We start from the raw sequence: 72,089 nt of genomic DNA on the forward strand, positions 1-72,089 counted from the left end.
TACAGTCCATCAGTCACACAGGTGCACTGCCCATATGGGCATAGGAAGTGGAGCTGGGGCAGTTAAAGTATTGACAGGGTAACAAAGTGGGACAGTGGGAGGACAATCAGGGTGGTCTCATTTCCTGGCGGGGTCTTGCCATCGTGCTCTGTCCTATTCCTGGATCTCAGGGCCCACTTGCGTGGTGGTTGTCCGTCTGCAGGGGTGGGGTGCTGGTGTGGTGGTCCTGTGGCGGGGCGACCTGTCCACTAGCGACGGCGGAGGTGGTGGGCAGTTCATCATCCATGCTAGTGTCAGGGGCCCCTTGGAGTGCCACAGTGTCCATCATGGTTTTTTGTATGTCCTTCAGCACCCCTACGATGGTGCCCAGGGTGGAGCTGATGGTTCTGAGCACCTCCCTGAACCCCAAATACTGCTCCTCCTGCAGGCGCAGGGTCTCCTGAAACTTGGCCAGGACGTCACCATCGTCTCCTGGGAGTGGTGGTATGCTCCCATGATGGAGGAGAGGGCCTCCGTGGAGAGTGGGTTCCCTTGGCCTGTCCGCCCCCTGTCGCACAGCAGCCCTCCCAGTTCCCCTGTGTTCCTGTGCCTCCATCCCCTGGACCATGTGCCCACCACCACTGCCCCCAGGTCCCTGTTGTTGTTGGGGTGGTGGGTTATCCTGGGTTCCCTGTAGTGGTGGACACACCGCTGAGTGACGTGCCCTGGGTACGGAGGTATGGGCCCGCTGGGTGGGTGCTGTATTGGTGTTACCAGAGGGTGGAAGGTCAGGGTTGGGCTGTGCCTGTGCACGGGGAACTGACTGTCCCGAGGCCCACTATGGTCCGGGCTGGTCATCAGGATCCAGTAGTGCAGAGCTGCTGTCGTCACTGTGGGCCTCTTCTGTGGGTGGAGTGGAGTTGCCTGGACCCTCCGGTGTGGTGACGTTCCGTAGTGGTCCTGCAGGGGTATAAGAGCATGATTATTGCATGTGTGTGTCTCATGGTGTGCAATGGGTGGGTGAGCGTGTACCCCAGTGCTAGCATTCCTGTGTGGGGGCTTGTGTGATGATGGTTAGGGGGTGTTATGAGTATGTGCAGTGGGCATGCTTTAGTGAGGGGTGTCCATGCTTTGTTGTGTCATGCAGGGCTTGGTGTTGGGATGAGTGGTTTGTGTTATTAGTACATTAGTGAGGATTTGGGGTGATAGGGGAGGGGCTGAGGGTGGGGGGGTGTGATAGCATGCAGGTAGGGTGGGGGATATGATAGTTAAGATTTGACTTACCAGTGTCCATTCCTCCACCGACTCCTCCGAGGCCCTCTGGATGCATGATGGTTAAGACCTGCTCCTCCCATGTTGTTAGTTGTGGGGGAGGAGGTGGGGGTCCGCCGCCAGTACGCTGTACTGCGATGTTGTACCTGGAGACCACAGAATGCACTTTCCCCCGTAGGCCGTTCCACCTCTTCCTGATGTCCTCCCGATTTCTTGGATGCTGTCCCACAGCATTGACCCTGTCCACTATTCTTTGCCATAGCTCCATCTTCCTGGTTATAGATGTGTGCTGCACCTGTGAGCCAAATAGCTGTGGCTCTATCCGTAGGATTTCCTCCACCATGACCCTGAGCTCCTCCTCGGAAAACCGGGGGTGTCTTTGGCGTGACATGAGGTGGTGTGGGTGATGTGTGGGGTGGTGTAAGTGTTGATGTGTGGGGTGATGTGTAGGAGTGTGTGGTGTTTTGTGCATGTAATGTTGTATGGGTGATGGTGTTGTGTGACTCTGTGTGGTGAGGTTCTCAGTTGCTGTGCTCTCTGTCTATCTGGCCTTCGTTTGGGAATTATGGTCGTAGGGGTTTGTGGGTGATGTGGGTGTGTGTTTTATATTGTGTTTGGTGTGTGGGAGTGGTATTTGTATGTGTATCAGGTGTGTGTATTTTGAATTGTCCAATGTGGCGGTGTTTTGGAGATGTGTGTGTATTTTGAGCGCGGCGGTGTGTACCGCCAATGGAATACCACGGTTGAAAGGCCGCCGTGTGGATTCGTGGGTCGTGATAGCATGGAAGTGTTTCTGTTGGCATGACGGTGGAGGATTTGTTTTCGCCAGTTTATCACTGACCTTTGGTGTGACGGTATTGTGTGGGTGTCTGAATTTCGGCGGTTTCCGAAATGTGGGTCATAATAGCTGTGGCGGAATTCCGCGGCTGCGGCGGTGTTTTGGCGGTCTTCTGCACGGGGGTAAGCGCCTTTTACCGCCAATGTTGTAATGAGGGCCTTAATTTGAACACCATTAAAGATTCTTGTGTTCCTTTGTGAGGATGGCACTTCAATTTGGCGACGAGTTGCTGTAGGTGAGGACCTCACCTCATGTATCGGCTGTCATGTGATGAAGGAGTATTTATTGGACCTCAGTATCGCTGTACGGCAGTGGTCATTTCAAGGTACTGTGGGGCATATTTATACTCCGTTTGCGCCGAATTTGCGTCATTTTTTTCGACGCAAATTCAACGCAAAACTAACTCCATATTTATACTTTGGCGTTAGACGCGTCTAGCGCCAAAGTTCATGGAGTTAGCGTCATTTTTTTGCGTGAACACCTTCCTTGAGTTAATGATATGCAAGGTAGGCGTTCCCGTCTTAAAAAATGACTGTGATGCATATGCGTCGTATTTATACTCCCGGGCAAAAATGACGCCCGGGAGTGGGCGGGACTAAAAAACCCGCATTTGTGCCGGATTTTAGCGCCTGGGTCAGGGCAGGCGTTAAGGGACCTGTGGGCTCAGAATGAGCCCAGAGGTGCCCTCCCAAGCCCCCAGGGACACCCCCTGCCACTCTTGCCCACCCCAGGAACACACCCAAGGATGGAGGGACCCACCCCAGGGAAGAAAAGGTAAGTTGTGGTAAGTATTTTTTTTTAAAAAAAAATTGGCATAGGGGGGCCTGATTTGTGCCCCCCTACATGCCACTATGCCCAATGACCATGCCCAGGGGACAGAAGTCCCCTGGGCATGGCCATTGGGCAAAGGGGCATGACTCCTGTCTTTGCTAAGACAGGAGTCATGTTAATGGCGTCTGGGCGCCCCAAAAAAAATGGCGCAAATCGGGTTAAGACGATTTTTTTGCCTCAGCCTGACTTGCCCAATTTTTGGACGCCCAAACGCCATTTTTCCCTACGCCGGCGCTGCCTGGTGTACGTGTTTTTTTTTCACGCACACCAGGCAGCGCCGGTCGGCTAACGCCGGCTAACGCCATTCAATAAATACGGCGCCCGCATGGCACTTCAGAATGGCGTTAGCCGGCGCTAATTTTTTTGGCGCAAAATTGCGTTAGCGCAGTTTTGCGTCAAAAAGTATAAATATGGGCCTGTGAGTGTTTGGCTCACCGTGTACTGCTTTCCATTTGGATATTGATCTAAACACAACAGTTCAACGGTAGGAGCAACTCGAGTGGTTTCTCGGGCGCTCTCCGTTTGAAAAGTGATGTTCAGCGCGTGTCCACGTTACATAACATGATGATGTGGGAGCCATCTTGTTTCGGTCTTGGTTGCGTCTCCGAGCGAGGAAACACTCTACAATGTAAAGAATTGAGTAGTGAGATCGGTGATTGGCATGCCTGCATCCATGCTGATTTTGACAGGCAGCAAATTAACTGCATAACAGTATGGTAACTGCATATTTATGGAACAATTTGATTGATAATTTTGGATATATGTACCGAGTGGAGCGGCATCTAGGTCCGGCCATCTTTTGTTGTGAGTGCTGATTTACGGTGATTAGCACACCTTTCACTTATATTCTTGTTTTGAGGGCTGATGTATGGTGATTGGCACACTTTTAACCTATTAATTTCACAAATATCTGTTGTATCAATATTAGTTGCATTTTTTGTTCTGTTAAAAAATCTGGTAGCTATAATGGCTGCACACAATGCAATTAGCCCACCTCTGATTTTTTTTTAACTTACCAGGGGTTCCTGTCATAAGTTGAAAAGATTGGATAGAGATGTTCGAGAACTACCTTCTTGCTCCGGATGGTCAGGAGTTCTCGCCCAGTAGAAAGAAAGCTCTTTTATTGAACAATCTAGGTAGTGAAGGTCAGAGGATTTTTAAATATCTGCCTGTGTTTTAGGACCTAATGGTCAACCTTTGGATAATGCTTATATAGAAGCCCTTAAAAGACTAGAAATTAGGGGGCATATTTATACTCCGTTTGCGCCGAATTAGCGTCGTTTTTTTCGACGCAAATTCGGCGCAAAACTAACGCCATATTTATACTTTGGCGTTAGACGGGTCTAGCGCCAAAGTATGGGCAAATAGCGTCATTTTTTAGCGTGAACGCCTTCCTTGCGTTAATGAGATGCAAGGAAGGCGTTCCCGTCTAAAAAAATGACGGCGACGCAAATGCGTCGTATTTATACTCCCGGGCAAAAATCACGCCCGGGAGTGGTCGGGTCAAAAAAACCCGCATTTGCGCTACTTTTTAACGCCTGGGTCAGGGTAGGCGTTAAGGGGCCTGTGGGCTCAAAATGAGCCCACAGGTGCCCTCCCATGCCCCCAGGGACCCCCCCTGCCACCCTTGCCCACCCCAGGAGGACACCCAAGGATGGAGGGACCCATCCCAGGGACATTCAGGTAAGTTCAGGTAAGTATAATTTTTTTTTTTGTTTATTTTTTTTTTGGTGGCATAGGGGGGCCTTATTTGTGCCCCCCTACATGCCACTATGCCCAATGACCATGCCCAGGGGACATAAGTCCCCTGGGCATGGCCATTGGGCAAGGGGGCATGACTCCTGTCTTTACTAAGACAGGAGTCATTTAAATGGCGTCTGGGCGTCGAACAAAATGGCGCAAATCGGGTTGAGGCGATTTTTTTGCCTCAACCTGACTTGCCCCATTTTAAGACGCCCTAACGCCATTTTCCCCCTACGCCGGCGCTGCCTGGTCTACGTGGTTTTTTTCCACGCACACCAGGCAGCGCCGGTCTGCTAGCGCCGGCTAACGCCATTCCATAAATACGGCGCCCGCATGGCGCTTCAGAATGGCATTAGACGGCGCAAAATTTTTTGACGCTAAACTGCGTTAGCGCAGTTTAGCGTCAAAAAGTATAAATATGGGCCTAGATTTGCTAAGGAGCCAAGGGGCATATTTATACTCCGTTTGCGCCGAATTAGCGTCGTTTTTTTCGACGCAAATTCGGCGCAAAACTAACGCCATATTTATACTTTGGCGTTAGACGCGTCTAGCGCCAAAGTATGGGCAAATAGCGTCATTTTTTTGCGTGAACGCCTTCCTTGCGTTAATGAGATGCAAGGAAGGCGTTCCCGTCTAAAAAAATGACAGCGACGCAAATGCGTCGTATTTATACTCCCGGGCAAAAATCACGCCCGGGAGTGGTCGGGTCAAAAAACCCCGCATTTGCGCCACTTTTTAACGCCTGGGTCAGGGTAGGCGTTAAGGGGCCTGTGGGCTCAAAATAAATGAGCCCACAGGTGCCCTCCCATGCCCCCAGGGACCCCCCCTGCCACCCTTGCCCACCCCAGGAGGACACCCAAGGATGGAGGGACCCATCCCAGGGACATTCAGGTAAGTTCAGGTAAGTATAATTTTTTATATTTTTTATATTTTTTTTGGTGGCATAGGGGGGCCTTATTTGTGCCCCCCTACATGCCACTATGCCCAATGACCATGCCCAGGGGACATAAGTCTCCTGGGCATGGCCATTGGGCAAGGGGGCATGACTCCTGTCTTTACTAAGACAGGAGTCATTTAAATGGCGTCTGGGCGTCGAAAAAAATGGCGCAAATCGGGTTGAGGCGATTTTTTTGCCTCAACCTGACTTGCCCCATTTTAAGACGCCCTAACGCCATTTTCCCCCTACGCCGGCGCTGCCTGGTCTACGTGGTTTTTTTCCACGCACACCAGGCAGTGCCGGTCTGCTAGCGCCGGCTAACGCCATTCCATAAATACGGCGCCCGCATGGCGCTTCAGAATGGCGTTAGACGGCGCTAAATTTTTTGACGCTAAACTGCGTTAGCGCATTTTAGTGTCAAAAAGTATAAATATGGGCCCAAATTTAGCTATGGATAGGTACAAAGGCCCATATTTATACTTTTTGACGCTAAACTGCGCTAACGCAGTTTAGCGTCAAAAAATTTAGCGCCGTCTAACGCCATTCTGAAGCGCCATGCGGGCGCCGTATTTATGTAATGGCGTTAGCCGGCGCTAGCAGACCGGCGCTGCCTGGTGTGCGTGGAAAAAAACCACGTAGACCAGGCAGCGCCGGCGTAGGGGGAAAATGGCGTTAGGGCGTCTTAAAATGGGGCAAGTCCGGTTGAGGCAAAAAAATCGCCTCAACCCGATTTGCGCCATTTTTTTCGACGCCCAGACGCCATTTAAATGACTCCTGTCTTAGTAAAGACAGGGGTCATGCCCCCTTGCCCAATGGCCATGCCCAGGGGACTTATGTCCCCTGGGCATGGTCATTGGGCATAGTGGCATGTAGGGGGGCACAAATAAGGCCCCCCTATGCCACCAAAAAAAATATAAAAAAAATAAAAAATTATACTTACCTGAACTTACCTGAATGTCCCTGGGATGGGTCCCTCCATCCTTGGGTGTCCTCCTGGGGTGGGCAAGGGTGGCAGTGGGGGTCCCTGGGGGCATGGGAGGGCACCTGTGGGCTCATTTTGAGCCCACAGGCCCCTTAACGCCTACCCTGACCCAGGCGTTAAAAAGTGGCGCAAATGCGGGGTTTTTTGACCCGACCACTCCCGGGCGTGATTTTTGCCCGGGAGTATAAATACGACGCATTTGCGTCGCCGTCATTTTTTTAGACGGGAACGCCTTCCTTGCATCTCATTAACGCAAGGAAGGCGTTCACGCTAAAAAATGACGCTATTTGCCCATACTTTGGCGCTAGACGCGTCTAACGCCAAAGTATAAATATGGCGTTAGTTTTGCGCCGAATTTGCGTCGAAAAAAACGACGCTAATTCGGCGCAAACGGAGTATAAATATGCCCCAAATTGTATACCCATCCTGTTAGACTTTTCATCCGTGGCATGGTCTCCCTTAACTTTTTGCCTCTGTTTCCCAGGATGTTGATGTGTACTGGACTCTGTTTTTGCTGTTTTCGTTACTGTGGGCACTTTACCACTGCTAACCAGTGCTAAAGTGCAAGTGTTCCTATGCAAAATGGGTATGTAATTGGTTTATCCATGATTGACATATTTGATTTACAAGTAGGTCCCTAGTAAAGGGCACTAGAGGTGTCCAGGGCCTCTACACTAAGGGGCATATTTATACTCCGTTCGCGCCGGAATTGCATCGTTTTTTTTAATGAAATTCCGACGCAAAACTAACTCCATATTTATACTTTGGCGTTAGACGCATCTAGCGCCAAAGTCCATGGAGTTTGCGTAATTTTTTTGCGTGGACACCTACTTTGCGTTAATGATCTGCAAGGTAGGCGTTCCTGTCTAAAAAATTGACTCCGTATTTACACTCCCGGGCAAAATTCACGCCCGGGAGTGGGCGGGCAAAACAAAATGACGTACGGCCGCTTTTGCGCCGTTTTTTAGCGCCTGGAAAAGGCAGGCGTTAAGGGACCTGTGGGCTCTGAAGGAGCCCAGAGGTGCCCTCCCATGCCCCCAGGGACACCCCCTGTCACCCTTGCCCACCCCAGGAGGACACCCAAGGCTGGAGGGACCCATCCCAGGGACATTAAGGTAAGTTCAGGTGAGTCATTTTGTTTAAAAAAAAATTATGGCATAGTGGGGCCTGATTTGTGCCCCCCTACATGCCACTATGCCCAATGACCATGCCCAGGGGACAGAAGTCCCCTGGGCATGGCCATTGGGCAAGGGGGCATGACTCCTGTCTTTGCTAAGACAGGAGTCATTTCTATGGGGGTTGGGAGTCGGAAAAAATGGCGCAAATCGGGTTGAGGCGAAAATTTTGCCTCAGCCTGACTTGCCCCATTTTTTGGCGCCCAAGCTCCATATCCCCCTACGCCGGCGCTGCCTGGTGTACGTCGTTTTTTTCCACGCACACCAGGCAGCGCCGGCGGCTAACGGCGGCTAACGTCATTGATTAAATACGGCGCCCGCATGGCGCTTCAGAATGGCGTTAGCCGGCGCTAATTTTCTTGACGCAAAACTGCGTTAGCGCAGTTTTGCGTCAAAAAGTATAAATATGGCCCTAAATGCTACTAGTTGGCCTACAGCACTGGTTGTGCCACCCACCTAAGTAGCTCTGTAATCATGTCTCAGACCTGCCACTGCAGTGTCTGTGTGTGCAGTTTTAAACCCACTTGCCAGGCCTAAACCTTCCCTTTTCTTACATGTAAGACACCCCTAAGGTAGGCCCTAGGTAGCCCTAAGGGCAGGGTGCAGTGTATGGTTAAGGTAGCACATATAGGGGGTCATTACAACATTGGCGGCAAAAGACGCTTACCGCCGTGCAGAAGACCGCCAACACACCGCCGCGGAATTCCGCCACGGTCATTATGACCCACAGCTCGGAATCCGCCAAAATCCAGACACCCACACAAGTCCGCCACACCAAAGGTCAGTGATAAACTGGCGATAACAAAACCTCCACGTCACGCCAACAGGAATACGCCCACACTATCACGACCCACGAATCCACACAGCAGTCTTTCAACCGCGGTATTCCATTGGCGGTACACACCGCTGCGCTCAAAATACACAGACATTTACAAAACACATTCACATTGGACAATTTGAAATACACACACCTGATACACATACACACACAACTCCCACACATCCAATACAATATAAAACACACACCCACATCACCCACAAACCCTTACGTCAACAATTGCGACAGAAGGCCAGAGAGCGACACCACCAGAAAGAACAATAGCATCCACAGGCACCCTACACCATCACTCACACAACATTCAATCACCTCACACAACACACCTCTAAATATCACCTCACACATCACAACACACACCACCCCACACATCACCCACACCACCCCATGGCCCGCAAAGACACCCCAGGTTCTCTGAGGAGGAGCTCAGGGTCATGGTGGAGGAAATCATCCAGGTAGAGCCACAGCTATTCGGATCACAGGTGCAACACACCTCCATAGCTAGGAAGATGGAGCTATGGCGAAGAATCGTGGACTGGGTCAACGCAGTGGGACAGCACCCAAGAACACGGGATGACATCAGGAAGAAGTGGAACGACCTACGGGGGAAGGTGCGTTCAGTGGTCTCAAGACACCACCTTGCAGTTCAGAGGACTGGCGGCAGACCACCACCTCCTCCCCCAGAACTCACTACATGGGAGGAGCAGGCCTTGGCTATACTGCATCCTGAGGGCCTTGCAGAAGTAGCTGGAGGCATGGACTCTGGTAAGGCAAATCTTTCACTACTTCATCCCCACCCACCTGCAGCCTATCACATACCCCCACCCTCGCCCTCACCCCCATCACTCCAACTCCTCACGTATGTCCCAATATCACAAACCACACATCCCAAACCCAAGCCCTGCATGTAACACCAAAGCATGGACACCCATCACCAAAGCATGTCCAATGCACATACCCATACACCCCCATAAACCATTATCACACAAGGTCCTACACAGGAATGCAAGCACTGGGGTACAGGGTCACCCACCAATTGCACACCATGGCACAAGCAGATGCAATAATCATGCCTTTACACCCCTGCAGGACCCCTACCCAACGTCACCGGACAGGAGGGTCGAGACATGTCCACTCCACCCACAGAAGAGGCCCACAGTGATGACAGCAGCTCTGTCCAACTGGATATAGATGACCAGCCCGGCCCATCTGGGACCTCGGGACAGTCGGTTCCTCTCACACTGGCACAGGCCACTACAGAGCTTTCCCCCTCTGGAAACACCAGCACAGCACCCACCCAGCGGGCCCATCCATCTGTCCCCAGGACACATCAGTCAGCAGTGTGTCTGCCACTAAAGGGAACCCAGGCTAACCCACCACCCCAACAACACCAGGGACCTGGGGGCAAAGGCAGTGGGCACACGGTTCAGGGGACAGAGGCCCAGGAACTCAGGGGAACTGGGAGGGCTGCTGTGCGACAGGGGGATGACAGGCCCAGGGAACCCACTCTCCACGAGGCCCTCTCCAACATCATGGGAGCCTAAAACCATTCCCAGGAGACGATGGCAATGGTACTGGCCAAGTTTCAGGAGACCCAGCGGCTGCAGGAGGAACAGTATCTGGGCTTCAGGGAGGAGCTAAAATCCATCAATTCCACCCTGGGCACCATTGTAGGGGTGCTGAAGGAACTCGTCAACACCAGGAGGGACACTGTGGCACAACAAGGGGCCCCTGACACTAGCCTGGACGATGAACTGCCCACCACCTCCGCCGGCCCTAGTGGACAGGAGGCACCGCCACAGGACCACGACACCAGCACCCCACCCCCTGCAGAGGGAGAACCACCCCGCAAGTGATCCCTGAGATCCAGGAAAAAGACAGAGAACAATGCCAAGACCCCTGCCAAGAAATGAGACCACCCTGAATGTCATCCTTCTGTCCCACTTTGTCACCCTGTCCATCCTTAAACAGCCCCAGCTCCACTTCCTATGCCCCTATGGACAATGCACCTGTGAGACTAATAGACTGGACTCTGCCATGGACATTCCTCCACCATCACCCCTGACCAGTTTACAACCCCCTCCACTATTTAGCACTTAAATAAACACCCTTAAATCACAAAACAATCTGGAGTCAGTCTGTGCTTTCACAATTGTGTATTTGCAAAAACTGAGGGAAATAGCAATGTCCATTGTATTGTCAACATACCTATGTCACACAGCTCTAGTCCATGCAGAAACAAAGCAGATGTCACACAGTGGGAACCACATCTGTGAAATCGTACGAGAAAGTGACAACTCAGTGACCATACACTGGGTGCAAATGACAGACAGATAAGAGGTAGTAGAATTAAATCAGATGTAGCAGGCAGTGTTGTCTTCTTACCTGTTGTCTATGTCCTCTTCTTCTGCTTCCTCGTCTTCACTGTCCACAGGCTCCACAGCTGCCACAACACCTCCATCTGGACCATCCTCCTACAGAAAAGGCACTTGTAGTCGCATACAGCAGGCCACGATGATCTGGCATACCTTCTTTGGTGAGTAGAATAGGGAACCACCTGTCATATGGAGGCACCAGAACCTGGCCTTCAGGAGGCCGAAGGTCCTTTCTATAATCCTCCTAGTTCGCCCATGGGCCTCATTGTAGCATTCCTCTGCCCTTGTCCTGGGATTCCTCACAGGGGTCAGTAGCCATGACAGGTTGGGGTAACCAGAGTCACCTGCAAAAGAGGAGGGACAACTGTTTAACACACACTAACTCATAGGGACATCCCCAGACCCAGACACCTATTCACACTGTATAGGGTCCATGTCCTCACCTAATAGCCACACACGGTGCCTCTGGAGTTGCCCCATCACACAAGGGATGCTGCTATTCCTCAGAATGTAAGCGTCATGCACTGAGCCAGGAAATTTGGGCCCGTATTTATACTTTTTGACGCTAAACTGCATTAACGCAGTTTAGCGTAAATAAATTTTGCGCCGGCTAACGCCATTCTGAAGCGCCATGCGGGCGCCGTATTTATTGAATGGCGTTAGCCGGCGCAAGCAGACCGGCGCTGCCTGGTGTGCGTGGAAAAAAACCACGTACACCAGGCAGCGCCGGCGTAGGGAAAAATGGCGTTAGGGCGTCTTAAAAATGGCGCAAGTCAGGATGATGCAAAAAAATCGTCTTAACCCGATTTGCGCCATTTTAAACGACGCCCAGACGCCATTTACATGACTCCTGTCTTAGTAAAGACAGGAGTCATGCCCCCTTGCCCAATGGCCATGCCCAGGGGACTTATGTCCCCTGGGCATGGTCATTGGGCATTGAGGCATGTAGGGGGGCACAAATCAGGCCCCCCTATGCCACAAAAAAAAAAAAGAAAAAAAAATATTTATACTTACCTGAACTTACCTGAATGTCCCTGGGGTGGGTCCCTCCATCCTTGGGTGTCCTCCTGGGGTGGGCAAGGGTGACAGGGGGGGTCCCTGGGGGCATGGGAGGGCACCTCTGGGCTCATTTTGAGCCCACAGGTCCCTTAACGCCTGCCCTGACCCAGGCGTTAAAAAGTGGCGCAAATGCGGGGTTTTCTGCCCCGCCAACTCCCAGGCGTGATTTTTGCCCGGGAGTATAAATACGACGCATTTGCGTCGCAGTCATTTTTTGGGACGGGAACGCCTACCTTGCATCTCATTAACGCAAGGAAGGCGTCCACGCTAAAAAATGACGCTCTTTACTCATACTTTGGCGCTAGACGCGTCTAGCGCCAAAGTATAAATATGGCGTTAGTTTTGCGCCGAATTTGCGTCGAAAAAAACGACGCTAATTCGGCGCAAACAGAGTATAAATATGCCCCTTGGCATTCACATGGGAGATGCACTGGTCGGCCAAACACACCATCTGCACATTCATCGAATGGTAACTCTTCTGGTTTCTGTACACCTGTTCACTCCTTCGTGGGGGGACCAAGGCCACATGTGTCCCATCAATGGCACCTATGATGTTGGGGATATGTCCCAGGTCATAGATTGTAGGCAAATCACTGTAGGTAAATCCTCCACCTGAGGGAAAACGATGTAGCTCCGAATGTGTTTCAGCAGGGCAGACAACACTCTGGACAACACGTTGGAAAACATAGGCTGGGACATCCCTGATGCTATGGCCACTGTTGTTTGAAAAGACCCACTTGCTAGGAAATGGAGTACTGACAGCATCCATCCAAGGTGCACTAGAGGGGGGATTCCTGTGGAATGGCGGATAGCTGACATCAGGTATGGCTCCCACTGGGCGCACAGTTCCAGGATTGTGGTACGATCAAGACTGTAGGTGATGATCACATGTCGCTCCTCCATTGTCGACAGGTCCACCAGCGGTCTGTACACCGGAGGATGCCGCCATCTCCTCACCGGCCCCAGCGGACGTTCCCTATGGAGGAGAACAGTGAGCAGAGAGTCAACCAACTCTGAGGTACGTAAACACAACTTACTCTGAAAAGTTTTGCAAATCGACATATGGCTGTATTAGTGTTTAAGCAAGGCCTAGATATGTGTGGCGCAGTCCAAAATAATGCCATGTTGGCCCCTGAAATGGCGGCTGCCTGACCTGTAAAGTGGGACAAGGGGATATGAGGTAACTGCGCTGGCATTGTACACCATCGCCGTAGGCGGTCGAAGACAGCGGCACAATCTTGCATTGGTTAACATTGGACCTTATGGGTCCCAGGAGCCAATGACGATGTACGCCGGCGGTGATGGTAGGCACCGCCGCGGACGTCGCCGCCATTTTCTCTCTGTTCAACCACTTGATACCTGATCTTCGACAGGAGAGGACCTACACTGCAAGTGCTGCTGTGACCTCAGTCTGGAAGAGACAATGGCTTGTGTGTCTGGGTAAAGGGCCTCTACCTTCAGCACGGAGGAGTTGGAGAAACCAGTGGATGGGGTCCTCCCCCAGGACACACTACTCTACGGTCCTCCAGACAAACAGGTGAGTGCACTGTGAGCATGCTGTATGGGCAATGGCTGTTTGGAGTGGTGTGGGTGAAAGATGGGGGGGGAGAATGAGACATGCATGAAACAACGGTGAGTGCATGTGCGTCATGGCAAGGGTAGGGATGCGGGCCAATGACTGTGATAGTGCGCACGGTTATTTCTTCTCCTTTTCCCCTGTACTATTCCTGTAGGTCAGCGCCCACCAGAAGAAAGATGTTTGGCGTGCCATTGCAAAGGAAGTCCGGACCCTGGGGGTCCACCACAGACGGAGCACCCACTGCCGGAAAAGATGGGGGGACATTCGCCGCTGGAGCAAGACAGCGGAGGCCCAGCTGGGGATGGCCTCCCAACGTGGGAGGGGTGCCCGTCGCACCATGACCCCCTGATGTTCCGGATCCTGGTGGTGGTATACCCGGAGTTGGATGGGCGCTTGAGGGCATCACAGCAGCCACAAGGGGGTGAGTACACTCTCATTCAGCTGATTCAGCGCGCATTGTAGGTGTCTGGGTGGGGGAGGTGGGCTGTGGGTTCCCCTAGGTCAGGGCGAATTTAGTAGGCAAGGCCCCTTCTGAAGGCAGGCCCTGTGGCACCCCACCCCACCTGTGTACAGAGCCAACTACACCTAGTCAGGCTCTTGTGACATCCATGTGTGCAGCAATCGGCATAGCCTTGTAACCCATGTCCCTGTGATTAATTTGGGAACTCCAAGTGCACGGCGTAGTGCAGGGGGCTTCTGTGTCTGTAATGTCCACCAACAGTAGGGGTATTGCATGCACTCAACATGTCTTTCTTCTGTCTCCCCCCCTTTTTGTGGTCTCCCTGTTCTTGTGTGCATTAGCATCATCAGGCGGAGGAGCAGTGGCACCAGAGCAGGAGGGAGCTGCATCCCACCTGGCCCTGAAGGGCGACACAACGGAGTCTGAATTCACCAGTGGGACGGAGGGCTAGGGAAGCTCCACGGCGGGGACAGGAGCTGAGACGATCGATACAGACTCCTCCTCTAATGGGAGCTCCCTTGCGGTGGCTGGCCCATCTGTGACCCCAGCATCTACAGGTACAGCCGCCACCCCCCCTACCAGCACTGCCCTCCCAGCAGCCCCTCAGCGTTTTCCCCGTGGCTGCTCAACCAGGAGGGTGGGCATCTCCTTTGCCCCAGGCACCTCAGGCCCTGCCCTGTCACCCCTGCTGCCCTCAGTGAGGAGGCCATTGACCTCCTCAGGTCCCTCACTGTTGGGCAGTCTACCATTTTGAATGCCATGCAGGGTGTAGAGAGGCAGTTGCAACAAGCCTATGCATACCTGGAGGGCATTAATTCTCGTCACGCAGCCCAACAGCAAGCTTTTCTGCTGAACAATGTCAAACATTCACCACCAGTAGAGAGATCTGGGGCTAAATCCATCGTTTTCCTGCTGCCCATACCATTCCAGTTTGGACCCAGCCATATGCAAATCAGTTTTGACCCTGTTCCCCATGAGAACAGTCCAGCCCGAACTGCCAGACCAGGTCCTCCCTGGACTGGAAACAAGCATCCTGGGACCGGTTTCGGGGTTTCACCCCTAATCAGCCAGGCTAGCTTGAATCCAGTGGCATGGGAAGCACAGGACCCACGTCTGGGCATACCCTTCCCACTTAGGGCAACACATGCAAAAAGAATAAATGATGGACGGAATGCTGAACAATGTCAAACATTCACCCCCGTACAGAGATCTGGGCCTAAATCAATCCTTTTTTTGCTGCCCGTACCATTCCAGTTTGGACCCAGCCATATGCAAATCAGTCTTGACCCTGTTCCCCATGGGAACAGTCCAGCCCGAACTGCCAGGCCAGGTCCTCCCTGGACTGGAAACAAGCATCCTGGGACCGGTTTCGGGGTTTCACCCCTCATCAGCCAGGCTAGCTTGAATCCAGTGCCATGGGAAGCACGGGACCCACGTCTGGGCATACCCTTACCACTTAGGGCAACCAATGCAAAAAGAACAAGTGATGGACAGAATGCTGAACAATGTCAAACATTCACCCCCAGTACAGAGATCTGGGCCTAAATCCATTGTTTTTTTTCCTGCCCATACCATTCCAGTTTGGACCCAGCCATATGCAAATCAGTCTTGACCCTGTTCCCCATGGGAACAGTCCAGCCCGAACTGCCAGGCCAGGTCCTCCCTGGACTGGAAACAAGCATCCTGGGACCGGTTTCGGGGCTTCACCCCTCATCAGCCAGGCTAGCTTGAATCCAGTGGCATGGGAAGCACGGGACCCACGTCTGGGCATACCCTTCCCACTTAGGGCGACAAATGCAAAAAGAACAAGTGATGGACAGAATGCTGAACAATGTCAAACATTCACTCACCAGTACAGAGATCTGGGCCTAAATCCATCGTTTCTTTGCAGCCCATACCATCCCAGTTTAGACCCAGCCATATGCAAATCATTCTTGACCCTATTCCAAATGGGAACAGTCCTGCCCAAAATTCCACGCCAGGTCCTCCCTGGACTGGAAACAAGCATCCTGGGACCGGTTTCGGGGTTTCACCCCTCATCAGCCACGCTAGCTTGAATCCAGTGGCATGGGAAGCACGGGACCCACATCTGGGCATACCCTTCCCACTTAGGGCGACCAATGCAAAAAGAACAAGTAATTGACGGAATGCTGAACAATGTCAAACATTCACCTCCAGTGCAGAGATCTGGGCCTAAATCCATCGTTTTTTTGCTGCCCATACCATTCCAGTTTGAACCCAGCCATATGCAGATCAGTCTTGACCCTGTTCCCCATGGGAACAGTCCAGCCCGAACTGCCAGGCCAGGTCCTCCATGGCCTGGAAACAAGCATCCTGGGACCGGTTTCGGGGTTTCACCCCTCATCAGCCAGGCTAGCTTGAATCCAGTGGCATGGGAAGCACGGGACCCACATCTGGGCATACCCTTCCCACTTAGGGCGATAAATGCAAAAAGAACAAGTGATGGACGGAAGGCTGAACAATGTCAAACATTAACCCCCAGTACAGAGATCTGGGCCTAAATCCATCGTTTTTTTGCTGCCCATACCATTCCAGTTTGGACCCAGTCATATGCACATCAGTCTTGACCCTGTTCCCCATGGGAACAGTCCAGCCCGAACTGCCAGGCCAGGTCCTCTCTGGACTGGAAACAAGCATCCTGGGACCGGTTTCGGGGTTTCACCCCCTCATCAGCCAAGCTAGCTTGAATCCAGTGAAATGGGAAGCACGGGACCCACGTCTGAGCATACCCTTCCAACTTAGGGGATGAATGCAAAAAGAACAAGTGATGGACGGAATGCTGAACAATGTAAAAAAATAACGCCCAGTACAGAGATCTGGGCCTAAATCCATCGTTTTTATGCTGCCCATACCATTCCAGTTTGGACTCAGCCATATGCACATCAGTCTTGACCCTGTTCCCCATGGGAACAGTCCAGCCCGAACTGCCAGGCCACGTCTTCCCTGGACTGGAAACAAGCATCCTGGGACCGGCTAGCTTGAATCCAGTGGCATGGGAAGCACGGGACCCACGTCTGGGCATACCCTTCCCACTTAGGGCGACAAATTCAAAAAGAACAAGTGATGGACGGAATGCTGAACAATGTGAAACATTCACCCCCAGTACAGAGATCTGAGCCTAACTCCATTGATTTGTTGCTACCCATACCATTCCATTTTAGACCCAGCCATATGCAAATCAGTCTTGCCCCTGTTCCCCATGGGAACAGTCCAGCCTGAACTGGCAGGCCAGGTCCTCCATGGACTGGAAACAAACATCCGGGGATCGGTTTCGGGGTTTCACCCCTCATCAGTCAGGCTAGCTTGAATCCAGTGGCATGGGAAGCACGGGACCCACGTCTGGGCAATACACTTCCCACTTAGGGCGAGAAATGCAAAAAGAACAAGTGATGGACAGAATCCTGAACAATGTCAAACATTCACCCCCAGTACAGAGATCTGGGCCTAAATCCATTGTTTTTTTGCTGCCCATACCATTCCAGTTTGGACCCAGCCATATGCAAATCAGTCTTGACTCTGTTCCCCATAGGAACAGTCCAACCTGAACTGGCAGGCAAGGTCCTCCCTGGACTGGAAACAAACATCCTGGGACCGGTTTAGGGGTTACACACCTCATCAGACAGTCTAGCTTGAATCCAGTGGCATGGGAAGCACGGGACCCATGTCTGGGCAATACCCTTCCCACTTAGGGCGATAAATGCAAAAAGAACAAGTGATGGACGGAATGCTGAACAATGTCAAACATTCACCCCCAGTACAGAAATCCATTGTTTTTTTGCTGCCCATACCATTCCTATTTGGACCCAGCCATATGCAAATCAGTCTTGACCCTGTTCCCCAGGGGAACAGTCCAGCCCGAACTGCCAGGCCAGGTCCTCCCTGGACTGGAAACAAGCATCCTGGGACCAGTTTCGGGGTTTCACCCCTCATCAGCCAGGATAGCTTGAATCCAGTGGCATGGGAAGCACGGGACCCACGTCTGGGCATACCCTTCCCACTTAGGGCAACAAATGCAAAAAAAATAAGTGATGGACGAAATGCTGAACAATGTCAAACATTCACCCCCAGTACAGAAATCTGGGCCTAAATCCATCGTTTTTTTTGCTGCCCGTACCATTCCAGTTTGGACCCAGCCAAATGCAAATCATTCTTGACACTGTTCCCCATGGGAACAGTCCAGCCCGAACTGCCAGGCCAGGTCCTCCCTGGACTGGAAACAAGCATCCTGGGACCGGTTTCGGGGTTTCACCCCTCATCAGCCAGGCTATCTTGAATCCAGTGGCATGGGAAGCACGGGACTCACGTCTGGGCATACCCTTCCCACTTAGGGCGGCAAATGCAAAAAGAACAAGTGATGGACGGAATGCTGAACAATGTCAAACATTCACCCCAAGTACAGAGATCTGGACCTAACTCCACCGTTTTTTTTGCTGCCCATACCATTCCAGTTTAGACCCAGCCATATGCAAATCATTCTTGACCCTGTTTCCCATGGGAACAGTACAGCCAGATATGCCAGGCCAGGTCCTCCCTGGACTGAAAACAAGCATCCTGGGACCAGTTTCGGGGTTTCACCCCTAATCAGCCAGGCTAACTTGAATCCAGTGGCATGGGAAGCACGGGACCCACGTCTGGGCATACCCTTTCCACTTAGGGCAACAAATGCAAAAAGAATAAATGATGGACGGAATGCTGAACAATGTCAAACATTCACCCCCAGTACAGAGATCTGGGCCTAAATCCATCGTTTTTTTTTTGCTGCCCGTACCATTCCAGTTTGGACCCAGCCATATGCAAATCAGTCTTGACCCTGTTCCCGATGGGAACAGTCCAGCCCAAACTGCCAGGCCAGGTCCTCCCTGTACTGGAAACAAGCATCCTGGGACCGGTTTTGGGGTTTCACCCCTCATCAGCCAGGCTAGCTTGAATCCATTGGCATGGGAAGCACGGGACCCACATCTGGGCATACCCTTCCCACTTAGGGCGACCAATGCAAAAAGAACAAGTGATTGACGGAATGCTGAACAATGTCAAACGTTCACCCCCAGTGCAGAGATCTGGGCCTAAATCCATAGGCCAGTATTTATACTTTTTGACGCTAAACTGCGCTAACGCAGTTTAGCGTCAAAAAGTTTTGCGCCGGCTAACGCCATTCTGAAGCGCCATGCGGGCGCCGTATTTATTGAATGGCGTTAGCCGGCGCTAGCAGACCGGCGCTGCCTGGTGTGCGTGGAAAGAAACCACGTACACCAGGCAGCGCCGGCATAGGGAAAAATGGCGTTAGGGCGTCTTAAAATGGGGCAAGTCAGTTTGCGGCAAATAAATCGCCTCCACCCGATTTGCGCCATTTTTAACGACGCCCAGACGCCATTTACATGACTCCTGTCTTAGTAAAGACAGGAGTCATGCCCCCTTGCCCAATGGCCATGCCCAGGGGACTTATGTCCCCTGGGCATGGTCATTGGGCATTGTGGCATGTAGGGGGGCACAAATCAGGCCCCCCTATGCCAAAAAAATATATAAAAAAAAAAAAAAATTATACTTACCTGAACTTACCTGAATGTCCCTGGGATGGGTCCCTCCATCCTTGGGTGTCCTCCTGGGGTGGGCAAGGGTGGCAGGGGGGGTCCCTGGGGGCATGGGAGGGCAGCTGTGGGCTCATTTTGAGCCCACAGGTCCCTTAACGCCTGCCCTGACCCAGGCGTTAAAAAGAGGCGCAAATGCGGGGGTTTTTGCCCCGCCCAATACCGGCCGTGATTTTTGCCCGGGAGTATAAATACGACGCATTTGCGTCGCAGTCATTTTTTTAGACGGGAACGCCTACCTTGCATCTCATTAACGCAAGGAAGGCGTTCACGCCAAAAAATGACGCTCATTCCTCATACTTTGGAGCTAGACGCGTCTAACGCCAAAGTATAAATATGGCGTTAGTTTTGCGCCGAATTTGCGTCGTAAAAAACGACGCAAATTTGGCGCAAACGGAGTATAAATATGCCCCATAGTTTTTTTGCTGCCCATACCATTCCAGTTTGAACACAGCCATATGCAGATCAGTCTTGACCCTGTTCCCCATGGGAACAGTCCAGCCCGAACTGCCAGGCCAGGTCCTCCATGGCCTGGAAACAAGCATCCTGGGACCGGTTTCGGGGTTTCACCCCTCATCAGCCAGGCTAGCTTGAATCCAGTGGCATGTGAAGCACGGGACCCACATCTGGGCATACCCTTCCCACTTAGGGCGATAAATGCAAAAAGAACAAGTGATGGACGGAAAGCTGAACAATGTCAAACATTAACCCCCAGTACAGAGATCTGGGCCTAAATCCATCGTTTTTTTGCTGCCCATACCATTCCAGTTTGGACCCAGCCATATGCACATCAGTCTTGACCCTGTTCCCCATGGGAACAGTCCAGCCCAAACTGCCAGGCCAGGTCCTCTCTGGACCGGAAACAAGCATCCTGAGACCGGTTTCGGGGTTTCACCCCCTCATCCGCCAAGCTAGCTTGAATCCAGTGGAATGGGAAGCACGGGACCCACGTCTGGGCATACCCTTCCCACTTAGGGGATAAATGCAAAAAGAACAAGTGATGGACGGAATGCTGAACAATGTAAAAAAATAACACCCAGTACAGAGATCTGGGCCTAAATCCATCATTTTTTTGCTGCCCATACCATTCCAGTTTGGACCCAGCCATATGCAAATCAGTCTTGACCCTGTTCCCCATGGGAACAGTCCAGCCTGAACTGCCAGGCCAGGTCTTCCGTGGACTGGAAACAAGCATCCTGGGACCGGTTTCGGAGTTTCACCCCTCATCAGCCAGGCTAGCTTGAATCCAATGGCATGGGAAGCATGGGACCCACGTCTGGGTATACCCTTCCCACTTAGAGCGACAAATGCAGAAAGAACAAGTGATGGACGGAATGCTGAACAATGTCAAACATTCACCCCCAGTACAGAGATCTGGGCCTTAAGCCATCGATTTGTTGCTGCCCATACCATTCCAGTTTAGACCCAGCCATATCCAAATCAGTCTTGCCCCTGTTCCCCATGGGAACAGTCCAGCCTGAACTGGCAGGCCAGGTCCTCCCTGGACTGGAAACAAGCATCCGGGGACCAGGTTCGGGGTTTCACCCCCTCATCAGTCAGGCTAGCTTGAATCCAGTGGCATGGGAAGCACGGGACCCACGTCTGGGCAATACCCTTCCCACTTAGGGTGACAAATGCAAAAAGAACAAGTGATGGACAGAATCCTGAACAATGTCAAACATTCACCCCCAGTACAGAGATCTGGGCCTAAATCCATCGTTTTTTTGCTGCCCATACCATTCCAGTTTGGACGCAGCCATATGCAAATCAGTCTTGACCCTGTTCCCCATGGGAACAGTCCAACCTAAACTGGCAGGCAAGGTTCTCCCTGGACTGGAAACAAACATCCTGAGACCAGTTTCGGGGTTACACCCCTCATCAGACAGTCTAGCTTGAATCCAGGGGCATGGGAAGGACAGGACCCACGTCTGGGCATACCTTTCCCACTTAGGGCAACAAATGTAAAAAGAACAAGTGAGGTACAGAATGTTGAACAATGTCAAACATTCACCCCCAGTACAGAGATCTGGGCATAAATCCATCGTTTTTTTGCTGCCCATACCATCCCAGTTTAGACCCTGCCATATGCAAATCATTCTTGACCCTATTCCCCATGGGAACACTCCAGCCCAAACTTCCAGGCCAGCTCCTCCCTGGACTGGAAACAAGCATCCTGGGACTGGTTTCGGGATTTCACCCCTCATCAGCCACGCTAGCTTGAATCCAGTGGCATGGGAAGCACAGTACCCACATCTGGGCATGCCCTTCCCACTTAGGGCGACCAATGCAAAAAGAACAAGTGATTGACGGAATGCTGAACAATGTCAAACGTTCACCCCCCGTGCAGAGATCTGGGCCTAAATCCATAGTTTTTTTACTGCCCATACCATTCCAGTTTGAACCCAGCCATATGCAGATCAGTCTTGACCCTGTTCCCCATGGGAACAGTCCAGCCCGAACTTCCAGGCCAGGTCCTCCATGGCCTGGAAACAAGCATCCCTGGACCGGTTTCGGGGTTTCACCCCTCATCAGCCAGGCTAGCTTGAATCCAGTGGCATGGGAAGCATGGGACCCACATCTGGGCATACCCTTCCCACTTAGGGCAATAAATGCAAAAAGAACAAGTGATGGACAGAAGGCTGAACAATGTCAAACATTAACCCCCAGTACAGAGATCTGGGCCTAAATCCATCGCCCGAACTGCCAGGCCAGGTCCTCTGTGGACTGGAAACAAGCATCCTGAGACCGGTTTCGGGGTTTCACCCCCTCATCAGCCAAGCTAGCTTGAATCCAGTGGAATGGGAAGCACGGGACCCACGTCTGGGCATACCCTTCCCACTTAGGGCGACAAATGCAAAAAGAACAAGTGATGGACGGAATGCTGAACAATGTGAAACATTCACCCCCAGTACAGAGATCTGTGCCTAAATCCATTGATTTGTTGCTGCCCATACCATTCCATTTTAGACCCAGCCATATGCAAATCAGTCTTGCCCCTGTTCCCCATGGGAACAGTCCAGCCTGAACTAGCAGGCCAGGTTCTCCATGGACTGGAAACAAACATCCGGGGACCGGTTTCGAGGTTTCACCCCTCATCAGTCAGGCTAGCTTGAATCCAGTGGCATGGGAAGCACGGGACCCACGTCTGGGCAATACACTTCCCACTTAGGGCGAGAAATGCAAAAAGAACAAGTGATGGACAGAATCCTGAACAATGTCAAACATTCACCCCCAGTACAGAGATCTGGGCCTAAATCCATCGTTTTTTTGCTGCCCATACCATTCCAGTTTGGACCCAGCCATATGCAAATCAGTCTTGACCCTGTTCCCCATAAGAACAGTCCAACCTGAACTGGCAGGCAAGGTCCTCCCTGGATTGGAAACAAACATCCTGAGACCGGTTTCGGGGTTACACCCCTCATCAGACAGTCTAGCTTGAATCCAGTGGCATGGGAAGCACGGGACCCATGTCTGGGCAATACCCTTCCAACTTAGGGCGATAAATGCAAAAAGAACAAGTGATGGACGGAATGCTGAACAATGTCAAACATTCACCCCCAGTACAGAAATCCATTGTTTTTTTGCTGCCCATACCATTCCTATTTGGACCCAGCCATATGCAAATCAGTCTTGACCCTGTTCCCCAGGGCAACAGTCCAGCCCGAACTGCCAGGCCAGGTCCTCCCTGGACTGGAAACAAGCATCCTGGGACCAGTTTCGGGGTTTCACCCCTCATCAGCCAGGATAGCTTGAATCCAGTGGCATGGGAAGCACGGGACCCACGTCTGGGCATACCCTTCCCACTTAAGGCAACAAATGCAAAAAAAATAAGTGATGGACGAAATGCTGAACAATGTCAAACATTCACCCCCAGTACAGAAATCTGGGCCTAAATCCATCGTTTTTTTTGCTGCCCGTACCATTCCAGTTTGGACCCAGCCAAATGCAAATCATTCTTGACCCTGTTCCCCATGGGAACAGTCCAGCCCGAACTGCCAGGCCAGGTCCTCCCTGGACTGGAAACAAGCATCCTGGGACCGGTTTCGGGGTTTCACCCCTCATCAGCCAGGCTAGCTTGAATCCAGTGGCATGGGAAGCACGGGACTCACGTCTGGGCATACCCTTCCCACTTTGGGCGACAAATGCAAAAAGAACAAGTGATGGACGGAATGCTGAACAATGTCAAACATTCACCCCAAGTACAGAGATCTGGACCTAAATCCATCGTTTTTTTTGCTGCCCATACCATTCCAGGTTAGACCCAGCAATATGCAAATCATTCTTGACCCTGTTCCCCATGGGAACAGTACAGCCAGATATGCCAGGCCAGGTCCTCCCTGGACTGGAAACAAGCATCCTGGGACCAGTTTTGGGGTTTCACCCCTAATCAGCCAGGCTAACTTGAATCCAGTGGCATGGGAAGCACGGGACCCACGTCTGGGCATACCCTTTCCACTCAGGGCAACAAATGCAAAAAGAATAAATAATGGCCGGAATGCTGAACAATGTCATACATTCACCCCCAGTACAGAGATCTGGGCCTAAATCCATCGTTTTTTTTGCTGCCCGTACCATTCCAGTTTGGACCCAGCCATATGCAAATCAGTCTTGACCCTGTTCCCGATGGGAACAGTCCAGCCCGAACTGCCAGGCCAGGTCCTCCCTGGACTGGAAACAAGCATCCTGGGACCGGTTTTGGGGTTTCACCCCTCATCAGCCAGGCTAGCTTGAATCCATTGGCATGGGAAGCACGGGACCCACGTCTCGTCTGGGCATACCCTTCCCACTTAAGGCGATAAATGCAAAAAAAACAAGTGATGGCCGGAATGCTGAACAATGTCAAACATTCACCCCCAGTACAGAGATCTGGGCCTAAATCCATTGTTTTTTTGCTGCCCATACCATTCCAGTTTGGACCCAGCCATATGCAAATCAGTCTTGACCCTGTTCCCCATGGGAACAGTCCAGCCCAAAGTGCCAGACCAGGTTCTCCCTAGACTGGAAACAAGCATCTTGGGACCGGTTTCAGGGTTTCAATCCTCATCAGCCAGGCTAGCTTGAATCCAGTGGCATGGGAAGCACAGGACCCACGTCTGGGCATACCCTTCCCACTTAGGGCGACAAATGCAAAAAGAACAAGTGACGGACAGAATGCTGAACAATGTCAAACATTCACCCCCAGTACAGAGATCTGGGCCTAAATCCATCGTTTTTTTGCTGCCCATACCATCCCAGTTTAGACCCAGCCATATGCAAATCATTCTTGACCCTATTACCCATGGGAACACTCCAGCCCAAACTTCCAGGCCAGGTTCTCCCTGGACTGGAAACAAGCATCCTGGGACCGCTTTCAGGGTTTCAACCCTCATCAGCCACGCTAGCTTGAATCCAGTGGCATGGGAAGCACGGGACCCACATCTGGGCATACCCTTCCCACTTAGGGCGACCAATGCAAAAAGAACAAGTGATTGACGGAATGCTGAACAATGTCAAAAGTTCACACCAAGTGCAGAGATCTGGGCCTAAATCCATAGGCCAGTATTTATACTTTTTGACGCTAAACTGCGCTAACGCAGTTTAGCGTCAAAAAGTTTAGCGCCGGCTAACGCCATTCTGCAGCGCCATGCGGGCGCCGTATTTATTGAATGGCGTTAGCCGGCGCTAGCAGACCGGCGCTGCCTGGTGTGCGTGGAAAAAAACCACGTACACCAGGCAGCGCCGGCGTAGGGAAAAATGGCGTTAGGGCGTCTTAAAATGGGGCAAGTCAGGTTGCGGCAAATAAATCGCCTCCACCCGATTTGCGCCATTTTTAACTACGCCCAGACGCCATTTACATGACTCCTGTCTTAGTAAGGACAGGAGTCATGCCCCCTTGCCCAATGGCCATGCCCAGGGGACTAATGTCCCCTGGGCATGGCCATTGGGCATTGTGGCATGTAGGGCGGCATAAATCAGGCCCCCCTATGCCAAAAAAATATATAAAAAAAAATAAAAATTATACTTACCTGAACTTACCTGAATGTCCCTGGGATGGGTCCCTCCATCCTTGGGTGTCCTCCTTGGGTGGGCAAGGGTGGCAGGGGGGGTCCCTGGGGGCATGGGAGGGCAGCAGTGGGCTCATTTTGAGCCCACAGGTCCCTTAACGCCTGCCCTCACCCAGGCGTTAAAAAGAGGCGCAAATGCGGGGGTTTTTGCCCCGCCCAATCCCGGGCGTGATTTTTGCCCGGGAGAATAAATACGACGCATTTGCGTCGCAGTCATTTTTTTTGACGGGAACGCCTACCTTGCATCTCATTAACGCAAGGAAGGCGTTCATGCAAAAAAATGACGCTCATTCCTCATACTTTGGCGCTAGACGCGTCTAACGCCAAAGTATAAATATGGCATTAGTTTTGCGCCGAATTTGCGTCGTAAAAAACAACGCAAATTTGGTGCAAACGGAGTATAAATATGCCCCATAGTTTTTTTGCTGCCCATACCATTCCAGTTTGAACCCAGCCATATGCAGATCAGTCTTGACCCTGTTCCCCATGGGAACAGTCCAGCCCGAACTGCCAGGCCAGGTCCTCCATGGCCTGGAAACAAGCATCCTGGGACCGGTTTCGGGGTTTCACCCCTCATCAGCCAGGCTAGCTTGAATCCAGTGGCATGTGAAGCACGGGACCCACATCTGGGCATACCCTTCCCACTTAGGGCGATAAATGCAAAAAGAACAAGTGATGGACGGAAAGCTGAAAAATGTCAAACATTAACCCCCAGTACAGAGATCTGGGCCTAAATCCATCGTTTTTTTGCTGCCCATACCATTCCAGTTTGGACCCAGCCATATGCACATCAGTCTTGACCCTGTTCCCCATGGGAACAGTCCAGCCCGAACTGCCAGGCCAGGTCCTCTCTGGACTGGAAACAAGCATCCTGAGACCGGTTTCGGGGTTTCACCCCCTCATCCGCCAAGCTAGCTTGAATCCAGTGGAATGGGAAGCACGGGACCCACGACTGGGCATACCCTTCCCACTCAGGGGATAAATGCAAAAAGAACAAGTGATGGACGGAATGCTGAACAATGTAAAAAAATAACACCCAGTACAGAGATCTGGGCCTAAATCCATCATTTTTTTGCTGCCCATACCATTCCAGTTTGGACCCAGCCATATGCAAATCAGTCTTGACCCTGTTCCCCATGGGAACAGTCCAGCCTGAACTGCCAGGCCAGGTCTTCCATGGACTGGAAACAAGCATCCTGGGACCGGTTTCGGAGTTTCACCCCTCATCAGCCAGGCTAGCTTGAATCCAATGGCATGGGAAGCATGGGACCCACGTCTGGGCATACCCTTCCCACTTAGAGCGACAAATGCAGAAAGAACAAGTGATGGACGGAATGCTGAACAATGTCAAACATTCACCCCCAGTACAGAGATCTGGGCCTTAAGCCATTGATTTGTTGCTGCCCATACCATTCCAGTTTAGACCCAGCCATATGCAAATCAGTCTTGCCCCTGTTCCCCATGGGAACAGTCCAGCCTGAACTGGCAGGCCAGGTCCTCCCTGGACTGGAAACAAACATCCGGGGACCAGGTTCGGTGTTTCACCCCCTCATCAGTCAGGCTAGCTTGAATCCAGTGGCATGGGAAGCACGGGACCCACGTCTGGGCAATACCCTTCCCACTTAGAGCGACAAATGCAAAAAGAACAAGTGATGGACGGAATGCTGAACAATGTCAAACATTCACCCCCAGTACAGAGATCTGGGCCTAAATCCATCGTTTTTTTGCTGTCCATACCATTCCAGTTTGGACCCAGCCATATGCAAATCAGTCTTGACCCTGTTCCCCATGGGAACAGTCCAACCTAAATTGGCAGGCAAGGTTCTCCCTGGACTGGAAACAAACATCCTGAGACCGGTTTCGGGGTTACACCCCTCATCAGACAGTCTAGCTTGAATCCAGTCGCATGGGAAGCACAGGACCCACGTCTGGGCATACCCTTCCCACTTAGGGCGACAAATGTAAAAAGAACAAGTGAGGGACAGAATGCTGAGCAATGTCAAACATTCACCCCCAGTACAGAGATCTGGGCCTAAATCCATCGTTTTTTTGCTGCCCATACCATCCCAGTTTAGACCCAGCCATATGCAAATCATTCTTGACCCTATTCCCCATGGGAACACTCCAGCCCAAACTTCCAGGCCAGCTCCTCCCTGGACTGGAAACAAGCATCCTGGGACTGGTTTCGGGGTTTCACCCCTCATCAGCCACGCTAGCTTGAATCCAGTGGCATGGGAAGCACGGTACCCACATCCAGGCATGCCCTTCCCACTTAGGGCGACCAATGCAAAAAGAACAAGTGATTGACGGAATGCTGAACAATGTCAAACGTTCACCCCCAGTGCAGAGATCTGGGCCTAAATCCATAGTTTTTTTGCTGCCCATACCATTCCAGTTTGAACCCAGCCATATGCAGATCAGTCTTGACCCTGTTCCCCATGGGAACAGTCCAGCCCGAACTGCCAGGCCAGGTCCTCCATGGCCTGGAAACAAGCATCCTGGGACCGGTTTCGGGGTTTCACCCCTCATCAGCCAGGCTAGCTTGAATCCAGTGGCATGGGAAGCACGGGACCCACATCTGGGCATACCCTTCACACTTAGGGCAATAAATGCAAAAAGAACAAGTGATGGACAGAAGGCTGAACAATGTCAAACATTAACCCCCAGTACAGAGATCTGGGCCTAAATCCATCGCCCGAACTGCCAGGCCAGGTCCTCTCTGGGCTGGAAACAAGCATCCTGAGACCGGTTTCGGGGATTCACCCCCTCATCAGCCAAGCTAGCTTGAATCCAGTGGAATGGGAAGCACAGGACCCACGTCTGGGCATACCCTTCCCACTTAGGGCGACAAATGCAAAAAGAACAAGTGATGGACGGAATGCTGAACAATGTGAAACATTCACCCCCAGTACAGAGATCTGTGCCTACATCCATTGATTTGTTGCTGCCCATACCATTCCATTTTAGACCCAGCCATATGCAAATCAGTCTTTCCCCTGTTCCCCATGGGAACAGTCCAGCCTGAACTGGCAGGCCAGGTCCTCCATGGACTGGAAACAAACATCCGGGGACCGGTTTCGGGGTTTCACCCCTCATCAGTCAGGCTAGCTTGAATCAAGTGGCATGGGAAGCACGGGACCCACGTCTCGTCTGGGCATACCCTTCCCACTTAAGGCGATAAATGCAAAAAGAACAAGTGATGGCCGGAATGCTGAACAATGTCAAACATTCACCCCCAGTACAGAGATCTGGGCCTAAATCCATTGTTTTTTTGCTGTCCATACCATTCCTGTTTGGACCCAGCCATATGCAAATCAGTCTTGACCCTGTTCCCCATGGGAACAGTCCAGCCCAAAGTGCCAGGCCAGGTTCTCTCTGGACTGGAAACAAGCATCTTGGGACCGGTTTTCCGGTTTCAACCCTCATCAGCCAGGCTAGCTTGAATCCAGTGGCATGGGAAGCACAGGACCCACGTCTGGGCATACCCTTCCCACTTAGGGCGACAAATGCAAAAAGAACAAGTGACGGACAGAATGCTGAACAATGTCAAACATTCACCCCCAGTACAGAGATCTGGGCCTAAATCTATTGTTTTTTTGCTGCCCATACCATCCCAGTTTAGACCCAGCCATATGCAAATCATTCTTGACCCTATTCCCCATGGGAACACTCCAGCCCAAACTTCCAGGCCAGGTCCTCCCTGGACTGGAAACAAGCATCCTGGGACCGCTTTCAGGGTTTCAACCCTCATCAGCCACGCTAGCTTGAATCCAGTGGCATGGGAAGCACGGGACCCACATCTGGGCATACCCTTCCCACTTAGGGCGACCAATGCAAAAAGAACAAGTGATTGACGGAATGCTGAACAATGTCAAACGTTCACCCCCAGTGCAGAGATCTGGGCCTAAATCCATAGTTTTTTTGCTGCCCATACCATTCCAGTTTGAACCCAGCCATATGCAGATCAGTCTTGACCCTGTTCCCCATGGGAACAGTCCAGCCCGAACTGCCAGGCCAGGTCCTCCATGGCCTGGAAACAAGCATCCTGGGACCGGTTTCGGGGTTTCACCCCTCATCAGCCAGGCTAGCTTGAATCCAGTGGCATGGGAAGCACGGGACCCACATCTGGGCATACCCTTCCCACTTAGGGCGATAAATGCAAAAAGAACAAGTGATGGACGGAAAGCTGAACAATGTCAAACATTAACCCCCAGTACAGAGATCTGGGCCTAAATCCATCGTTTTTTTGCTGCCCATACCATTCCAGTTTGGACCCAGCCATATGCACATCAGACTTGACCCTGTTCCCCATGGGAACAGTTCAGCCCGAACTGCCAGGCCAGGTCCTCTCTGGAATGGAAACAAGCATCCTGAGACCGGTTTCGGGGTTTCACCCCCTCATCCGCCAAGCTAGCTTGAATCCAGTGGAATGGGAAGCACGGGACCCACGTCTGAGCATACCCTTCCCACTTAGGGGATAAATGCAAAAAGAAAAAGTGATGGACGGAACGCTGAACAATGTAAAAAAATAACACCCAGTACAGAGATCTGGGCCTAAATCCATCGTTTTTTTTGCTGCCCATACCAATCCAGTTTGGACCCAGCCATATGCAAATCAGTCTTGACCCTGTTCCCCATGGGAACAGTCCAGCCTGAACTGCCAGGGCAGGTCTTCCGTGGACTGGAAACAAGCATCCTGGGACCGGTTTCGGAGTTTCACCCCTTATCAGCCAGGCTAGCTCGAATCCAGTGGCATGGGAAGCATGGGACCCACGTCTGGGCATACCCTTCCCACTTAGGGTGACAAATGCAAAAAGAACAAGTGATGGACAGAATCCTGAACAATGTCAAACATTCACCCCCAGTACTGAGATCTGGGCCTAAATCCATCATTTTTTTGCTGCCCATACCATTCCAGTTTGGACCCAGCCATATGCAAATCAGTCTTGACCCTGTTCCCCATGGTAACAGTCCAACCTGAACTGGCAGGCAAGGTTCTCCCTGGACTGGAAACAAACATCCTGGGACCGGTTTCGGGGTTACACCCCTCATCAGACAGTCTAGCTTGAATCCAGTGGCATGGGAAGCACAGGACCCACGTCTGGGAATACCCTTCCCACTTAGGGCGACAAATGCAAAAAGAACAAGTGAGGGACAGAATGCTGAACAATGTCAAACATTCACCCCCAGTACAGAGATCTGGGCCTAAATCCATCGTTTCTTTGCTGCCCATACCATCCCAGTTTAGACCCAGCCATATGCAAATCATTCTTGACCCTATTCCCCATGGGAACACTCCAGCCCAAACTTCCAGGCTAGGTCCTCCCTGGACTGGAAACAAGCATCCTGGGACCGGTTTCGGGGTTTCATCCCTCATCAGCCACACTAGCTTGAATCCAGTGGCATGGGAAGCACGGGACCCACATCTGGGCATACCCTTCACACTTAGGGCGACCAATGCAAAAAGAACAAGTGATTGACGGAATGCTGAACAATGTCAAACGTTCACCCCCAGTGCAGAGATCTGGGCCTAAATCCATAGTTTTTTTGCTGCCCATACCATTCCAGTTTGAACCCAGCCATATGCAGATCAGTCTTGACCCTGTTCCCCATGGGAACAGTCCAGCCCGAACTGCCAGGCCAGGTCCTCCATGGCCTGGAAACAAGCATCCTGGGACCGGTTTCGGGGTTTCACCCCTCATCAGCCAGGCTAGCTTGAATCCAGTGGCATGGGAAGCACGGGACCCACATCTGGGTATACCCTTCCCACTTAGGGCGATAAATGCAAAAAGAACAAGTGAAGGACGGAAGGCTGAACAATGTCAAACATTAACCCCCAGTACAGAGATCTGGGCCTAAATCCATCGCCCGAACTGCCAGGCCAGGTCCTTTCTGGACTGGAAACAAGCATCCTGAGACCAGTTTCGGGGTTTCACCCCCTCATCAGCCAAGCTAGCTTGAATCCAGTGGAATGGGAAGCACGGGACCCACGTCTGGGCATACCCTTCCCACTTAGGGGATAAATGCAAAAAGAACAAGTGATGGACGGAATGCTGAACAATGTAAAAAAATAACACCCAGTACAGAGATCTGGGCCTAAATCCATCGTTTTTTTGCTGCCCATACCATTCCAGTTTGGACCCAGCCATATGCAAATCAGTCTTGACCCTGTTCCCCATGGGAACAGTCCAGCCTGAACTGCCAGGCCAGGTCTTCCCTGGACTGGAAACAAGCATCCTGGGACAGGTTTCGGAGTTTCACCCCTCATCAGCCAGGCTAGCTTGAATCCAGTGGCATGGGAAGCACGGGACCCACATCTGGGCATACCCTTCCCACTTAGGGCGATAAATGCAAAAAGAACAAGTGATGGACGGAAGGCTGAACAATGTCAAACCTTAACCCCTAGTACAGAGATCTGGGCCTAAATCCATCGTTTTTTTGCTGCCCATACCATTCCAGTTTGGACCCAGCCATATGCACATCAGTCTTGACCCTGTTCCCCATGGGAACAGTCCAGCCCGAACTGCCAGGCCAGGTCCTCTCTGGACTGGAAACAAGCATCCTGGGACCAGTTTTGGGGTTTCACCCCTAATCAGCCAGGCTAACTTGAATCCAGTGGCATGGGAAGCACGGGACCCACGTCTGGGCATACCCTTTCCACTCAGGGCAACAAATGCAAAAAGAATAAATAATGTCCGGAATGCTGAACAATGTCATACATTCACCCCCAGTACAGAGATCTGGGCCTAAATCCATCGTTTTTTTTGCTGCCCGTACCATTCCAGTTTGGACCCAGCCATATGCAAATCAGTCTTGACCCTGTTCCCGATGGGAACAGTCCAGCCCGAACTGCCAGGCCAGGTCCTCCCTGTACTGGAAACAAGCATCCTGGGACCGGTTTTGGGGTTTCACCCCTCATCAGCCAGGCTAGCTTGAATCCATTGGCATGGGAAGCACGGGACCCACGTCTCGTCTGGGCATACCCTTCCCACTTAAGGCGATAAATGCAAAAAAAACAAGTGATGGCCGGAATGCTGAACAATGTCAAACATTCACCCCCAGTACAGAGATCTGGGCCTAAATCCATTGTTTTTTTGCTGCCCATACCATTCCAGTTTGGACCCAGCCATATGCAAATCAGTCTTGACCCTGTTCCCCATGGCAACAGTCCAGCCCAAAGTGCCAGACCAGGTTCTCCCTAGACTGGAAACAAGCATCTTGGGACCGGTTTCAGGGTTTCAATCCTCATCAGCCAGGCTAGCTTGAATCCAGTGGCATGGGAAGCACAGGACCCACGTCTGGGCATACCCTTCCCACTTAGGGCGACAAATGCAAAAAGAACAAGTGACGGACAGAATGCTGAACAATGTCAAACATTCACCCCCAGTACAGAGATCTGGGCCTAAATCCATCGTTTTTTTGCTGCCCATACCATCCCAGTTTAGACCCAGCCATATGCAAATCATTCTTGACCCTATTACCCATGGGAACACTCCAGCCCAAACTTCCAGGCCAGGTTCTCCCTGGACTGGAAACAAGCATCCTGGGACCGCTTTCAGGGTTTCAACCCTCATCAGCCACGCTAGCTTGAATCCAGTGGCATGGGAAGCACGGGACCCACATCTGGGCATACCCTTCCCACTTAGGGCGACCAATGCAAAAAGAACAAGTGATTGACGGAATGCTGAACAATGTCAAACGTTCACCCCCAGTGCAGAGATCTGGGCCTAAATCCATAGGCCAGTATTTATACTTTTTGACGCTAAACTGCGCTAACGCAGTTTAGCGTCAAAAAGTTTAGCGCCGGCTAACGCCATTCTGCAGCGCCATGCGGGCGCCGTATTTATTGAATGGCGTTAGCCGGCGCTAGCAGACCGGCGCTGCCTGGTGTGCGTGGAAAAAAACCACGTACACCAGGCAGCGCCGGCGTAGGGAAAAATGGCGTTAGGGCGTCTTAAAATGGGGCAAGTCAGGTTGCGGCAAATAAATCGCCTCCACCCGATTTGCGCCATTTTTAACGACGCCCAGACGCCATTTACATGACTCCTGTCTTAGTAAGGACAGGAGTCATGCCCCCTTGCCCAATGGCCATGCCCAGGGGACTTATGTCCCCTGGGCATGGCCATTGGGCATTGTGGCATGTAGGGCGGCATAAATCAGGCCCCGCTATGCCAAAAAAATATATAAAAAAAAATAAAAATTATACTTACCTGAACTTACCTGAATGTCCCTGGGATGGGTCCCTCCATCCTTGGGTGTCCTCCTTGGGTGGGCAAGGGTGGCAGGGGGGGTCCCTGGGGGCATGGGAGGGCAGCAGTGGGCTCATTTTGAGCCCACAGGTCCCTTAACGCCTTCCCTGACCCAGGCGTTAAAAAGAGGCGCAAATGCGGGGGTTTTTGCCCCGCCCACTCCTGGGCGTGATTTTTGCCCGGGAGAATAAATACGACGCATTTGCGTCGCAGTCATTTTTTTAGACGGGAACGCCTACCTTGCATCTCATTAACGCAAGGAAGGCGTTCATGCAAAAAAATGACGCTCATTCCTCATACTTTGGCGCTAGACGCGTCTAACGCCAAAGTATAAATATGGCATTAGTTTTGCGCCGAATTTGCGTCGTAAAAAACAACGCAAATTTGGTGCAAACGGAGTATAAATATGCCCCATAGTTTTTTTGCTGCCCATACCATTCCAGTTTGAACCCAGCCATATGCAGATCAGTCTTGACCCTGTTCCCCATGGGAACAGTCCAGCCCGAACTGCCAGGCCAGGTCCTCCATGGCCTGGAAACAAGCATCCTGGGACCGGTTTCGGGGTTTCACCCCTCATCAGCCAGGCTAGCTTGAATCCAGTGGCATGTGAAGCACGGGACCCACATCTGGGCATACCCTTCCCACTTAGGGCGATAAATGCAAAAAGAACAAGTGATGGACGGAAAGCTGAAAAATGTCAAACATTAACCCCCAGTACAGAGATCTGGGCCTAAATCCATCGTTTTTTTGCTGCCCATACCATTCCAGTTTGGACCCAGCCATATGCACATCAGTCTTGACCCTGTTCCCCATGGGAACAGTCCAGCCCGAACTGCCAGGCCAGGTCCTCTCTGGACTGGAAACAAGCATCCTGAGACCGGTTTCGGGGTTTCACCCCCTCATCGGGACCCACGACTGGGCATACCCTTCCCACTCAGGGGATGAATGCAAAAAGAACAAGTGATGGACGGAATGCTGAACAATGTAAAAAAATAACACCCAGTACAGAGATCTGGGCCTAAATCCATCATTTTTTTGCTGCCCATACCATTCCAGTTTGGACCCAGCCATATGCAAATCAGTCTTGACCCTGTTCCCCATGGGAACAGTCCAGCCTGAACTGCCAGGCCAGGTCTTCCATGGACTGGAAACAAGCATCCTGGGACCGGTTTCGGAGTTTCACCCCTCATCAGCCAGGCTAGCTTGAATCCAATGGCATGGGAAGCATGGGACCCACGTCTGGGCATACCCTTCCCACTTAGAGCGACAAATGCAGAAAGAACAAGTGATGGACGGAATGCTGAACAATGTCAAACATTCACCCCCAGTACAGAGATCTGGGCCTTAAGCCATTGATTTGCTGCTGCCCATACCATTCCAGTTTAGACCCAGCCATATGCAAATCAGTCTTGCCCCTGTTCCCCATGGGAACAGTCCAGCCTGAACTGGCAGGCCAGGTCCTCCCTGGACTGGAAACAAACATCCGGGGACCAGGTTCGGTGTTTCACCCCCTCATCAGTCAGGCTAGCTTGAATCCAGTGGCATGGGAAGCACGGGACCCACGTCTGGGCAATACCCTTCCCACTTAGAGCGACAAATGCAAAAAGAACAAGTGATGGACGGAATGCTGAACAATGTCAAACATTCACCCCCAGTACAGAGATCTGGGCCTAAATCCATCGTTTTTTTGCTGTCCATACCATTCCAGTTTGGACCCAGCCATATGCAAATCAGTCTTGACCCTGTTCCCCATGGGAACAGTCCAACCTAAATTGGCAGGCAAGGTTCTCCCTGGACTGGAAACAAACATCCTGAGACCGGTTTCGGGGTTACACCCCTCATCAGACAGTCTAGCTTGAATCCAGTCGCATGGGAAGCACAGGACCCACGTCTGGGCATACCCTTCCCACTTAGGGCGACAAATGTAAAAAGAACAAGTGAGGGACAGAATGCTGAGCAATGTCAAACATTCACCCCCAGTACAGAGATCTGGGCCTAAATCCATCGTTTTTTTGCTGCCCATACCATCCCAGTTTAGACCCAGCCATATGCAAATCATTCTTGACCCTATTCCCCATGGGAACACTCCAGCCCAAACTTCCAGGCCAGCTCCTCCCTGGACTGGAAACAAGCATCCTGGGACTGGTTTCGGGGTTTCACCCCTCATCAGCCACGCTAGCTTGAATCCAGTGGCATGGGAAGCACGGTACCCACATCCCGGCATGCCCTTCCCACTTAGGGCGACCAATGCAAAAAGAACAAGTGATTGACGGAATGCTGAACAATGTCAAACGTTCACCCCCAGTGCAGAGATCTGGGCCTAAATCCATAGTTTTTTTGCTGCCCATACCATTCCAGTTTGAACCCAGCCATATGCAGATCAGTCTTGACCCTGTTCCCCATGGGAACAGTCCAGCCCGAACTGCCAGGCCAGGTCCTCCATGGCCTGGAAACAAGCATCCTGGGACCGGTTTCGGGGTTTCACCCCTCATCAGCCAGGCTAGCTTGAATCCAGTGGCATGGGAAGCACGGGACCCACATCTGGGCATACCCTTCACACTTAGGGCAATAAATGCAAAAAGAACAAGTGATGGACAGAAGGCTGAACAATGTCAAACATTAACCCCCAGTACAGAGATCTGGGCCTAAATCCATCGCCCGAACTGCCAGGCCAGGTCCTCTCTGGGCTGGAAACAAGCATCCTGAGACCGGTTTCGGGGACTCACCCCCTCATCAGCCAAGCTAGCTTGAATCCAGTGGAATGGGAAGCACAGGACCCACGTCTGGGCATACCCTTCCCACTTAGGGCGACAAATGCAAAAAGAACAAGTGATGGACGGAATGCTGAACAATGTGAAACATTCACCCCCAGTACAGAGATCTGTGCCTACATCCATTGATTTGTTGCTGCCCATACCATTCCATTTTAGACCCAGCCATATGCAAATCAGTCTTTCCCCTGTTCCCCATGGGAACAGTCCAGCCTGAACTGGCAGGCCAGGTCCTCCATGGACTGGAAACAAACATCCGGGGACCGGTTTCGGGGTTTCACCCCTCATCAGTCAGGCTAGCTTGAATCAAGTGGCATGGGAAGCACGGGACCCACGTCTGGGCAATACACTTCCCACTTAGGGCGAGAAATGCAAAAAGAACAAGTGATGGACAGAATCCTGAACAATGTCAAACATTCACCCCCAGTACAGAGATCTGGGCCTAAATCCATCGTTTTTTTGCTGCCCATACCATTCCAGTTTGGACCCAGCCATATGCAAATCAGTCTTGACCCTGTTCCCCATAAGAACAGTCCAACCTGAACTGGCAGGCCAGGTCCTCCCTGGACTGGAAACAAGCATCCTGGGACCAGTTTCGGGGTTTCACCCCTCATCAGCCAGGATAGCTTGAATCCAGTGGCATGGGAAGCACGGGACCCACGTCTGGGCATACCCTTCCCACCTAGGGCATCAAATGCAAAAAAAATAAGTGATGGACGAAATGCTGAACAATGTCAAACATTCACCCCCAGTACAGAAATCTGGGCCTAAATCCATCGTTTTTTTTGCTGCCCGTACCATTCCAGTTTGGACCCAGCCAAATGCAAATCATTCTTGACCCTGTTCCCCATGGGAACAGTCCAGCCCGAACTGCCAGACCAGGTCCTCCCTGGACTGGAAACAAGCATCCTGGGACCGGTTTCGGGGTTTCACCCCTCATCAGCCAGGCTAGCTTGAATCCAGTGGCATGGGAAGCACAGGACTCACGTCTGGGCATACCCTTCCCACTTAGGGCGACAAATGCAAAAAGAACAAGTGATGGACGGAATGCTGAACAATGTCAAACATTCACCCCAAGTACAGAGATCTGGACCTAAATCCATCGTTTTTTTTGCTGCCGATACCATTCCAGTTTAGACCCAGCCATATGCAAATCATTCTTGACCATGTTCCCCATGGGAACAGTACAGCCAGATATGCTAGGCCAGGTCCTCCCTGGACTGGAAACAAGCATCCTGGGACCAGTTTCGGGGTTTCACCCCTAATCAGCCAGGCTCACTTGAATCCAGTGGCATGGGAAGCACGGGACCCACGTCTGGGCATACCCTTTCCACTTAGGGCAACAAATGCAAAAAGAATAAATGATGGACGGAATGCTGAACAATGCCAAACATTCACCCCCAGTACAGAGATCTGGGCCTAAATCCATCGGTTTTTTTGCTGCCCGTACCATTCCAGTTTGGACCCAGCCATATGCAAATAAGTCTTGACCCTGTTCCCCATGGGAACAGTACAGCCCGAACTGCCAGGCCAGGTCCTCCCTGTACTGGAAACAAGCATCCTGGGACCGGTTTTGGGGTTTCACCCCTCATCAGCCAGGCTAGCTTGAATCCATTGGCATGGGAAGCACGGGACCCACGTCTCGTCTGGGCATACCCTTCCCACTTAAGGCGATAAATGCAAAAAGAACAAGTGATGGCCGGAATGCTGAACAATGTCAAACATTCACCCCCAGTACAGAGATCTGGGCCTAAATCCATTGTTTTTTTGCTGTCCATACCATTCCTGTTTGGACCCAGCCATATGCAAATCAGTCTTGACCCTGTTCCCCATGGGAACAGTCCAGCCCAAAGTGCCAGGCCAGGTTCTCTCTGGACTGGAAACAAGCATCTTGGGACCGGTTTTCCGGTTTCAACCCTCATCAGCCAGGCTAGCTTGAATCCAGTGGCATGGGAAGCACAGGACCCACGTCTGGGCATACCCTTCCCACTTAGGGCGACAAATGCAAAAAGAACAAGTGACGGACAGAATGCTGAACAATGTCAAACATTCACCCCCAGTACAGAGATCTGGGCCTAAATCTATTGTTTTTTTGCTGCCCATACCATCCCAGTTTAGACCCAGCCATATGCAAATCATTCTTGACCCTATTCCCCATGGGAACACTCCAGCCCAAACTTCCAGGCCAGGTCCTCCCTGGACTGGAAACAAGCATCCTGGGACCGCTTTCAGGGTTTCAACCCTCATCAGCCACGCTAGCTTGAATCCAGTGGCATGGGAAGCACGGGACCCACATCTGGGCATACCCTTCCCACTTAGGGCGACCAATGCAAAAAGAATAAGTGATTGACGGAATGCTGAACAATGTCAAACGTTCACCCCCAGTGCAGAGATCTGGGCCTAAATCCATAGTTTTTTTGCTGCCCATACCATTCCAGTTTGAACCCAGCCATATGCAGATCAGTCTTGACCCTGTTCCCCATGGGAACAGTCCAGCCCGAACTGCCAGGCCAGGTCCTCCATGGCCTGGAAACAAGCATCCTGGGACCGGTTTCGGGGTTTCACCCCTCATCAGCCAGGCTAGCTTGAATCCAGTGGCATGGGAAGCACGGGACCCACATCTGGGCATACCCTTCCCACTTAGGGCGATAAATGCAAAAAGAACAAGTGATGGACGGAAAGCTGAACAATGTCAAACATTAACCCCCAGTACAGAGATCTGGGCCTAAATCCATCGTTTTTTTGCTGCCCATACCATTCCAGTTTGGACCCAGCCATATGCACATCAGACTTGACCCTGTTCCCCATGGGAACAGTTCAGCCCGAACTGCCAGGCCAGGTCCTCTCTGGAATGAAAACAAGCATCCTGAGACCGGTTTCGGGGTTTCACCCCCTCATCCGCCAAGCTAGCTTGAATCCAGTGGAATGGGAAGCACGGGACCCACGTCTGAGCATACCCTTCCCACTTAGGGGATAAATGCAAAAAGAAAAAGTGATGGACGGAACGCTGAACAATGTAAAAAAATAACACCCAGTACAGAGATCTGGGCCTAAATCCATCGTTTTTTTGCTGCCCATACCAATCCAGTTTGGACCCAGCCATATGCAAATCAGTCTTGACCCTGTTCCCCATGGGAACAGTCCAGCCTGAACTGCCAGGGCAGGTCTTCCGTGGACTGGAAACAAGCATCCTGGGACCGGTTTCGGAGTTTCACCACTTATCAGCCAGGCTAGCTCGAATCCAGTGGCATGGGAAGCATGGGACCCACGTCTGGGCATACCCTTCCCACTTAGGGTGACAAATGCAAAAAGAACAAGTGATGGACAGAATCCTGAACAATGTCAAACATTCACCCCCAGTACTGAGATCTGGGCCTAAATCCATCGTTTTTTTTGCTGCCCATACCATTCCAGTTTGGACCCAGCCATATGCAAATCAGTCTTGACCCTGTTCCCCATGGTAACAGTCCAACCTGAACTGGCAGGCAAGGTTCTCCCTGGACTGGAAACAAACATCCTGGGACCGGTTTCGGGGTTACACCCCTCATCAGACAGTCTAGCTTGAATCCAGTGGCATGGGAAGCACAGGACCCACGTCTGGGAATACCCTTCCCACTTAGGGCGACAAATGCAAAAAGAACAAGTGAGGGACAGAATGCTGAACAATGTCAAACATTCACCCCCAGTACAGAGATCTGGGCCTAAATCCATCGTTTCTTTGCTGCCCATACCATCCCAGTTTAGACCCAGCCATATGCAAATCATTCTTGACCCTATTCCCCATGGGAACACTCCAGCCCAAACTTCCAGGCTAGGTCCTCCCTGGACTGGAAACAAGCATCCTGGGACCGGTTTCGGGGTTTCATCCCTCATCAGCCACACTAGCTTGAATCCAGTGGCATGGGAAGCACGGGACCCACATCTGGGCATACCCTTCACACTTAGGGCGACCAATGCAAAAAGAACAAGTGATTGACGGAATGCTGAACAATGTCAAACGTTCACCCCCAGTGCAGAGATCTGGGCCTAAATCCATAGTTTTTTTGCTGCCCATACCATTCCAGTTTGAACCCAGCCATATGCAGATCAGTCTTGACCCTGTTCCCCATGGGAACAGTCCAGCCCGAACTGCCAGGCCAGGTCCTCCATGGCCTGGAAACAAGCATCCTGGGACCGGTTTCGGGGTTTCACCCCTCATCAGCCAGGCTAGCTTGAATCCAGTGGCATGGGAAGCACGGGACCCACATCTGGGTATACCCTTCCCACTTAGGGCGATAAATGCAAAAAGAACAAGTGAAGGACGGAAGGCTGAACAATGTCAAACATTAACCCCCAGTACAGAGATCTGGGCCTAAATCCATCGCCCGAACTGCCAGGCCAGGTCCTTTCTGGACTGGAAACAAGCATCCTGAGACCAGTTTCGGGGTTTCACCCCCTCATCAGCCAAGCTAGCTTGAATCCAGTGGAATGGGAAGCACGGGACCCACGTCTGGGCATACCCTTCCCACTTAGGGGATAAATGCAAAAAGAACAAGTGATGGACGGAATGCTGAACAATGTAAAAAAATAACACCCAGTACAGAGATCTGGGCCTAAATCCATCGTTTTTTTGCTGCCCATACCATTCCAGTTTGGACCCAGCCATATGCAAATCAGTCTTGACCCTGTTCCCCATGGGAACAGTCCAGCCTGAACTGCCAGGCCAGGTCTTCCCTGGACTGGAAACAAGCATCCTGGGACAGGTTTCGGAGTTTCACCCCTCATCAGCCAGGCTAGCTTGAATCCAGTGGCATGGGAAGCACGGGACCCACATCTGGGCATACCCTTCCCACTTAGGGCGATAAATGCAAAAAGAACAAGTGATGGACGGAAGGCTGAACAATGTCAAACCTTAACCCCTAGTACAGAGATCTGGGCCTAAATCCATCGTTTTTTTGCTGCCCATACCATTCCAGTTTGGACCCAGCCATATGCACATCAGTCTTGACCCTGTTCCCCATGGGAACAGTCCAGCCCGAACTGCCAGGCCAGGTCCTCTCTGGACTGGAAACAAGCATCCTGAGACCGTTTCGGGGTTTCACACCCTCATCAGCCAAGCTAGCTTGAATCCAGTGGAATGGGAAGCACGGGACCCACGTCTGGGCATACCCTTCCCACTTAGGGGATAAATACAAAAAGAACAAGTGATGGACGGAATGCTGAACAATGTAAAAAAATAACACCCAGTACAGAGATCTGGGCCAAAATCCATCGTTTTTTTGCTGCCCATACCATTCCAGTTTGGACCCAGCCATACGCAAATCAGTCTTGACCCTGTTCACCATGGGAACAGTCCAGCCTGAACTGCCAGGCCAGGTCTTTCGTGGACTGGAAACAAGCATCCTGGGACCTGTTTCGAGGTTACACCCTTCATCAGACAGTCTAGCTTGAATCCAGTGGCATGGGAAGCACAGGACCCACATCTGGGCATACCCTTCCCACTTAGGGCGACAAATGCAAAAAGAACAAGTGAGGGACAGAATGCTGAACAATGTCAAACATTCACCCCCAGTACAGAGATCTAGGCCTAAATCCATCGTTTTTTTGCTGCCCATACCATCCCAGTTTAGACCCAGCCATATGCAAATCATTCTTGACTCTATTCCCCATGGGAACACTCCAGCCAAACTTCCAGGCCAGATCCTCCCTGGACTGGAAACAAGCATCCTGGGACCGGTTTCGGGGTTTCACCCGTCATCAGCCACGCTAGCTTGAATCCAGTGGCATGGGAAGCACGGGACCCACATCCGGGCATACCCTTCCCACTTAGGGCGACCAATGCAAAAAGAGCAAGTGATTGACGGAATGCTGAACAATGTCAAACGTTCACCCCCAGTGCAGAGATCTGGGCCTAAATCCATCGTTTTTTTGCTGCCCATACCATTCCAGTTTGAACCAGCCATATGCAGATCAGTCTTGACCCTGTTCCCCATGGGAACAGTCCAGCCCGAACTGCTAGGCCAGGTCCTCCATGGCCTGGAAACAAGCATCCTGGGACCGGTTTCGGGGTTTCACCCCTCATCAGCCAGGCTAGCTTGAATCCAGTGGCAGGGAAGCACGGGACCCACGTCTGGGCATACCCTTCCCACTTAGGGCAACAAATGCAAAAAGAACAAGTGATTGACGGAATGCTGAACAATGTCAAACATTCACCCCCAGTACAGAGATCTGGGCCTTAAGCCATAGATTTGTTGCTGCCCATACCATTCCAGTTTAGACCCAGCCATATGCAAATCAGTCTCGCCCCTGTTCCCCATGGGAACAGTCCAGCCTTAACTGGCAGGCCAGGTCCTCCCTGGACTGGAAACAAACATCTAGGGACCAGTTTCGGGGTTTCACCCCTCATCAGTCAGGCCAGCTTGAATCCAGTGGCATGGGAAGCACGGGACCCACGTCTGGACAATACCCTTCCCACTTAGGGTGATAAATGCAAAAAGAACAAGTGATGGACAGAATCCTGAACAATGTCAAACATTCACCCCCAGTACAGAGATCTGGGCCTAAATCCATCATTTTTTTGCTGCCCATACCATTCCAGTTTGGACCCAGCCATATGCAAATCAGTCTTGACCCTGTTCCCCATGGGAACAGTCCAACCTGAACTGGCAGGCAAGGTTCTCCCTGGACTGGAAACAAGCATCCTGGTACCGGTTTTGGGGTTACACCCCTCATCAGACAGTCTAGCTTGAATCCAGTGGCATGGGAAGCACAGGACCCACTTCTGGGCATACCCTTCCCACTTAGGGCGACAAATGCAAAAAGAACAAGTGAGGGACAAAATGCTGAACAATGTCAAACATTCACCCCCACTACAGAGATCTAGGCCTAAATCCATCGTTTTTTGCTGCCCATACCATCCCAGTTTAGACCCAGCCATATGCAAATCATTCTTGACCCTATTCCCCATGGGAACACTCCAGCCCAAACTTCCAGGCCAAGTCCTCCCTGGACTGGAAACAAGCATCTTGGGACCGGTTTCAGGGTTTCACCCCTCATCAGCCACGCTAGCTTGAATCCAGTGGCATGGGAAGCACGGGACCCACATCTGGGCATACCCTTCCCACTTAGAGCGACCAATGCAAAAAGAACAAGTGATTGACGGAATGCTGAACAATGTCAAACGTTCACCCCCAGTGCAGAGATCTGGGCCTAAATCCATAGTTTTTTTGCTGCCCATACCATTCCAGTTTGAACCCAGCCATATGCAGATCAGTCTTGACCCTGTTCCCCATGGGAACAGTCCAGCCCGAACTGCCAGGCCAGGTCCTCCATGGCCTGGAAACAAGCATCCTGAGACCGGTTTTAGGGTTACACCACTCATCAGACAGTCTAGCTTGAATCCAGTGGCATGGGAAGCACGGGACCCATATCTGGGCAATACCCTTCCCACTTAGGGCGATAAATGCATAAAGAACAAGTGATGGACGGAATGCTGAACAATGTCAAACATTCACCCCCAGTACAGAAATCCATTGTTTTTTTGCTGCCCATACCATTCCTGTTTGGACCCAGCCATATGCAAATCAGTCTTGACCCTGTTCCCCAGGGGAACAGTCCAGCCCGAACTGCCAGGCCAGGTCCTCCCTGGACTGGAAACAAGCATCCTTGGACCAGTTTCGGGGTTTCACCCCTCATCAGCCAGGATAGCTTGAATCCAGTGGCATGGGAAGCACAGGACCCACGTCTGGGCATACCCTTCCCACTTAGGGCAACAGATGCAAAAAGAATAAGTCATGGACGAAACGCTGAACAATGTCAAACATTCACCCCCAAGTACAGAAATCTGGGCCTAAATCCATCGTTTTTTTTGCTGCCCGTACCATTCCAGTTTGGACCGAGCCAAATGCAAATCATTCTTGACCCTGTTCCCCATGGGAACAGTCCAGCCCGAACTGCCAGGCCAAGTCCTCCCTGGACTGGAAACAAGCATCCTGGGACCGGTTTCGGGGTTTCACCCCTCATCAGCCAGGCTAGCTTGAATCCAGTGGCATGGGAAGCACGGGACTCACGTCTGGGCATACCCTTCCCACTTAGGGCGACAAATGCAAAAAGAACAAGTGATGGACGGATTGCTGAACAATGTCAAACATTCACCCCAAGTACAGAGATCTGGACCCAAATCCATCGGTTTTTTTGCTGCCCATACCATTCCAGTTTAGACCCAGCCATATGCAAATCATTCTTGATCCTATTCCCCATGGGAACAGTCCAGCCCAAACTTCCAGGCCAGGTCCTCCCTGGACTGGAAACAAGCATCCTGGGACCGGTTTCGGGGTTTCACCCCTCATCAGCCACGCTAGCTTGAATCCAGTGGCATGGGAAGCACAGGACCCACGTCTGGGCATACCCTTCCCACTTAGGGCGACCAATGCAAAAAGAACAAGTGATTGACAGAATGCTGAACAATGTCAAACATTCACCCCCAGTACAGAGATCTGGGCCTAAATCCATAGGGCCATATTTATACTTTTTGGCGCACAACTACGCCAACGCAGTTGTGCGTCAATACATTTTACGCCGGCTAATGCCATTCCAAAGCGCCATGCGGGCGCCTTATTTATGGAATGACGTTAGCCGGCGGAGCTGACTGGTGTGCGTCAAAAAAAATGACCCACACCAGGCAGCGCCGGCGTAGGGGAAAATGGAGCTTGGGCGTCAAAAAATTGGGCTAGTCGGTCTGAGGCAAAAAATCTGCCTCAACCCGATTTGCGCCATTTGTTTTTACTCCCACCCTCCATTGACATGACTCCTGTCTTAGCAAAGACAGGAGTCATGCCCCCTTGCCCAATGGCCATGCCCAGGGGACTTCTGTCCCCTGGGCATGGTCATTGGGCATAGTGGCATGTAGGGGGGCACAAATCAGGCCCCCCTATGCCACAAAAAAAAAAAAATACTTACCTGAACTTACCTTAAGTTCCCTGGGATGGGTCCCTCCATCCTTGGGCGTCCTCCTGGGGTGGGCAAGGGTGGCAGGGGGTGTCCCTGGGGGCATGGGAGGGCACCTCTGGGCTCCTTCCGAGCCCACAGGTCCCTTAACGCCTGCCCTGACCAGGCGCTAAAAAATGACGCTAAAGCGGCTGGACGTCATTTTTTTTGACCCGCCCACTCCCGGGCGTCATTTTTGCCCAGGAATATAAATACGGCGCACATGCCTCGGAGTAATTTTTTAGACGGGAACGCCTACCTTGCATATCATTAACGCAAGGAAGGTGTCCACGCTAAAAAATGACGCAAAGTCCAAAATCTTTGGCGCGAGACGGGTCTAACGCCAAAGTATAAACATGGAGTTAGTTTTGCGTCGGATTTGCGTAAAAAAAAACGACGCAAATCCGGTGCAAACAGAGTATAAATATGCCCCATAGTTTTTTTGCTGCCCATACCATTCCAGTTTGAACCCAGCCATATGCAGATCAGTCTTGACCCTGTTCCCCATGGGAACAGTCCAGCCCGAACTGCCAGGCCAGGTCCTCCATGGCCTGGAAACAAGCATCCTGGGACCGGTTTCGGGGTTTCACCCCTCATCAGCCAGGCTAGCTTGAATCCAGTGGCATGGGAAGCACGGGACCCACATCTGGGCATACCCTTCCCACATAGGGCGATAAATGCAAAAAGAACAACTGATGGACGGAAGGCTGAACAATGTCAAACATTCACCCCCAGTACAGAAATCCATTGTTTTTTTGCTGCCCATACCATTCCTGTTTGGACCCAGCCATATGCAAATCAGTCTTGACCCTGTTCCCCAGAGGAACAGTCAAGCCCGAACTGCCAGGCCAGGTCCTCCCTGGACTGGAAACAAGCATCCTGGAACCCGTTTCGGGGTTTCACCCCTCATCAGCCAGGCTTGCTTGAATCCAGTGGCATGGGAAGCACGGGACCCACGTCTGGGCATACCCTTCCCACTTAGGGCAACAAATGCAAAAAGAATAAGTGATGGACGAAATGCTGCACAATGTCAAACATTCACGCCCAGTACAGAAATCTGGGCCTAAATCTATCGTTTTTTTGCTGCCCGTACCATTTCAGTTTGGACCCAGCCAAATGCAAATCATTCTTGACCCTGTTCCCCATGGGAACAGTCCAGCCCGAACTGCCAGGCCAGGTCCTCCCTGGACTGGAAAATAGCATCCTGGGACCGGTTTCGGGGTTTCACCCCTCATCAGCCAAGCTAGCTTGAATCCAGGGGCATGGGAAGCACGGGATTCACGTCTGGGCATACCCTTCCCACTTAGGGCGACAAATGCAAACAGAACAAGTGATCGACGGAATGCTGAATAATGTCAAACATTCACCCCAAGTACAGAGATCTGGACCTAAATCCATCGATTTTTTTGCTGCCCATACCATTCCAGTTTAGACACAGCCATATGCAAATCATTCTTGACCCTGTTCCCCACGGGAACAGTACAGCCCGAACTGCCAGGCCAGGTCCTCCCTGGACTGGAAACAAGCATCCTGGGACCGGTTTCGGGGTTTCACCCCTAATCAGCCAGGCTAACTTGAATCCAGTGGCATGGGAAGCACGGGACCCACGTCTGGGCATACCCTTTCCACTTAAGGCGATAAATGCAAAAAGAAAAAGTGATGGCCGGAATGCTGAACAATGTCAAACATTCACCACCAGTACAGAGATCTGGGCTTAAATCCATTGTTTTTTTGCTGCCCATACCATTCCAGTTTGGACCCAGCCATATGCAAATCATTCTTGACCCTGTTCCCCATGGGAACAGTACAGCCCGAACTGCCAGGCCAGGTCCTCCCTGGACTGGAAACAAGCATCCTGGGACCGGTTTCTGGGTTTCACCCCTAATCAGCCAGGCTAACTTGAATCCAGTGGCATGGGAAGCACGGGACCCACGTCTGGGCATACCCTTTCCACTTAAGGCGATAAATGCAAAAAGAACAAGTGATGGACGGAATGCTGAACAATGTCAAACATTCACCCCAAGTACAGAGATCTGGACCTAAATCCATCGTTTTTTTTGCTGCCCATACCATTCCAGTTTAGACCCAGCCATATGCAAATCATTCTTGAACCTGTTCCCCATGGGAACAGTACAGCCAGAAATGCCAGACCAGGTCCTCCCTGGGCTGGAAACAAGCATACTGGGACCAGTTTCGGGGTTTCACCCCTAATCAGCCAGGCTAACTTGAATCCAGTGGCATGGGAAGCACGGGACCCACGTCTGGGCATACCCTTTCCACTTAGGGCAACAAATGCAAAAAGAAAAAGTGATGGCCGGAATGCTGAACAATGTCAAACATTCACCACCAGTACAGAGATCTGGGCTTAAATCCATTGTTTTTTTGCTGCCCATACCATTCCAGTTTGGACCCAGCCATATGCAAATCATTCTTGACCCTGTTCCCCATGGGAACAGTACAGCCCGAACTGCCAGGCCAGGTCCTCCCTGGACTGGAAACAAGCATCCTGGGACCGGTTTCTGGGTTTCACCCCTAATCAGCCAGGCTAACTTGAATCCAGTGGCATGGGAAGCACGGGACCCACGTCTGGGCATACCCTTTCCACTTAAGGCGATAAATGCAAAAAGAACAAGTGATGGACGGAATGCTGAACAATGTCAAACATTCACCCCAAGTACAGAGATCTGGACCTAAATCCATCGTTTTTTTTGCTGCCCATACCATTCCAGTTTAGACCCAGCCATATGCAAATCATTCTTGAACCTGTTCCCCATGGGAACAGTACAGCCAGAAATGCCAGACCAGGTCCTCCCTGGACTGGAAACAAGCATACTGGGAACAGTTTCGGGGTTTCACCCCTAATCAGCCAGGCTAACTTGAATCCAGTGGCATGGGAAGCACGGGACCCACGTCTGGGCATACCCTTTCCACTTAAGGCGATAAATGCAAAAAGAAAAAGTGATGGCCGGAATGCTGAACAATGTCAAACATTCACCACCAGAACAGAGATCTGGGCTTAAATCCATTGTTTTTTTGCTGCCCATACCATTCCAGTTTGGACCCAGCCATATGCAAATCATTCTTGACCCTGTTCCCCATGGGAACAGTACAGCCCGAACTGCCAGGCCAGGTCCTCCCTGGACTGGAAACAAGCATCCTGGGACCGGTTTCTGGGTTTCACCCCTAATCAGCCAGGCTAACTTGAATCCAGTGGCATGGGAAGCACGGGACCCACGTCTGGGCATACCCTTTCCACTTAAGGCGATAAATGCAAAAAGAACAAGTGATGGACGGAATGCTGAACAATGTCAAACATTCACCCCAAGTACAGAGATCTGGACCTAAATCCATCGTTTTTTTTGCTGCCCATACCATTCCAGTTTAGACACAGCCATATGCAAATCATTCTTGAACCTGTTCCCCATGGGAACAGTACAGCCAGAAATGCCAGACCAGGTCCTCCCTGGGCTGGAAACAAGCATACTGGGACCAGTTTCGGGGTTTCACCCCTAATCAGCCAGGCTAACTTGAATCCAGTGGCATGGGAAGCACGGGACCCACGTCTGGGCATACCCTTTCCACTTAGGGCAACAAATGCAAAAAGAAAAAGTGATTGCCGGAATGCTGAACAATGTCAAACATTCACCACCAGTACAGAGATCTGGGCTTAAATCCATTGTTTTTTTGCTGCCCATACCATTCCAGTTTGGACCCAGCCATATGCAAATCATTCTTGACCCTGTTCCCCATGGGAACAGTACAGCCCGAACTGCCAGGCCAGGTCCTCCCTGGACTGGAAACAAGCATCCTGGGACCGGTTTCTGGGTTTCACCCCTAATCAGCCAGGCTAACTTGAATCCAGTGGCATGGGAAGCACGGGACCCACGTCTGGGCATACCCTTTCCACTTAAGGCGATAAATGCAAAAAGAACAAGTGATGGACGGAATGCTGAACAATGTCAAACATTCACCCCAAGTACAGAGATCTGGACCTAAATCCATCGTTTTTTTTGCTGCCCATACCATTCCAGTTTAGACCCAGCCATATGCAAATCATTCTTGAACCTGTTCCCCATGGGAACAGTACAGCCAGAAATGCCAGACCAGGTCCTCCCTGGACTGGAAACAAGCATACTGGGAACAGTTTCGGGGTTTCACCCCTAATCAGCCAGGCTAACTTGAATCCAGTGGCATGGGAAGCACGGGACCCACGTCTGGGCATACCCTTTCCACTTAGGGCAACAAATGCAAAAAGAATAAATGATGGACGGAATGCTGAACAATGTCAAACATTCACCCCCAGTACAGAGATCTGGGCCTAAATCCATAGTTTTTTTGCTGCCCATACCATTCCAGTTTGGACCCAGCCATATGCAAATCAGTCATGACCCTGTTCCCCATGGGAACAGTCCAACCTGAACTGACAAGCAAGGTCCTCTCTGGACTGGAAACAAACATCCTAGGACCGGTTTCGGGGTTACACCCCTCATCAGACAGTCTAGCTTGAATCCAGTGGCATGGGAAGCACGGGACCCATGTCTGGGCAATACCCTTCCCACTTAGGGCGATAAATGCAAAAAGAACAAGTGATGGACGGAATGCTGAACAATGTCAAACATTCACCCCCAGTACAGAAATCCATTGTTTTTTTGCTGCCCATACCATTCCTGTTTGGACCAAGCCATATGCAAATCAGTGTTGACCCTGTTCCCCAGGGGAACAGTCCAGCCCGAACTGCCAGGCCAGGTCCTCCCTGGACTGGAAACAAGCATCCTGGGACCAGTTTCGGGGTTTCACCCCTCATCAGCCAGTATAGCTTGAATCCAGTGGCATGGGAAGCACGGGACCCACGTCTGGGCATACCCTTCCCACTTAGGGCAACAAATGCAAAAAGAATAAGTGATGGACGAAATGCTGAACAATGTCAAACATTCACCCCCAGTACAGAAATCTGGGCCTAAATACATCGTTTTTTTGCTGCTCGTACCATTCCAGTTTGGACCCAGCCAAATGCAAATCATTCTTGACCCTGTTTCCCATGGGAACAGTCCAGCCCGAAGTGCCAGGCCAGGTCCTCCCTGGACTGGAAACAAGCATCCTGGGACCGGTTTCGGGGTTTCACCCCTCATCAGCCAAGCTAGCTTGAATCCAGTGGCATGGGAAGCACGGGACTTACGTCTGGGAATACCCTTCCCACTTAGGGCGACAAATGCAAAAAGAACAAGTGATGGACGGAATGCTGAACAATGTCAAACATTCACCCCAAGTACAGAGATCTGGACCTAAATCCATCGTTTTTTTTTGCTGCCCATACCATTCCAGTTTAGACCCAGCCATATGCAAATCATTCTTGACCCTGTACCCCATGGGAACAGTACAGCCAGAAATGCCAGGCCAGGTCCTCCCTGGACTGGAAACAAGCATACTGGGACCAGTTTCGGGGTTTCACCCCTAATCAGCCAGGCTAACTTGAATCCAGTGGCATGGGAAGCACGGGACCCACGTCTGGGCATAACCTTTCCACTTAGGGCAACAAATGCAAAAAGAATAAATGATGGACGGAATGCTGAACAATGTCAAACATTCACCCCCAGTACAGAGATCTGGGCCTAAATCCATAGTTTTTTTGCTGCCCATACCATTCCAGTTTGGACCCAGCCATATGCAAATCAGTCATGACCCTGTTCCCCATGGGAACAGTCCAACCTGAACTGACAAGCAAGGTCCTCCCTGGACTGGAAACAAACATCCTAGGACCGGTTTCGGGGTGACACCCCTCATCAGACAGTCTAGCTTGAATCCAGTGGCATGGGAAGCACGGGACCCATGTCTGGGCAATACCCTTCCCACTTAGGGCGATAAATGCAAAAAGAACAAGTGATGGACGGAATGCTGAACAATGTCAAACATTCACCCCCAGTACAGAAATCCATTGTTTTTTTGCTGCCCATACCATTCCTGTTTGGACCCAGCCATATGCAAATCAGTCTTGACCCTGTTCCCCAGGGGAACAGTCCAGCCCGAACTGCCAGGCCAGGTCCTCCCTGGACTGGAAACAAGCATCCTGGGACCAGTTTCGGGGTTTCACCCCTCATCAGCCAGGATAGCTTGAATCCAGTGGCATGGGAAGCACGGGACCCACGTCTGGGCATACCCTTCCCACTTAGGGCAACAAATGCAAAAAGAATAAGTGATGGACGAAATGCTGAACAATGTCAAACATTCACCCCCAGTACAGAAATCTGGGCCTAAATACATCGTTTTTTTGCTGCCCGTACCATTCCAGTTTGGACCCAGCCAAATGCAAATCATTCTTGACCCTGTTTCCCATGGGAACAGTCCAGCCCGAACTGCCAGGCCAGGTCCTCCCTGGACTGGAAACAAGCATCCTGGGACCGGTTTCGGGGTTTCACCACTCATCAGCCAAGCTAGCTTGAATCCAGTGGCATGGGAAGCACGGGACTTACGTCTGGGAATACCCTTCCCACTTAGGGCGACAAATGCAAAAAGAACAAGTGATGGACGGAATGCTGAACAATGTCAAACATTCACCCCAAGTACAGAGATCTGGACCTAAATCCATCGTTTTTTTTGCTGCCCATACCATTCCAGTTTAGACCCAGCCATATGCAAATCATTCTTGACCCTGTTCCCCATGGGAACAGTACAGCCAGAAATGCCAGGCCAGGTCCTCCCTGGACTGGAAACAAGCATACTGGGACCAGTTTTGGGGTTTCACCCCTAATCAGCCAGGCTAACTTGAATCCAGTGGCATGGGAAGCACGGGACCCACGTCTGGGCATACCCTTTCCACTTAGGGCAACAAATGCAAAAAGAATAAATGATGGACGGAATGCTGAACAATGTCAAATGTTCACCCCCAGTGCAGAGATCTGGGCCTAAATCCATCGTTTTTTTGCTGCCCATACCATTCCAGTTTGAACCCAGCCATATGCAGATCAGTCTTGACCCTGTTCCCCATGGGAACAGTCCAGCCCGAACTGCCAGGCCAGATCCTCCATGGCCTGGAAACCCGCATCCTGGGACCGGTTTCGGGGTTTCACCCCTCATCAGCCAGGCTAGCTTGAATCCAGTGGCATGGGAAGCTCGGGACCCACATCTGGGCATACCCTTCCCACTTAGGGCGACCAATGCAAAAAGAACAAGTGATGGACGGAAGGCTGAACAATGTCAAACATTAACCCCCAGTACAGAGATCTGGGCCTAAATCCATCGTTTTTTTGCTGCCCATACCATTCCAGTTTGGACCCAGCCATATGCACATCAGTCTTGACCCTGTTCCGCATGGGAACAGTCCAGCCCGAACTGCCAGGCCAGGTCCTCTCTGGACTGGAAACAAGCACCCTGAGACCGGTTTCGGGGTTTCACCCCCTCATCAGCCAAGCTAGCTTGAATCCAGTGGAATGGGAAGCACGGCACCCACGTCTGGGCATACCCTTCCCACTTAGGAGATGGATGCAAAAAGAAGAAGTGATGGACGGAATGCTGAACAATGTCAAACATTCACCCCAAGTACAGAGATCTGGACCTAAATCCATCGTTTTTTTTGCTGCCCATACCATTCCAGTTTAGACCCAGCCATATGCAAATGATTCTTGACCCTGTTCCCCATGGGAACAGTACAGCCCGAACTGCCAGGCCAGGTCCTCCCTGGACTGGAAACAAGCATCCTGGGACCGGTTTCGGGGTTTCACCCCTAATCAGCCAGGCTAACTTGAATCCAGTGGCATGGGAAGCACGGGACCCACGTCTGGGCATACCCTTTCCACTTAAGGCGATAAATGCAAAAAGAACAAGTGATGGCCGGAATGCTGAACAATGTCATACATTCGCCACCAGTACAGAGATCTGGGCCTAAATCCATTGTTTTTTTGCTGCCCATACCATTCCAGTTTGGACCCAGCCATATGCAAATCAGTCTTGACCCTGTTCCCCATGGGAACAGTCCAGCCCAAAGTGCCAGGCCAGGTTCTCCCTGGACTAGAAACAAGCATCTTGGGACCGGTTTCAGGGTTTCAACCCTCATCAGCCAGGCTAGCTTGAATCCAGTGGCATGGGAAGCACAGGACCCACGTCTGGGCATACCCTTCCCACTTAGGGTGACAAATGCAAAAAGAACAAGTGACGGACAGAATGCTGAACAATGTCAAACATTCACGCCCAGTACAGAGGTCTGAGCCAAAATCCATCGTTTTTTTGCTGCCCATACCATCCCAGTTTAGACCCAGCCATATGCAAATCATTCTAGACCCTATTCCCCATGGGAAAACTCCAGCCCAAACTTCCAGGCCAGGTCCTCCCTGGACTGGAAACAAGCATCCTGGGACCGGTTTAGGGGATTCACCACTCATCAGCCAGTCTAGCCTAAATACAGTGACAGGGGGGGGGGGGGGGGGGGGGGGGAAGCACAGGACCCACGTCTGGGCATACCCTTCCCACTTAGGGCGACAAATGAAAAAAGAACAAGTGATGGACGGAATGCTGAACAATGTCAAACATTCACCCCCAGTACAGAGATCTGGGCCTAAATCCATTGTTTTTTTGCTGCCCATACCATTCCAGTTTGGACCCAGCCATATGCAAATCAGTCTTGACCCTGTTCCCCATGGGAACAGTCCAGCCCAAAGTGCCAGGCCAGGTTCTCCCTGGACTGGAAACAAGCATCTTGGGACCGGTTTCAGGGTTTCAACCCTCATCAGCCAGGCTAGCTTGAATCCAGTGGCATGGGAAGCACAGGACCCACGTCTGGGCATACCCTTCCCACTTAGGGTGACAAATGCAAAAAGAACAAGTGACGGACAGAATGCTGAACAATGTCAAACATTCACGCCCAGTACAGAGGTCTGAGCCAAAATCCATCGTTTTTTTGCTGCCCATACCATCTCAGTTTAGACCCAGCCATATGCAAATCATTCTAGACCCTATTCCCCATGGGAACACTCCAGCCCAAACTTCCAGGCCAGGTCCTCCCTGGACTGGAAACAAGCATCCTGGGACCGCTTTCAAGGTTTCAACATTCATCAGCCACACTAGCTTGAATCCAGTGGCATGGGAAGCACGGGACCCACATCTGGGCATACCCTTCCCACTTAGGGCGACCAATGCAAAAAGAACAAGTGATTGACGGAATGCTGAACAATGTGAAACGTTCACCCCCAGTGCAGAGATCTGGGCCTAAATCCATAGTTTTTTTGCTGCCCATACCATTCCAGTTTGAACCCAGCCATATGCAAATCAGTCTTGACCCTGTTCCCCATGGGAACAGTCCAGCCCGAACTGCCAGGCCAGGTCCTCCATGGCCTGGAAACAAGCATCCTGGGACCGGTTTCGGGGTTTCACCCCTCATCAGCCAGGCTAGCTTGAATCCAGTGGCATGGGAAGCTCGGGACCCACATCTGGGCATACCCTTCCCACTTAGGGCGACCAATGCAAAAAGAACAAGTGATGGACGGAAGGCTGAACAATGTCAAACATTAACCCCCAGTACAGAGATCTGGGCCTAAATCCATCGTTTTTTTGCTGCCCATACCATTCCAGTTTGGACCCAGCCATATGCACATCAGTCTTGACCCTGTTCCGCATGGGAACAGTCCAGCCCGAACTGCCAGGCCAGGTCCTCTCTGGACTGGAAACAAGCACCCTGAGACCGGTTTCGGGGTTTCACCCCCTCATCAGCCAAGCTAGCTTGAATCCAGTGGAATGGGAAGCACGGCACCCACGTCTGGGCATACCCTTCCCACTTAGGAGATGGATGCAAAAAGAAGAAGTGATGGACGGAATGCTGAACAATGTCAAACATTCACCCCAAGTACAGAGATCTGGACCTAAATCCATCGTTTTTTTTTGCTGCCCATACCATTCCAGTTTAGACCCAGCCATATGCAAATGATTCTTGACCCTGTTCCCCATGGGAACAGTACAGCCCGAACTGCCAGGCCAGGTCCTCCCTGGACTGGAAACAAGCATCCTGGGACCGGTTTCGGGGTTTCACCCCTAATCAGCCAGGCTAACTTGAATCCAGTGGCATGGGAAGCACGGGACCCACGTCTGGGCATACCCTTTCCACTTAAGGCGATAAATGCAAAAAGAACAAGTGATGGCCGGAATGCTGAACAATGTCATACATTCGCCACCAGTACAGAGATCTGGGCCTAAATCCATTGTTTTTTTGCTGCCCATACCATTCCAGTTTGGACCCAGCCATATGCAAATCAGTCTTGACCCTGTTCCCCATGGGAACAGTCCAGCCCAAAGTGCCAGGCCAGGTTCTCCCTGGACTAGAAACAAGCATCTTGGGACCGGTTTCAGGGTTTCAACCCTCATCAGCCAGGCTAGCTTGAATCCAGTGGCATGGGAAGCACAGGACCCACGTCTGGGCATACCCTTCCCACTTAGGGTGACAAATGCAAAAAGAACAAGTGACGGACAGAATGCTGAACAATGTCAAACATTCACGCCCAGTACAGAGGTCTGAGCCAAAATCCATCGTTTTTTTGCTGCCCATACCATCCCAGTTTAGACCCAGCCATATGCAAATCATTCTAGACCCTATTCCCCATGGGAAAACTCCAGCCCAAACTTCCAGGCCAGGTCCTCCCTGGACTGGAAACAAGCATCCTGGGACCGGTTTAGGGGATTCACCACTCATCAGCCAGTCTAGCCTAAATACAGTGACAGGGGGGGGGGGGGGGGGGGGGGGGGAAGCACAGGACCCACGTCTGGGCATACCCTTCCCACTTAGGGCGACAAATGAAAAAAGAACAAGTGATGGACGGAATGCTGAACAATGTCAAACATTCACCCCCAGTACAGAGATCTGGGCCTAAATCCATTGTTTTTTTGCTGCCCATACCATTCCAGTTTGGACCCAGCCATATGCAAATCAGTCTTGACCCTGTTCCCCATGGGAACAGTCCAGCCCAAAGTGCCAGGCCAGGTTCTCCCTGGACTGGAAACAAGCATCTTGGGACCGGTTTCAGGGTTTCAACCCTCATCAGCCAGGCTAGCTTGAATCCAGTGGCATGGGAAGCACAGGACCCACGTCTGGGCATACCCTTCCCACTTAGGGTGACAAATGCAAAAAGAACAAGTGACGGACAGAATGCTGAACAATGTCAAACATTCACGCCCAGTACAGAGGTCTGAGCCAAAATCCATCGTTTTTTTGCTGCCCATACCATCTCAGTTTAGACCCAGCCATATGCAAATCATTCTAGACCCTATTCCCCATGGGAACACTCCAGCCCAAACTTCCAGGCCAGGTCCTCCCTGGACTGGAAACAAGCATCCTGGGACCGCTTTCAAGGTTTCAACATTCATCAGCCACACTAGCTTGAATCCAGTGGCATGGGAAGCACGGGACCCACATCTGGGCATACCCTTCCCACTTAGGGCGACCAATGCAAAAAGAACAAGTGATTGACGGAATGCTGAACAATGTGAAACGTTCACCCCCAGTGCAGAGATCTGGGCCTAAATCCATAGTTTTTTTGCTGCCCATACCATTCCAGTTTGAACCCAGCCATATGCAAATCAGTCTTGACCCTGTTCCCCATGGGAACAGTCCAGCCCGAACTGCCAGGCCAGGTCCTCCATGGCCTGGAAACAAGCATCCTGGGACCGGTTTCGGGGTTTCACCCCTCATCAGCCAGGCTAGCTTGAATCCAGTGGCATGGGAAGCACGGGACACACATCTGGGCATACCCTTCCCACTTAGGGCGATAAATGCAAAAAGAACAAGTGATGGACGGAAGGCTGAGCAATGTCAAACATTAACCCCCAGTACAGAGATCTGGGCCTAAATCCATCGTTTTTTTTGCTGCCCATACCATTCCAGTTTGGACCCAGCCATATGCACATCAGTCTTGACCCTGTTCCCCATGGGAACAGTCCAGCCCGAACTGCCAGACCAGGTCCTCTCTGGACTGGAAACAAGCATCCTGAGACCAGTTTCGGGGTTTCACCCCCTCATCAGCCAAGCTAGCTTGAATCCAGTGGAATGGGAAGCACAGGACCCACGTCTGGGCATACCCTTCCCACTTAGGGGATAAATGCAAAAAGAACAAGTGATGGAAGGAATGCTGAACAATGTAAAAAAATAACACCCAGTACAGAGATCTGGGCCAAAATCCATTGTTTTTTTGCTGCCCATACCATTCCAGTTTGGACCCAGCCATATGCAAATCAGTCTTGACCCGGTTCCCCATGGGAACAGTCCAGCCTGATCTGCCAGGCCAGGTCTTCCGTGGACTGGAAACAAGCATCCTGGGACCGGTTTCGGAGTTTCACCCCTCATCAGCCAGGCTAGCTTGAATCCAGTGGCATGAGAAGCATGGGACCCACGTCTGGGCATACCCTTCCCACTTAGGGGATAAATGCAAAAAGAACAAGTGATGGACGGAATGCTGAACAATTTCAAACATTCACCCCCAGTACAGAGATCTGGGCCTTAAGCCATCGATTTGTTGCTGCCCATACCATTCCAGTTTAGAACCAGCCATATGCAAATCAGTCTTGCCCCTGTTCCCCATGGGAACAGTCCAGCCTGAACTGGCAGGCCAGGTCCTCCCTGGACTGGAAACAAACATCCGGGGACCAGTTTCGTGGTTTCACCCCTCATCAGTCAGGCTAGCTTGAATCCAGTGGCATGGGAAGCACGGGACCCACGTCTGGGCATACCCTTCCCACTTAGGGCAACAAATGCAAAAAGAATAAGTGATGGACGAAATGCTGAACAATGTCAAACATTCACCCCCAGTACAGAAATCTGGGCCTAAATACATCGTTTTTTTGCTGCCCGTACCATTCCAGTTTGGACCCAGCCAAATGCAAATCATTCTTGACCCTGTTTCCCATGGGAACAGTCCAGCCCGAACTGCCAGGCCAGGTCCTCCCTGGACTGGAAACAAGCATCCTGGGACCGGTTTCGGGGTTTCACCCCTCATCAGCCAAGCTAGCTTGAATCCAGTGGCATGGGAAGCACGGGACTTACGTCTGGGAATACCCTTCCCACTTAGGGCGACAAATGCAAAAAGAACAAGTGATGGACGGAATGCTGAACAATGTCAAACATTCACCCCTAGTACAGAGATCTGGACCTAAATCCATCGTTTTTTTTGCTGCCCATACCATTCCAGTTTAGACCCAGCCATATGCAAATCATTCTTGACCCTGTTCCCCATGGGAACAGTACAGCCAGAAATGCCAGGCCAGGTCCTCCCTGGACTGGAAACAAGCATACTGGGACCAGTTTTGGGGTTTCACCCCTAATCAGCCAGGCTAACTTGAATCCAGTGGCATGGGAAGCACGGGACCCACGTCTGGGCATACCCTTTCCACTTAGGGCAACAAATGCAAAAAGAATAAATGATGGACGGAATGCTGAACAATGTCAAATGTTCACCCCCAGTGCAGAGATCTGGGCCTAAATCCATCGTTTTTTTGCTGCCCATACAATTCCAGTTTGAACCCAGCCATATGCAGATCAGTCTTGACCCTGTTCCCCATGGGAACAGTCCAGCCCGAACTGCCAGGCCAGATCCTCCATGGCCTGGAAACCCGCATCCTGGGACCGGTTTCGGGGTTTCACCCCTCATCAGCCAGGCTAGCTTGAATCCAGTGGCATGGGAAGCTCGGGACCCACATCTGGGCATACCCTTCCCACTTAGGGCGACCAATGCAAAAAGAACAAGTGATGGACGGAAGGCTGAACAATGTCAAACATTAACCCCCAGTACAGAGATCTGGGCCTAAATCCATCGTTTTTTTGCTGCCCATACCATTCCAGTTTGGACCCAGCCATATGCACATCAGTCTTGACCCTGTTCCGCATGGGAACAGTCCAGCCCGAACTGCCAGGCCAGGTCCTCTCTGGACTGGAAACAAGCACCCTGAGACCGGTTTCGGGGTTTCACCCCCTCATCAGCCAAGCTAGCTTGAATCCAGTGGAATGGGAAGCACGGCACCCACGTCTGGGCATACCCTTCCCACTTAGGAGATGGATGCAAAAAGAAGAAGTGATGGACGGAATGCTGAACAATGTCAAACATTCACCCCAAGTACAGAGATCTGGACCTAAATCCATCGTTTTTTTTGCTGCCCATACCATTCCAGTTTAGACCCAGCCATATGCAAATGATTCTTGACCCTGTTCCCCAGGGGAACAGTACAGCCCGAACTGCCAGGCCAGGTCCTCCCTGGACTGGAAACAAGCATCCTGGGACCGGTTTCGGGGTTTCACCCCTAATCAGCCAGGCTAACTTGAATCCAGTGGCATGGGAAGCACGGGACCCACGTCTGGGCATACCCTTTCCACTTAAGGCGATAAATGCAAAAAGAACAAGTGATGGCCGGAATGCTGAACAATGTCATACATTCGCCACCAGTACAGAGATCTGGGCCTAAATCCATTGTTTTTTTGCTGCCCATACCATTCCAGTTTGGACCCAGCCATATGCAAATCAGTCTTGACCCTGTTCCCCATGGGAACAGTCCAGCCCAAAGTGCCAGGCCAGGTTCTCCCTGGACTAGAAACAAGCATCTTGGGACCGGTTTCAGGGTTTCAACCCTCATCAGCCAGGCTAGCTTGAATCCAGTGGCATGGGAAGCACAGGACCCACGTCTGGGCATACCCTTCCCACTTAGGGTGACAAATGCAAAAAGAACAAGTGACGGACAGAATGCTGAACAATGTCAAACATTCACGCCCAGTACAGAGGTCTGAGCCAAAATCCATTGTTTTTTTGCTGCCCATACCATCCCAGTTTAGACCCAGCCATATGCAAATCATTCTAGACCCTATTTCCCATGGGAACACTCCAGCCCAAACTTCCAGGCCAGGTCCTCCCTGGACTGGAAACAAGCATCCTGGGACCGGTTTAGGGGATTCACCACTCATCAGCCAGTCTAGCCTAAATACAGTGACAGGGGGGGGGGGAAGCACAGGACCCACGTCTGGGCATACCCTTCCCACTTAGGGCGACAAATGAAAAAAGAACAAGTGATGGACGGAATGCTGAACAATGTCAAACATTCACCCCCAGTACAGAGATCTGGGCCTAAATCCATTGTTTTTTTGCTGCCCATACCATTCCAGTTTGGACCCAGCCATATGCAAATCAGTCTTGACCCTGTTCCCCATGGGAACAGTCCAGCCCAAAGTGCCAGGCCAGGTTCTCCCTGGACTGGAAACAAGCATCTTGGGACCGGTTTCAGGGTTTCAACCCTCATCAGCCAGGCTAGCTTGAATCCAGTGGCATGGGAAGCACAGGACCCACGTCTGGGCATACCCTTCCCACTTAGGGTGACAAATGCAAAAAGAACAAGTGACGGACAGAATGCTGAACAATGTCAAACATTCACGCCCAGTACAGAGGTCTGAGCCAAAATCCATCGTTTTTTTGCTGCCCATACCATCTCAGTTTAGACCCAGCCATATGCAAATCATTCTAGACCCTATTCCCCATGGGAACACTCCAGCCCAAACTTCCAGGCCAGGTCCTCCCTGGACTGGAAACAAGCATCCTGGGACCGCTTTCAAGGTTTCAACATTCATCAGCCACGCTAGCTTGAATCCAGTGGCATGGGAAGCACTGGACCCACATCTGGGCATACCCTTCCCACTTAGGGCGACCAATGCAAAAAGAACAAGTGATTGACGGAATGCTGAACAATGTGAAACGTTCACCCCCAGTGCAGAGATCTGGGCCTAAATCCATAGTTTTTTTGCTGCCCATACCATTCCAGTTTGAACCCAGCCATATGCAAATCAGTCTTGACCCTGTTCCCATGGGAACAGTCCAGCCCGAACTGCCAGGCCAGGTCCTCCATGGCCCGGAAACAAGCATCCTGGGACCGGTTTCGGGGTTTCACCCCTCATCAGCCAGGCTAGCTTGAATCCAGTGGCATGGGAAGCACGGGACCCACATCTGGGCATACCCTTCCCACTTAGGGCGATAAATGCAAAAAGAACAAGTGATGGACGGAAGGCTGAGCAATGTCAAACATTAACCCCCAGTACAGAGATCTGGGCCTAAATCCATCGTTTTTTTGCTGCCCATACCATTCCAGTTTGGACCCAGCCATATGCACATCAGTCTTGACCCTGTTCCCCATGGGAACAGTCCAGCCCGAACTGCCAGACCAGGTCCTCTCTGGACTGGAAACAAGCATCCTGAGACCAGTTTCGGGGTTTCACCCCCTCATCAGCCAAGCTAGCTTGAATCCAGTGGAATGGGAAGCACAGGACCCACGTCTGGGCATACCCTTCCCACTTAGGGGATAAATGCAAAAAGAACAAGTGATGGAAGGAATGCTGAACAATGTAAAAAAATAACACCCAGTACAGAGATCTGGGCCAAAATCCATTGTTTTTTTGCTGCCCATACCATTCCAGTTTGGACCCAGCCATATGCAAATCAGTCTTGACCCGGTTCCCCATGGGAACAGTCCAGCCTGATCTGCCAGGCCAGGTCTTCCGTGGACTGGAAACAAGCATCCTGGGACCGGTTTCGGAGTTTCACCCCTCATCAGCCAGGCTAGCTTGAATCCAGTGGCATGAGAAGCATGGGACCCACGTCTGGGCATACCCTTCCCACTTAGGGGATAAATGCAAAAAGAACAAGTGATGGACGGAATGCTGAACAATTTCAAACATTCACCCCCAGTACAGAGATCTGGGCCTTAAGCCATCGATTTGTTGCTGCCCATACCATTACAGTTTAGAACCAGCCATATGCAAATCAGTCTTGCCCCTGTTCCCCATGGGAACAGTCCAGCCTGAACTGGCAGGCCAGGTCCTCCCTGGACTGGAAACAAACATCCGGGGACCAGTTTCGGGGTTTCACCCCTCATCAGTCAGGCTAGCTTGAATCCAGTGGCATGGGAAGCACGGGACCCACGTCTGGGCAATACCCTTCCCACTTAGGGTGACAAATTCAAAAAGAACAAGTGATGGACCGAATCCTGAACAATGTCAAACATTCACCCCCAGTACAGAGATCTGGGCCTAAATCCATCGTTTTTTTGCTGCCCATACCATTCCAGTTTGGACCCAGCCATATGCAAATCAGTCTTGACCCTGTTCCCCATGGAAACAGTCCAACCTGAACTGGCAGGCAAGGTCCTCCCTGGACTGGAAACAAACATCCTGGGACCTGTTTCGGGGTTACACCCCTCATCAGACAGTCTAGCTTGAATCCAGTGGCATGGGAAGCACAGGACCCACATCTGGGCATACCCTTCCCACTTAGGGCGACAAATGCAAAAAGAACAAGTGAGGGACAGAATGCTGAACAATGTCAAACATTCACCCCCAGTACAGAGATCTAGGCCTAAATCCATCGTTTTTTTGCTACCCATACCATCCCAGTTTAGACCCAGCCATATGCAAATCATTCTTGACCCTATTCCCCATGGGAACACTCCAGCCCAAACTTCCAGGCCAGGTCCTCCCTGGACTGGAAACAAGCATCCTGAGACCGGTTTCGGGGTTTCACCCCTCATCAGCCACGCTAGCTTGAATCCAGTGGCATGGGAAGCACGGGACCCACATCTGGGCATACCCTTCCCACTTAGGGCGACCAATGCAAAAAGAACAAGTGATTGACGGAATGCTGAACAATGTCAAACGTTCACCCCCAGTGCAGAGATCTGGGCCTAAATCCATAGTTTTTTTGCTGCCCATACCATTCCAGTTTGAACCAGCCATATGCAGATCAGTCTTGACCCTGTTCCCCATGGGAACAGTCCAGCCCGAACTGCCAGGCCAGGTCCTCCATGGCCTGGAAACAAGCATCCTGGGACCAGTTTCGGGGTTTCACCCCTCATCAGCCAGGCTAGCTTGAATCCAGTGGCATGGGAAGCACAGGACCCACATCTGAGCATACCCTTCCCACTTAGGGCGATAAATGCAAAAAGAACAAGTGATGGACGGAAGGCTGAACAATGTCAAACATTAACCCCCAGTACAGAGATCTGAGCCTAAATCCATCGTTTTTTTGCTGCCCATACCATTCCAGTTTGGACCCAGCCATATGCACATCAGTCTTGACCCTGTTCCCCATGGGAACAGTCCAGCCCGAACTGCCAGGCCAGGTCCTCTCTGGACTGGAAACAAACATCCTGAGACCGGTTTCGGGGTTTCACCCCCTCATCAGCCAAGCTAGCTTGAATCCAGTGGAATGGGAAGCACGGGACCTACGTCTGGGCATACCCTTCCCACTTAGGGGATAAACGCAAAAAGAACAAGTGATGGACGGAATGCTGAACAATGTAAAAAAATAACACCCAGTACAGAGATCTGGGCCTAAATCCATTGTTTTTTTGCTGCCCATACCATTCCAGTTTGGACCCAGCCATATGCAAATCAGTCTTGACCCTGTTCCCCATTGGAACAGTCCAGCCTGAACTGGCAGGCCAGGTCCTCCCTGGCCTAGAAACAAGCATTCTGGGACCGGTTTCGTGGTTTCACCCCTCATCAGCCAGTCTAGTTTGAATCCAATGGCATCAGAAGCACGGGACCCACGTCTGGGCAATACCCTTACCACTTAGGGCGACAAATGCAGAAAGAACAAGTGATGGATGGAATGCTGAACAATGTCAAACATTCAACCCCAGTACAGAGATCTGGGCCTAAATCCATCGTTTTTTTGCTGCCCATACCATTCCAGTTTGGACCCAGCCATATGCAAATCAGTCTTGACCCTGTTCCCCATGGGAACAGTCCAGCCCGAACTGCCAGGCCAGGTCCTCCGTGGACTGGAAACAAGCATCCTGGGACCGGTTTCAGGGTTACGGGACCCACGTCTGGGCATACCCTTCCCACTTAGGTAAACAAATGCAAAAAGAATAAGTGATGGACAGAATGCTGAACAATGTTAAACATTCACAACCAGTGCAGAGATCTGGGCCTAAATCCATTGTTTTTTTGATGCCTATACCATTCCAGTTTGGACCCAACCATATGCAAATCATTCTTGACCATGTTCCCCATGGGAACAGTCTAGCCCTAACTGCAAGGAAAAGTTCTCCCTGGACTGGAAACAAGCATCCTGGGACAGGTTTCGAGGTTTCACCCCTCATCAGCCAGGCTAGCTTGAATCCAGTGGCATGGGAAGCACGGGTCCCACGTCTGGGCATACCCTTCCCACTTAGGGCGACAAATGCAAAAAAGAACAAATGATGGACGGAATGCTCAACAATGTCAAACATTCACCCCCAGTACAGAAATCTGGGCTTAAATCCATCGTTTTTTTGCTGCCCATACCATTCCAGTTTAGACCCAGCCATATGCAAATCATTCTTGACCCTGTTCCCCATGGGAACAGTCCAGCCAGAATTGCCAGGCCAGTTCCTCCCTGGACTGGAAACAAGCATCCTGGGACCGGTTTCAGGGTTTCACCCCTCATCAGCCAGGCTAACTTGAATCCCGTGGCATGGGAAGCACGGGACCCACGTCTGGGCATACCCTTCCCACTTAGGGCAACAAATGCAAAAAGAACAACTGATGGACGGAATGCCGAACAATGTCAAACGTTCACCCCCAGTATAGAGATCTGGGCCTAAATCCATCGTTTTTTTGCTGCCCATACCATTTCAGTTTGGACCCAGCCATATGAACTTCAATCTTGACCCTGTTCCCCATGGGAACAGTCCAGCCTGAAGTGCCAGGCCAGGTCCTCCCTGGACTGGAAACAAGCATCCTGGAACCGGTTTCGGGGTTTCACCCCTCATCAGCCAGGCTAGTTTGAATCCAGTGGCATGGGAAGCACAGGACCCACGTCTGTGCATACCCTTCCCAATTAGGGCAACAAATGCAAAAAGAACAACTGATGGACAGAATGCTGAACAATGTCAAACATTCACCCCCAGTATAGAGATCTGGACCTAAATCCATCGTTTTTTTGTTGCCCATACCATTCCAGTTTAGACCCAGCCATATGCAAATCATTCTTGACCCTGTTCCCCATGGGAACAGTCCAGCCAGAATTGACAGGCCAGGTCCTCCCTGGAGTGGAAACAAGCATCCTGGGACTGGTTTCAGGGTTTCACCCCTCATCAGCCAGCTCATCAACCAGGCTAGCTTTAATCCATTGGCATGGGAAGCACGGGACCCACATCTGGGCATTCCCTTCCCACTTAAGGCAATAAATGCAAAAAGAACAAGTGATGGCCGGAATACTGAACAATGTCAAACATTCACCCCCAGTACAGAGATCTGGGCCTAAATCCATTGTTTTTTTGCTGCCCATACCATTAAAGTTTGGACCCAGCCATATGCAAATCAGTCTTGACCCTGTTCCCCATGAGAACAGTCCAGCCCAAACTGCCAGGCCAAGTCCTCCCTGGACTGGAAACAAGCATCCTGGAACTGGTTTCAGAGTTTCAACCCTCATCAGCAGGCTAGCTTTAATCCAGTGGCATGGGAAGCACGGGACCCACGTCTGGGCATACCCTTCCCACTTAGGGTGACAAATGCAAAAAGAACAAGTGATGGACCGAATGCTGAACAATGTCAAACATTCACCCCCAGTACAGAGATCTGGGCCTAAATCCATCGTTTTATTGGTGCCCATATCATCCCAGTTTGGACCCAGCCATATGCAAATCATTCTTGACCCTGTACCCCATGGGAACAGTCCAGCCCGAACTGCCAGGCCAGGTCCTCCCTGGACTGGAAACAAACATTCTGGGAATAGTTTCGGGGTTTCACCCCTCATCAGCCAGGCTAGCTTGAATCCAGTGGCATGGGAAGCACGGGACCCACGTCTGGGCATACATTCCCAAAAAGAACAAGTGATGGACAGAATGCTGAACAATGTCAAACATTCACCCCCACTACAGAGATCTGGGCCTAAATCCATTGTTTTTTTGCTGCCCATACCATTCCAGTTTGGACCCAGCCATATGCAAATCAATCTTGACCCTGTTCCCCATGGGAACAGTCCAGCGCGAACTGCCAGGCCAGGTCTTCCCTTGACTGGAAACAAGCATCCTGGAACAGGTTTTGGGATTTCACCCCTCATCAGCCAGGCTAGCTTGAATCCAGTGGCATGGGAAGCAGGGGACCCACGTCTGGGCATACCCTTCCCAGTTAGGGCAACAAATGCAAAAAGAACAAGTGATGGACGGAATGCTGAACAATGTCAAACATTCACCCCCAGTACAGGGTTCTGGGCCTAAATCCATCGTTTTTTTGCTGCCCATACCATTCCAGTTTAGACCCAGCCATATGCAAATCATTTTTGACCCTGTTCCCTATGGGAGCAGTCCAGCCCGAACTGCCAGGCCAGGTCCTCCATGGCCTGGAAACAAGCATCCTGGGACCGGTTTCGGGGTTTCTCCCCTCATCAGCCAGGCTAGCTTGAATCCAGTGGCATCGGAAGCACGGGACCCACATCTGGGCATACCCTTCCCACTTAGGGCGATAAACGCAAAAAGAACAAGTGATGGACGGAAGGCTGAACAATGTCAAACATTAACCGCCAGTACAGAGATCTGGGCCTAAATCCATTGTTTTTTTGCTGCCCATACCATTCCAGTTTGGACCCAGCCACATGCACATCAGTCTTGACCCTGTTCCCCATGGGAACAGTCCAGCCCGAACTGCCAGGCCAGGTCCTCCCTGGACTGGAAACAAGCATCCTGGGACCAGTTTCAGGGTTTCACCCCCTCATCAGCCAGGCTAGCTTGAATCCAGTGGCATGGGAAGCACGGGACCCACGTCTGGGAATACCCTTCCCACTTAGGTCGATAAATGCAAAAAGAACAAGTGATAGACGGAATGCTGAACAATGTCAAACAATAACACCCAGTACAAAGATCTGGGCCTAAATCCATCGTTTTTTTGCTGCCCATATCATTCCAGTTTGGACCCAGCCATATGCAAATCAGTCTTGACCCTGTTCCCCATGGGAACAGTCCAGCCCGAACTGCCAGGCCAGGTCCTCCCTGGACTGGAAACAAGAATCCTGGGACGGGTTTTGGGGTTTCATCCCTCATCAGCCAGGCTAGCTTAAATCCAGTGGCATGGGAAGCACGGGACCCACGTCTGGGCATACCCTTCCCACTTAGGGCAACAAATGCAAAAAGAACAACTGATGGACGGAATGCTGAACAATGTCAAACATTCACCCCCAGTATAGAGATCTGGGCCTAAATCCATCTTTTTTTTGCTGCCCATACCATTCCAGTTTGGACCCAGCCATATGCAGATCATTCTTGACCCTGTTCCCCATGGGAACAGTCCAGCCCGAACTGCCAGGCCAGGTCCTCCCTGGAGTGGAAACAAGCAACCAGGGACTGGTTTCGGGGTTTCACCCCTCATCAGCCAGGCTAGCTTGAATCCAGTAGCATGGGAAGCACGGGACCCACGTCTGGGCATACCCTTCCCACTTAGGGCGACCAATGCAAAAAGAACAAGTGATGGACGGAATGCTGAACAATGTCAAACATTCACCCCCAGTACAGAGATCTGGGCCTAAATCCATCGTTTTTTTGCTGTCTATACCATTCCAGTTTGGACCCAGCCATATGCAGATCAGTCTTGACCCAGTTCCCCATGGGAACAGTCCAGCCCGAACTGCCAGACCAGGTCATCCATGGCCTGGAAGCAAGCATCCTGGGACCAGTTTCGGGGTTTCACCCCTCATCAGCCAGGCTAGCTTGAATCCAGTGGCATGGGAAGCACGGGACCCACATCTGGGCAAACCCTTCCCACTTAGGGCGATAAACGGAATTCTGAACAATGTCAAACATTAACCCCCAGTACAGAGATCTGGGCCTAAATCCATTGTTTTTTTGGTGCCCATACCATTCCAGTTTGGATCCAGCCATATGCAAATCAGTCTTGACCCTGTTCCCCATGGGAACAGTCCAGCCCGAACTGCCAGGCCAGGTCCTCCGTGACCTGGAAACAAGCATCCTGGACCGGTTTCGGGGTTTCACCCCTCATCAGCCAGGCTAGCTTGAATCCAGTGGCATGGAAAGCACGGGACCCACATCTGGGCATACCCTTCCCACTTAGGGCAATAAATGCAAAAAGAACAAGTGATGGACGGAATGCTGAACAATGTCAAATATTCACCCCCGTACAGAGATCTGGGCATAAATCCATTGTTTTTTTGCTGCCCATACCATTCCAGTTTGGACCCAGCCATATGCAAATCATTATTGACCCTGTTCCCCATGGGAACAGTCCAGCCCGAACTGCCAGGCCAGGTGCTCCCTGGACTGGAAACAAGCATCCTGGGACCGGTTTAGGGGATTCACCACTCATCAGCCAGTCTAGCCTAAATACAGTGACAGGGGGGGGGGGGGGGGGGGAAGCACAGGACCCACGTCTGGGCATACCCTTCCCACTTAGGGCGACAAATGAAAAAAGAACAAGTGATGGACGGAATGCTGAACAATGTCAAACATTCACCCCCAGTACAGAGATCTGGGCCTAAATCCATCGTTTTTTTGCTGCCCATACCATTCCAGCTTGGACCCAGCCATATGCAAATCAGTCTTGACCCTGTTCCCCATGGGAACAGTCCAGCCCGAACTGCCAGTCCAGGTCCTCCCTGGACTGGAAACAAGCATCCTGGGACCGGTTTCGGGGTTTTACCCCTCATCAGCCAAGCTAGCTTGAATCCAGTGGCATGGGAAGCACGGGACCCACGTCTGGGCATACCCTTCCCACTCAGGGCAACAAATGCAAAAAGAGTAAGTGATGGACAGAATGCTGAACAATGTCAAGCATTCACCCCCAGTACAGAACTCTAGGCCTAAATCCATCGTTTTTTTGCTGTCCATACCATTCCAGTTTGGACCCAGCCATATGCAAATCATTCTTGACCCTGTTCCCCATGGGAACAGTCGAGCCTGAACTGCCAGGCCAGGTCCTCCCTGGACTGGAAACAAGCATCCTGGGACCGGTTTCGGGGTTTCACCCCTCATCAGCCAGGCTAGTTTGAATCCAGTGGCATGGGAAGCACGGGACCCACGTCTGGGCATACCCTTCCCACTTAGGGCAACAAATGCAAAAAGAACAACTGATGGACGGAATGCTGAACAATGTCAAACATTCACCCCCAATGTAGAGATCTGGGCCTAAATCCTTCGGTTTCTTGCTGCACATACCATTCCAGTTTGGACCCAGCCATATGCAGATCAGTTTTGACCCTGTTCCCCATGGGAACAGTCCAGCCCGAACTGCCAGTCCAGGTCCTCCATTGCCTGGAAACAAGCATCCTGGGAACGGTTTCGGGGTTTCAACCCTCATCAGCCAGGCTAGCTTGAATCCAGTGGCATGGGAAGCACGGGACCCACATCTGGGTATACCCTTCCCACTTAGGGCGATAAATGCAAAAAGAGCAAGTGATAGACGGAATGCTGAACAATGTCAAACATTCACCCCCAGTACAGAGATCTGGGCCTAAATCCATCGTTTTTTTGCTGCCCCTACCATTCCAGTTTGGACCCAGCCATATGCACATCAGTCTTGACCCTGTTCCCCATGGGAACAGTCCAGCCCGAACTGCCAGGCCAGGTCCTTCCTGGAGTGGAAACAAGCAACCAGGGACTGGTTTCGGGGTTTCACCCCTCATCAGCAAGGCTAGCTTGAATCCAGTAGCATGGGAAGCACGGGACCCACGTCTGGGCAAACCCTTCCCACTTAGGGCGATAAATTCAAAAAGAAGAAGTGATGGACGGAATTCTGAACAATGTCAAACATTAACCCCCAATACAGAGATCTGGGCCTAAATCCATCGTTTTTTTGGTGCCCATACCATTCCAGTTTGGATCCAGCCATATGCAAATCAGTCTTGACCCTGTTCCCCATGGCAACAGTCCAGCCCGAACTGCCAGGCCAGGTCCTCCCTGGCCTGGAAACAAGCATCCTGGACCGGTTTCGAGGTTTCACCCCTCATCAGCCAGGCTAGCTTGAATCCAGTGGCATGGAAAGCACGGGACCCACATCTGGGCATACCCTTCCCACTTAGGGCAATAAATGCAAAAAGAACAAGTGATGGACGGAATGCTGAACAATGTCAAACATTCACCCCCGTACAGAGATCTGGGCATAAATCCATCGTTTTTTTGCTGCCCATACCATTCCAGTTTGGACCCAGCCATATGCAAATCATTATTGACCCTGTTCCCCATGGGAATAGTCCAGCCCGAACTGCCAGGCCAGGTGCTCCATGGACTGGAAACAAGCATCCTGGGACCAGTTTCGGGGATTCACCCCTCATCAGCCAATCTAGCCTAAATACAGTGACAGGGGGGGGGGGGAAGCTCAGGACCCACGTCTGGGCATACCCTTCCCACTTAGGGCGACAAATGAAAAAAGAACAAGTGATGGACGGAATGCTGAACAATGTCAAACATTCACCCCCAGTACAGAGATCTGGGCCTAAATCCATCGGTTTTTTGCTGCCCATACCGTTCCAGCTTGGACCCAGCCATATGCAAATCAGTCTTGACCCTGTTCCCCATGGGAATAGTCCAGCCCGAACTGCCAGTCCAGGTCCTCCCTGGACTGGAAACAAGCATCCTGGGACCGGTTTCGGGGTTTTACCCCTCATCAGCCAAGCTAGCTTGAATCCAGTGGCATGGGAAGCACGGGACCCACGTCTGGGCATACCCTTCCCACTCAGGGCAACAAATGCAAAAAAAGTAAGTGATGGACAGAATGCTGAACAATGTCAAGCATTCACCCCCAGTACAGAACTCTGGGCCTAAATCCATCGTTTTTTTGCTGTCCATACCATTCCAGTTTGGACCCAGCCATATGCAAATCATTCTTGACCCTGTTCCCCATGGGAACAGTCGAGCCTGAACTGCCAGGCCAGGTCCTCCCTGGACTGGAAACAAGCATCCTGGGACCGGTTTCGGGGTTTCACCCCTCATCAGCCAGGCTAGTTTGAATCCAGTGGCATGGGAAGCACGGACCCACATCTGGGCATACCCTTCCCACTTAGGGCAACAAATGCAAAAAGAACAACTGATGGACGGAATGCTGAACAATGTCAAACATTCTCCCCCAATGTAGAGATCTGGGCCTAAATCCATCGTTTTTTTGCTGCACATACCATTCCAGTTTGGACCCAGCCATATGCAGATCAGTCTTGACCCTGTTCCCCATGGGAACAGTCCAGCCCGAACTGCCAGGCCAGGTCCTCAATTGCCTGGAAAGAAGCATCCTGGGACCGGTTTCGGGGTTTCAACCCTCATCAGCCAGGCTAGCTTGAATCCAGTGGCATGGGAAGCACGGGACCCACATCTGGGTATACCCTTCCCACTTAGGGCGATAAATGCAAAATGAACAAGTGATGGACGGAATGCTGAACAATGTCAAACATTAACCCCCAGTACAGAGATCT

The sequence above is a fragment of the Pleurodeles waltl genome, chromosome 3_1, assembly GCF_031143425.1.
Source record: "Pleurodeles waltl isolate 20211129_DDA chromosome 3_1, aPleWal1.hap1.20221129, whole genome shotgun sequence".
Classification (NCBI taxonomy): domain Eukaryota; kingdom Metazoa; phylum Chordata; class Amphibia; order Caudata; family Salamandridae; genus Pleurodeles; species Pleurodeles waltl.